At 39.3% G+C, this 72,089-nt stretch overlaps 1 protein-coding gene across 1 annotated transcript; it reads right to left on the bottom strand.

Moving 5' to 3' along the window:
• Positions 1–40,860: 40,860 nt before the first annotated feature.
• LOC138899444 (uncharacterized) lies at positions 40,861–41,500 on the bottom strand. Its single transcript, XM_070185862.1, has 2 exons — positions 41,212–41,500; positions 40,861–41,120 (listed from the first exon to the last, which is right to left on the bottom strand). The coding sequence occupies exons 1-2, from the start codon at positions 41,498–41,500 to the stop codon at positions 40,861–40,863; spliced, it is 549 nt and encodes a 182-aa protein (XP_070041963.1).
• Positions 41,501–72,089: the final 30,589 nt, after the last annotated feature.

Genomic DNA, 72,089 nt, shown 5'->3' with positions numbered 1-72,089 from the left:
TGGTGAAACCGCACCTACGGAGCTTTGATCGCAGCTGCGAGCCTGCAGGTGCGGACTGGAATACGCAGGTGTGATTTTTGGAGGGGGTGTGGAGGTGGACGCAGGTGCGAGGGAATTTCCGTGCTGCGTGACCGCAAACGCGGCAGGGGGACCGCAGAAGCGGAGTGAGGGGATGCAGGAGCGGAAGAAGCCGCATATGTGGGTGAGTGGTTGCTTCTGCGATGCCGCAGAAGCGGTTAAGTTTTCGCAGAAGCGGAAGTGCTGGCAGAATACTTAAATACAAGGGTTCGTGATTATGCTTCATTTTAAACATTTTGAGCTCGGGTTTTTGCAATTCTTGAGAGGATTTTTGAGGGGTTTCTTGAGGTATGTCTCTTGTTCTCATATTTTATCAATAATCTTGTTTCCCCATTGATTTTTCCACCTAATTTGTGTATATTTAAAGTGAAATTTGGGAGTTTGAGACTAGGGATTTGGAGAGTTTAAATTGGGGAGTTGAGTGGCGATTTGGTATCGAATTTTAGTAAATTTGGTATGGTTGGATTCGATATCGAATGGGTGTTCGTATTTTGTGATGTCTACCCGATTCAGAGACGTGGGGGCCGGGTCAAAGTTTTAGGGCAATTTTTCTATTCTTTGCTAAGTCGTAGATTTATTTTTTAAATTAGTTTCTTGTAGTTGTATTTATAGTATGTAATTGCTTTTGGCTAGATTTGGGCCGTTCGGAGTCGGAAAGTCGAGGGAAAGGCATTCTTATCTACTGATTAAGCGAGATTTGAGGTAAGTGACTTGTCTAACCTTTTGTGTGGGAAACACCCCTTAGATTTTGGTACTGTTATGATATTTGCAATACGTGAAGGTTGTGTACTCGAGGTGACGAGTGCGTACTCGGGTTAAATATTGAAGAATCTCGTTCTTACGCAACTATGTCACAAGTTATGGCTCTTTCGATTACATGAACATGTGAAAATAGATGCAACAATTAAAACACCCAAAACTTCAATACATACAAACTAGAGTTAATAATCCACAAACAAATATCAATACACCAAATCCATCAGTCCGTAAAGAAAACTACTCCATAGATATGGAGTAATTCATCACAAATAAGTTTAAGTTAAAGGAAAGCTTAAACGATCTAAACTCTTGTCTTGAGTGAGGATTGAATCATGAAATTCTTGTGCTCTTTCTTCCCCCACTTCTTCTTAGCCTACTTAGGTCTTAGATGTGTCAAAAGTCCCAAAAATATTATTTCTCCATTTATATATGCCAAGCAGGGTCGGACCCAAACGATCACACCTTCTCCTACGCAAAATAGGACTCTTTCCGGAGTTGGACGTGCGCGGATGCGCACCTAGGAGTGTTCTCGCGCATATGGCCATGCACTTTGGATGTTCTTATGCCTCACATGCACGCCCAGTGCGCGCTCGCGCACCTGAGTGACGTCCTGCTTAATTTTTCGTTTCTCTCATTAAGAGCACTAGTGTCCTTTGATCCCCGAACTCGATCCCAACTTAATCCTTGGGCTTTTACTCAAACTTCAAAGCTCCAAAATAGCATGAATTCATGCCACAATATCTACATAGTTTGGAATCACTCCTACAAGGCATAAAACATATAATTAGTGCAAAATACTAGCGATTAAGGCTCAAACTCAATTAAAGTGCGATAAGCAACTAAAACACGCAATTATAGCCTACCATCAACACCCCACACTTAAACTATTGCTCGTCCTCGAGCAATCAAACTACATTTTATATAGACACAACCTCATCACACAAATGTCATAACTCATCATACCAAGAATATTTAAAATAGATTAAGCACAATAGTGTAACATCCCAGTCTCAACATTTGACTCGCAAGTACCACACATTATTTACAACTCACTCACTTACTCTAACCGTGAGGTCAACAACATTACCTTTCTTTCATGAATCAACTGCCCTTACATAACAATAGAGGGTAGTTCCACACACTGGAGAAATTAAGAACAATTAGGAAATCAATATAGAAAGAACTCGCTCACTCTCAGAAATAACATTCATATGCCACAAAAGATGTATCATAGGCTTGCCCGTAGTGTAATACTCTACTAATTCGAGCTCATTCTGTCAAGGATCAAGTAGGAATTTATTTGGTTGTAATGTAGGTTGCGGGATGGGTAGGATACATTTATATATAAGAGTGACTACACCTCCCTAAGCACTTTAATACATACATTTCATTCATAACCCCACACTTATGTCAAACCAAGACTCCACCTTCACATCCATATATATTAACTCCCAAGTTCTTTAAGCACTATTACATCAAGAGTTACTACCTATCAATGAATAATTTTCACAACAATACAACTATATTTTTTTTGTTTTTCAATTTAAGTGGCTCTTACTTTTTCAAAACAGTACACCTGTCTCCTTAATTCATTAGTTCCACTCAAAAGCCAAACCAATCACCCACACTTCAACTTTTACACAGTTCATAACAATTTCAAGTGCTCATGAGAAGTAAATGGTTCAAATATATGGTCAATTCAAATAAAAGGGTAAGGCTTGTAATGTGGTTTCCAAAGAAACGGGATTACAGGCTCAACGTGGTTAACTATGATACATAACAATTTGGTGGTTAATAACATATAACTGGCTCAATAAAGAAATGCCTATATCACTTCAAGAATGAATAAAACTACTATTTCGCTTTACAAACACACAAGGCAAGTTCTAGACATCAAATGTAATGCACCGAATACACCAAAATATCACACACACATGGCATATAACTCACTCAAGATTGGATTATCAAGAAACTCTAGTCAAAGCAGTTAAGCAAAGTTAAGAACATACAATTTAAGGTACTTCTACGAGAGTCAAAAACTGAGCCTAAGCGTCACAACCAGAGCACTCACTATTCTCAAGGTATAACATAGTCAAGATATATTGCTTCCAATTCAAATCATAGCACAAGGTTGTCTACTCCTTACAAAAATAAAAACTAACTACACCCGGTTCAAACAAAATCCCTGAAAAAGAACCGCAGCATAAAGAAAAACCAAGGGTAATACACTAACTAAAAAATATTTTTGTCTTTTTCTTTCGACTTTATTCCTCAAGAAACCTATCGAATGATATCCATCATCGGGAAAAATCAAAAAATTTTAATGTTTTTATGGTTTTCCAAAAAAGAATTTCTATCAAACTACTAAAACTAAGCAAAACGAAATACATATATATATATATATATATATATATATACAACATACAAATATCCCCCCACCCCACACTTTAAGTTGTGGCATATCCCCATGACACACAATTAAAAGGCATGAGGTAGAGAAAACTTCCCTGAATCTCTAGTCGGGGTCTGAGTCAAAGTCGGGCTCCTTTTTTCGTTCCCGAACTAGTGCACACATCCACGTACATAGCTTCTTCTCAGCCTTCTTGGGGTACACCCCACACTTGTCTTTCTCAATCACTGGGACCTTCTATTTTGAGCTCTTCACCTTCCACTCAACACTTGCAGCTAACTTCTCCTTTCACACCCCCATCTCCACATTTATCTCGAAATTCACCGTCTACTCACCCATTCTAAGCATGAGCTTTCTATCATGTATGTCTAATATTGCTCTGCCAGTTTCTATGAATGGTCTTCCTAAGATAAGGGGGACCTATTTGTTCTTCCCCATCTTCACCACAATGAAATCTACGGGAAATACCAACTTATCTACCCGTACTAAGACATCTTCCACTATATCCTCGGGTATTATAGTTGTTTGGTCTGCCAGCTGCAAAGATATTGGCGCAGACCTTATCTCTCCAAGCTCATTCTCCAGCTTCCTGTAAATAGACAAAGGCATTAAATTAATTGAGGCACCAAAATCACATAAAGATTTATCAAAATTAAAAGTGCCTAAAGAGCAAGGTATAGTAAAACTCACTGGATCTCCACACTTTTGTGGGAGTTTGTTTTGCAAGATTGCACTGCAATGCTCTGTGAGCTTGACCACTGAGGTCTCTTCTATCTTCCTCTTCTTTGTAAGGATCTCCTTCAAGAATTTGGCATAAACTGCATTTGTGAGAGAACTTCTGTGAATGGCAAATTTACATTAACATGTCTCAACATATCTAGAAATCTCTCAAACTTCTTATCCAGCTTTTCCCTATATAACTTTTGGGGAAAGGGTAGAGCAGGCATATGCTTGCTCTCATTAGATTCCTCCCTTTTTGAAGTCTCCTCCTTTTTCTTAACTCTTTTCTTGCCTTATTCATCTTATCAACTTCATTTTCAGCTACTCCTCAACTTGTTTTTCAGGTACACTCTCTAACTGGACAGGGTCAAAATCTTTCAACACTTGCCTGCTTCTCAAGGTCACAACATTCACTGTTTCCTTGGGATTTCACTCAGTGTCAGCTGGTAGAGTACCTAGGATTTTCTCAGACAATACAATTGCAATTTGTCCCACTTGCTTCTCCAAATTTCACAAACCAGTGCTAAGTTCTTTGATAGATAAGCCATGACCATCTAATCTCTCATCTGTCTTGACATTGAAGGACTTCATTAGATCTTCTAGCCCAGGCTGAGTGGAATGTTGAGGCTAGAATTGCAGCCTCGGCTAATTCACAAAACCAGGAGCTCCTAGAAATCTGGGATTGTTTTGTTGCCATACGTTTGTCATACCCCCAGGTGAACTCCATGAAAAAATGGGGTGCTTCTGACCCATTGCATTGAACTTATAATTTCTAACAGCATTATCTTCCTCGATTGAGGCTTGACACTCATGAGTAGGGTTCCCCCTTCCACATATATCACATGCCACATAGGGCTCACTGTGTACTGAAGCTAAGGTCAGCTTCCTTATTTCCTTGGCCATGGCATCAAGTTGTACCTACACAGATGTGTTAGCATCAACTTGGTGAACACTGGTTGATCTTCTTCTTTCAGCAATCTCAACTGATTTGCGTCTTCAGATAACTTATTTAGAATTGTGACTATCTCCTCTAAAGTCTTCTTCATCAACGGACCTCCAACTACATTGCTCAATGTTCTGCGAGCGGCGGGTGTCAATCCATACCAAAAGTCCTGGAGTTGCATCCAGAGTTCAATTCCGCTATGTTGACACTTTCGCACTATCTCCTTAAACCTCTCCCAAGCTTCAAACATAGTTTCAGTCTCGTTCTGGAAGAAGTTATGGATTTCTCTTCTAAACTTGCCCATATTAGCTGATGAGAAATATTTGTCAAGAAATTTCAGGTCATCTCATCCCATGTTCTAATCGATCCATTAGGCAAGATTCGAAGCCAGTGCTTTGCATCATCTTTGAGTGTGAAGGGGAATGCCCTTAAGTAAACTGCATCTTGTGACACACCGTTGTATTGAAAGGTATTCATAATCTCCTCGAAGTCTATCAGATGATTGTTTGGATCTTCATTCATCTTTTCTCTGAAGACACGATTGTTTTGAAGAGTTTGAAGTAACCCTTGCTTTAACTCAAAATTGTTAGCTGCAACTGGAGGCGGTTTCATACTTGATAAGCCTTTGTTGTAGATCAGTCTAGCATAATCACCCAGTGGTCTCCCAGCACCAGGAGCTATATTTCCGAATTGGTCTGCACCCAAAGGTAGAATTTGAGCAATTCTCCGAGCCCTCTCCTCTTCATGGACAAGTTGTGCATTTTGAAGAGTTGTCTCCTCAGCATCTCGTGCAGCTTTTTCTCTTTGCTGGGATGCCTCTCTTGCAACCAAATCAACATTATCATTATCTCCCACCATAACTTCCTTGGTTGAGGATTGCCCAACCTTCTCTGTATTCTCGGGGAGATTTCTTTTCTTCCTAAACTGTCGTAATTGTTTCTCGATTTCTAGTTCGTATGGGATCACTTCCTTCCCAGAGGATCGAATCATGCACCAATCTAACCTGTAGTCTACACACAATCAAGTAACACCAAACGTAAAATGAGAAAAATAAAATAAAAAGAAAAATTCCTGAATTAACACTACAAACTATTTCAAACACTATTAATTGTCAATCCCCACCAACGGCGCCAAAATTGACGAGCAAAAAACCGATGTATAAAACTTAGGCCCGCTAGTCGAATATAGTATAGAAAAATATTGTATCCACAAGGATTGGATTTAAACAGTGTTTTTATAGCTTCTAGTTTAATTGCTATTCACGACGATCGACAATTAGATTTGTTTGATTTAAAACTAAAATTTACTAAAAGTCTAAACTATTGACTAATGACAATCACAACAATGAGTAAGGAAGATATCAATGGAAGAAAATAGGGATTGAATGGATAGGTGCAAGATAAATATCTGCGATTTAACTCTAGTTAATTCACTTCTAAAGTTCAAGTGAGTCTCTTGAATTCACTCAAATATTAGTTCAACCGTTTAGTAGAAACTCCTCTCTCGATTAAGTCTCAACCTCACAATATGAACCAATTTAAGCTCAGTGAAGATATGCAAGAATTTATAGTGGATTGGTCTTTAGGAGAACCTCTCTCTATTATCCTCCTAACTAGGGTTAAACAATAATTCAATTAACCTCTTTCGATTACTAAGAATAATTAGTGAACTCAACCAACAAGATAACGCAACTATGCCATAAGTTATGCCTCTCTCGATTACATGAACATGTGAAAATAGATGCAACAATTAAAATACCCAAAACTTCAATACATACAAACTAGAGTTAATAATCCACAAATAAATATCAATACACCAAATTCATCAATCCCTAAAGATAACTACTCCATAGATATGGAGTAATTCATCCCAAATAAGTTTAAGTTAAAGGAAAGCATAATCGATCCAAACTCTTGTCTTGAGTGAGGATTGAATCATGAAATCCTTGTGCTCTTGCTTCCCCCACTTCTTCTTAGCTTCCTTATATCTTAGATGTGTCAAAAGTCCCTAAAATATCGTTTCTCCATGTATATATACCAAGTAGGGTCGGGCCAAATGAACACACCTTCTCCTACGCATAATAGGACTCTTTCCGGAGTTGAACGTGCACGGCCGCGCACCTGGGAGCATGCTCACGCATATGGCTGTGCACTTTGGATGGTCTTCTGCCTCACATGCACACTCGCACACCGGGGTGACGTCCTTCTAGATTTTTATTTTCTCTCATTAAGTGCACTAGTGTCTGTTGATCCCCAAACTCGATCCCAACTTAATCCTTGGGCTTTTACTCAGACTTCAAAGCTCCAAAATAGCAGAATTCATGCCATAACATCTACACAACTTGAAATCACTCCTACAAGACATAAAACACATAATTAGTGCAACACACTAGCGATTAAGGCTCAAACTCAATTAAAGTGAAGTAAATTAGAGTGCGATGAGCAACTAAAATATGCAATTATAACATACCATCAACATGCTCATTATTATACACTGCCATTGTCTAGTGTACCTCCTGCATGGGGTGCTTTCAGTGGTCAGTCCAGCCGATCAGGACCGAGCCAATCACAGCAACCACATCCTCCGAGATCTTGTTTTGAGTGTAATGACACTCGTTATGTAGTGAGGGATTGCCCTAAACTCAGGAAGGGTGCACCTCCACAGACCACTCATGCACCCCGTGCTCCACCGGGTCTTCAGGCTATGGTTACAGCACCACCTACCACCCCACCTGCACAGCCAGCTAGAGGTGGAGGTCGGACAGGTAAAGGTTGCCCTATAGGGGGAGGCCATGCCAGATATTATGCCCTTCCTGCTAGGTCGGAGGTAGTTGCATTCAATTTTGTTATCACATATATTGTTTCGGTCTGTCATAGAGATGCATTAGTCTTATTTGATCTAGGCTCCATTTATTCCTATGTGTCATCATATTTTGCCCCGTATTTGGGTGTATCCCGCGATTCTCTAAGTTCTCCTATCTATGTGTCTATACCCGTGGGTGATTTCATTATTGTTGACTGTGTGTATCGGTCATGTTTGATTATTCTTAGAGGTTTTGAGACCAGAGCCGATTTATAATTGCTCAGTATGGTGGATTTTGATGTTATTTTGGGCATGGACTGGTTGTTGCCTTATCACGCTATCCTTGATTATCATGCCAAGATGGTGACGTTGGCCATGCCAGGTCTACCGCAACTAGAATGGAGAGGTACCTTAGATCATGTTCCTAGCAGGGTGTCTCATTTCTTAAGGCTCAGCGAATGGTTGAGAAGGGGTGTGATGCATATCTGGAATATGTGAGAAATGTTAGTATTCATACTCCTACAATCGAGTTAGTTCCGGTAGTGAGGTACTATTCAGATATTTTCCCGACAGATCTTCCAAGCATGCCGCACGACAAGGATATTGACTTTGGCATTGATTTTCTACCGGGCACTTAGCCTATTTCTATTCCACCTTATCGTATGGCCCCCTAGAGTTGAAAGAATTAAATGAACAATTGCAAGATTTGCTCGATAAGGGCTTCATTCTGCTCACTGTATCTCCTTGGGGGTGCTCCTGTCTTGTTTGTAAAGAAGAAGGATGGTTCTATGCGAATGTGTATTGATTATCGCTAGCTGAACAAGGTTACAGTGAAGAACATGTATCCATTGCCATGTACTGATGACCTATTTGATCAGCTTCAGGGTACCAGAATGCTCTCTAAGATCGAATTGTGTTCAGGCTATCATTAGTTGAGGATTCGGGAGCCAGATATCCCGAAGACTACTTTTAGGACTCGATATGGTCACTACGAGTTCCTTGTGATGTCTTTTAGGCTGACCAATGCCCCATCAGCGTTCATGCACTTGATGAATAGTGTGTTTCAGCCCTATCTTGACTCCTTCATCATTGTGTTTATTGACGACATTCTAGTGTACTCCCAGATTCGGGAGGATCATGAGCAGCATGTGAGGATCGTGCTTTAGACTTTGAGGGAAAAGAAGTTATTTTCAAAATGTTTGAAGTGTGAATTCTGACTAGAGTCAGTGGCATTTTTGGGTCATGTAGTATCGAGTGAGGGGATCAAGGTAGATCCGAAGAAGATTGAAGCAGTGCATAGTTGGCCCAGGCTGTCCTCAGCTACGGAGATCCAGAGTTTTCTTGGCTTGGCAGGGTATTACCGTTAATTTGTAGAGGGTTTCTCATCTATTGTTGCACCTATGACTAGATTGACCCAGAAGGGTGCTCCGTTTAGGTGGACCGAGGATTGTGAGGAGAGCTTTTAAAAGCTCAAGATTTCTTTGACTACATCCCCAGTGTTAGTGTTGCCTACTTGATCGGGGTCCTATACAGTGTATTGTGATATGTCACTCATTGGTCTCGGTGCAGCGTTGATGCAAGACGGTAGGGTGATTGCCTCCGCATCTAGACAGCTTAAGGTGCATGAGAAGAACTATCATGTCCACGACCTCGAGTTAGCAGCTATTGTTCATGCCTTGAAGATCTAGCGTCATTATTTGTATGGTGTCCCTTGTGAGGTCTACACCGATCACCAGAGTCTACAACATCTATTTAAATAGAAGGATCTTAACTTGCGACAGCGGAGATGGTTGGAGCCGTTTAAGGACTATGACATCATAATTCTTTATCATCCCAAAAAGGCCAATGTGGTGGCCGATGCCTTGAGTCGCAAGGCGGGGAGTTTGGGCAGTTTGGCATATCTACCAGTAGGAGAGAGACATTTAGCCTTGAATGTTCAGGCCTTGGCCAACCAGTTTGTCATATTGGATGTTTCTGAGCTGAGGCGAGTTTTGGCTTGTATGGTTTCGGAGTCTTCTCTTTATGATCATATCAGAGAGCGTCAGTATGATGACCCCTATCTGCTTGTCCTTAATGACACGGTTCAGCACGGCGATGCCAAGGAGGTCACCATTGGAGATGCCGGTGTATTACGGATGCAGGGAAAGCTATGTATGCCCAATATAGATGGATTACGTGAGTTGATTCCCCCGAAGGCTCATAGTTAGCGGTACTCCAGTCATCCAGGTGCCGCGAAGATGTATCAAGACCTGAGGCAGCACTATTGGTAGAGGCGGATGAAGAAGGACATAGTGAAATATGTAGCCCGGTGCCTAAATTGTCAGCAGGTGAAGTATGAGCATCAGGGACCGGGTGTATTGCTTCAGAAGTTAGAGATTCCAGAGTGGATACGAGAGAGGATCACTATGGATTTTATTGTTGGGATCCCACAGACTAAGAGGAAGTTCGATGCAGTTTGGGTGATTGTAGATAGATTGACCAAGTGTGCTCATTTCATTCCTGTGGTTACTACTTACTCTTCGGACCAAGTGACTCAGGTTTACATTCGCAAGATTGTCAGGCTTCATGGCGTATCGATATCTATCATTTCTGACCGGGGTACGAAGTTTACATCGTGGTTCTGGAGAGCCGTACAGCATGAGTTAGGTACTCGGGTAGAGTTGAGCACAACATTTTACCCTCAGACGGACTTACAACCCGAGTGCACTATTCAAATATTGGAGGATATTCTTCGTACCTACGTGATAGAATTTGGGGTTTTTTGGGATTTGTTCTTGCCACTTGCGGAGTTTGCCTACAACAACAGTTATCAGTCGAGCATTCAGATGGCACCGTATGAGGCTCTATATGGTAGTCGGTATCGGTCTCTACTGGACTGGTTCGATCCGGGCGAGGCTAGGTTATTGGGTACAGACCTGGTTCAGGATGCTTTGAAAAAGGTTAAATTGATTCAGGATCAACTTCGTACAGCCTAGTCTAGGTAGAAGAGTTATGCGAATCGGAAGGTTCGCAACATTGCATTCATGGTTGGGGAGCGGGTCTTGCTCCGGATTTCGCCTATGAAGAGTGTTATGAGGTGCGAGAGGAAGGCAAGTTGAGCCCTTGTAACGACCCGACTGGTCGTTTTGAGCATTTACACTCCTTTCAACTATTTTAAGTCTTGAATAACTTCCTACGTATTATGACTTGTGTGAATAGTCGGTTCTGGTTTTAAGGTATTTCAGAATTAGCTTGGAAGAATAAATTTCATGTTGGAAGCTTAAGTTGAAATAGTTGACAAGATATTGACTTATGTATAAATGACCTCGGATTCGAATTATGATAATTCCAATAGCTCCGTATGGTGATTTTGTACTTAGGAGCCTGTCCGAAAAATTATTTGGAGGTCCGTAGTAGAATTAGGCTTGAAATGGCGAAAGTCGAATTTATGGGATGTTTGACCGGGGGTTGACTTTTTGATATTGGGGTCGGAATCTAGTTCTGAAAACTTTCATAGCTCCGTTATGTCATTTATGACTTGTGTACAAAATTTAAGGTCAATCAGAATTGATTTGATAGGTTTCGGCATCGAATGTAGAAGTTGGAAATTCTTAAGCTCCTTAAGCTTGACTTAGGGTATGATTCATGGTTTTAGCGTTGTTTGATATGATTTGAGGTTTCGACTAAGTCCGTATGATGTTATAGGACTTGTTGATATGATTTTACAGGTCCCGAGGGGCTTGGGTGTATTTTGTTTTGGATCATTGGTTGAGAGACTAGTAATGTTACGAAATTTGGGAGTTTGACCATGGTCAATATCATGTCAAGACGACCTCTTTTCAGTGTTTTGAGTGCGCGAGCAGGTCCGTAGCGTGTTTTATGATTGAAATTCATCCATGGTTTGTGTCCGGGAGGTTTCGGATGGTTAACAGATCAAAAGTTGGACTTAAACAGCTACTGGATATATGTGCTGCTGGAAAAATCAAGGCCATGAAAAAACGAGGTCATGAAAAAAAATTGAGGTCATGAAAAATCGAGGTCAAGAAAATCGAGGTCATAAAAATCAAGGTTGGAGAAAATCGAGGTCATAAAACCCGAGGGCCTGGACAGAACTGGAAGTTATAAAGCAGGGGACTTCGTCCCATTTTCTATTATTGTCAAATTGGAGCTTCGAGAGAGGCGATTTTTGGGAGATTTTCATAGAAAACATCGGGGTAAGTGTTCTTAACTCAATTATGGTTAGATTATCCGAATCCATCATTTGTTTTCACCATTTAATTAATGTTTTGAGATTGAAATTTGGGAAAATTTTAGAAATCTCATAGAAACGAATTTTCGAGATTTCGGTGTTGATTCGGAGTCGGATTTACATGAAACTGGTATGGTTGGACTCGTAATTGATTGGGTTGTCAGATTTTATGAGTTATACCGGATTCCAAGACATGGGCCTCACTGGCGAGTTTTGAGCTAAAATTTAAATTTTATGGAAAATTAGCATTTCCTTATGGAATTAATTTCAATAAACTTTATTAACTGAATCGAATTATTTGTGGCTAGATTAGAGACATTTGGAGACCAATTCACGAGGCAAAGGCTTAGCGGAATAAGAATTTCATGGTTTGAGGTAAGTAACAGTTTTAAATCTGGTCAGGAGGGTATGAAACCACGGATTTTGTGTCATGTGATTATTTTGGAGGTGACGCACATGCTAGGTGACGGGCGTGCGGGTGTGCACCGAGGGGATTATGACTTGGTCCGTCCCGTGAAACTGTAAAGTTGAATAACTTGTTGTTAGCTATATGCTCTCTCTATGTGTTAAAGAAATTTGACTGTAAATCATGCTTAGGCTATGTGATAGTACTGTTGGGAACCGCAGAGGTCGCGTACTTGTTAAATTATTTACTAATTGATGCCTTGTACTCGGTCATGAGTTTTATTGCGTATCATATTTCAGTCTTTCTTGATTTTTGTTGATACACTATGTTATCTTTGTTTGGGATGATCTTTGTGATTTCCGAGAGCCCGAAAGACTAGAGAGGTTGATGACTAAGTAAGGCCGAGGGCCTGTCGGTGAGGTATGGATATTATAGCACATGAGTTTTCCGTGCAGCACGTGAGTTGTCTGTGCGGATTATAGCATTTGGGTTGTAGGAACCCCTCCAGAGTTTGTACACCCCCAGTGAGCTCAGGTACCCATTAAGTGTGAGTGCTGAGGGTTAAGAGCCGAGTGGTTGAGCTGTTGTGACGAGTTGAGTGATTATTGCCTTGAGAGGCTGTACTTGCTTTTCATTTGTTGTTGCACTTAGTTGCTATCTGTCGTTGTTGTGAAATTCTCTGAAAGATTTTTATATCCGGATTACATAAACTTGAACTGTATAAAACTGGTTTGATTTAAACTGCTGGATTTGGAAGCATGTCTATTCTTTGGTAGAATTATTGAAAGTGAACTATAACTGTGTAGCTCGTCGCTATCTTCAGTTCCTTGTTTATTATTGTTACTTACTGAGTTGGTTGTACTCATACTACACCCTGCACTTCGTGTGCAGATCCAGGTGTTCCCGGATATAGCGGGTGTTGATTCTTTCGCACGGTTGACTTTTTGGAGATTTAGAGGTAGTTGTCGTGTTTCACAGACTTTGCCTCTCCTTCCCTACCTTCTTATTTACTGCATTTAGTCTCAGACTATTATGGACCGTATTTCTAGATTTGTATTCATATTAGATGCTCATGTACCTAGTGACACCGGATTTTGGGAGTGTTTATATATGTATTTGTGAATTTTCTTCAGCTAAATTTAATCATTTTGTTTTTAAACATAAACGATATGGGAGTTTATTGAGATTGTCGGCTTGCCTAGTATTAAGATAGGCGCCATCACGACAGGTGAGATTTTGGGTCGTGACAAGTTGGTATCAGAGCCCTAAGTAACATGGGTCTCACGAGTCATGAGCAGGTTTAGTAGAATCTTGCGGATCGGTACAGAGACATCTGTACTTATCTTCGAGAGGCTGCTGAACCCTTAGGAAAATTTTACTTTCTTGTATTCTATCATCCGAAGTTGATTCATCTTGAAACATAACTCTTTGAATTCCTTCCACGCATTTCGTATGCGCATATGAGCGCTCGGTATCAGCTGTGCATCGCCGGCTTGGGATTCTATGAACGAGGTTCAAGATGTGTATTCTGTGTTTTGGTGATGGGCCAGTCTGGAGGGCTTGAGGCTAAGTTTAGACCCCATCTTAGGCTTGGTAGCTTCAGTTGTAACCTGTACATTTGGACTCATATGTCCGGTAATGTCCCTACGAGTGAAATTTGTGGCTCGATGAGCGGTGGAATAGCTTTGTGATAAGTATGATGTAACTGCGGAATGTGTTAAGACAATTTGAATGTTCTTTTATTCCAGCTCAGTATCTGTATTTTTTTTATGATTTCGAGACTGTGCACGGGTTGCTACGATGGCTATGCGTTGTTATCACATAATATTGGTGTAATGGTAAGGTGCTCGTTATGTGTTGAGGCGGCGAATGGCTCGAATAGAGGATTTCTCAGTACGTGATTAAGGGGTTCAGCAATTAATTCCAGCGGAGGAAAGGTAGTCGGACTATAGATGTCCAAGTTTGGTTGTTAAAGTAACAAGACTTGGTATTTGCGAGCACAGTCAAATCATCATTGTGATGATGTGTTGCCATCCTTGTTTGAACACATTATGGTCCGCCGGTGTTACAGCCTTCTTGGATTTCTCCTTCGGGGTAGGGTGTTATGAAATGATGCATGAGGGGCGGTTGCCAGAGATAGCTGTGTGCAGCGGTTCAGAATCAAATAGGTATTTCTAATGTTGTTGGCTCGAGAAAGATGATCTTCGAAGAGGCTTAGGGTCAATAACAATTTATTAGTTCATATGCTATAGAGATGCATTTTGATTTGATGCAACAGTTGGGCAATAAATTATGAGGGAAGACATGACGGGAAATGTTTCGCGGTGGTTGAAGTACTAGCAGGTCAAGTAGGAGAAGTAGAGGTTGAGAAGTTGCTTAAAGGAGATTGTTTAACCGAAGTAAGAGTGGAAAATTAGCATATGGATTCTGTGGTAGGGTAGTCACGCGCCTTGAGAAAGTGTAGAGCAGTTTGGAATCGTGATAGAATGTGATTTGGCCTATGGACTTTATTTGGAGTGATGGTTACTATATGAACAAAGATTGAATATGGCAGAAAAGAGTTTGTTTGAAATGAAGAGGGATGTGAAGATCTGATTATCGTTTCAGGCGCAATATGACTTAAGTTCGGAAGGTATTGTTGAACTTTCAGTTTATGTCAAAAGGAAAGTGCAGGCTTATACAAAAGGTGGGCGAGCATGAGCTCAGGAGAATTTACTGATTACGTGGTCGTTTCACCCAGTGCAGCGTCGTTGGAAGATGTCGGTAAGGAATTCCACGGGTGAGATATCTCTTGTGAGCAGTTAGTGGTGACGTGATGTTGATGAAGCTTCTGCGATGAATATTACTTGCTACCCGGTAAGAGGTCGAGTGTGTGATTGTGGCTGGTGATTCAGGATGTTCATGAAAAGCTTAACAAAAGACTTCGAGAAGTCTAGCGGGTTAACGGTGTGAGATCATGGTAATTGAGAAGGATAAATCCTCGGTTCTAAATTTATATAATTGCAGCTTAAAGCTAAGTGGGGGAGCCTGCTATTGACAATTTGATTTCATGGTTATGTGTTAAATTTTAATTTTGGTCGAAGACATACTTGTGGATTAGTTATGACTTGCAGAGATGGAAATTGAGGATGACTCGACTAAGGAAATTCCTGAATACAGGTTATTTGGCACTTTATAGAAATACAGAAATTATGGAATGATTAAATTGTTATTTTGAAGAACGTAGTGCGCATGAAGTATGAATTTGATTGGTGGTGTTAAGGCATGGTTACTTCTTTGGGGGTTGTTGTGCTAATGGGGCTTGTGCCTTTCGGCCTGTTTGGGCGGTGCAATTTAGATTTGAGCAAAGTGGGTGACTCCCGAGAAAATTCTAGTAGGTTTGAGAATTATATATAGCAATTGAGAATGTTTCCGGACTTGTGTATAGATAAAATCTGAGATTTGCATTTGAAGGTGCCGGGACTTGTGGTAATTTTGTATTACTATGGATTCTATATTTCAGTATAAGAAAGGAAAGAAGAACAATTTTAAATTCACATAAGGTATTTTTAGAGTGAGTGATACAGTTGTGGTATTTATGGGGTAATTTATGATGTTGTGGGACTTTACAGAAATTTTGGTGGCAATATTCTTGGGTTTGGTGACCTGCGTGGCTTGGTCGAGTTAGAGGGATTCAATTTTGATAGCTTGGTTATGTGCAAATAGATTTCAAAGTGTTCTTAATAGTTTCTACCATAGGTTGGACTGGATATATTCTACCGGTGTAGGGAACGTGTTGTGTATTATGAATTCCTCCTGGAAGGAAGCAAGATGAAGGTTACTGAATGACTGGGTATGTAATTTGTTGGTTACCCAAAGTTGATAATGAGATTTTCTTGCTTATCACATGATGGCAGGATAGATATGGTGTGTGGCATGGGACTAAGATTTACATGTACAAGGTGGCAGTTCATTCTTGGAAGGAAGATCACGAATTTTTGATAGAATAGTCAATTTCAGATAATTAGATGAATGTTATAACTGCTCGATAATCCCTGAGAAGGGTGCGCATTTCAAAAGGTGCATTGTGTTTTGACTTACGAATGTTCATTGGTATTGCAGTACTCACCTGGTTGATAGATTGCTGATATTCAAATTATCGCTATGTGGCACGGAAGAATTATGAAAGTATTCCTTATGGGAAGATCGTGAATGGAAGATGTGTTAGTCATACTAGTGCTGGAGTTGGGATCAGTTACGGTGATTTATGTGTTTGATGAATTTGGAGACTAGGAGTTCTCAGAAGTATATTATTTCGGGTTGCGGCCTGTTTGAGGTGAGTATTTTATTTTAACTCAGTGAAGGCACTAGTGGCATTAAGTATTTGTGATAGCTACGCGCTATAAGTGTGCATATATGTGAGGTTTGAGCCAATGTGCGGGCATCAGGGCAAGTATTTATACTCAAAAGAATGCTTAGGCTATGATATGCCTAGAGTTGACTGTTAAGCATAAGGTTATAACATTTCTCGTGTTCGTACCTTTGTTGAGAACTATCTGGACTACATTTGAGGTTACAAAGAGGCTAATTCCCCTGGATAAACGGGGTGGTTACTATTTCTGCGTTAACTTGCCGATTTGAAGTGTGATAACAGACTTTGCACATGCTTACGCTATAACGTGTTATTTATACCAGTCCAGGAGCATGAGAATCTTATTTCATTATCATATACATGTGTACTTTTTAAATTGCTCTTGTATGATATGCTGGGACTGAAGGCTTGTGACCATGCCAGGCGATTTATATTATTGGCACGTGAGTTGTCTGTGCCGTGTGTGGGAATTCTAATTCTATGATAATTTATCTTATTTATTAATTTCCTTCCTCTTCAATTGTGCATATGTGTCTATGGTTATCCCCTTCACGAAATTGAGGAGTTGGTTGTAACATTGCGGTTGTGGTGGTGCTTGTTGAACTTGCAATACGGTCCTCTTCCTTGAGACATCTCCCATATTTGGGTACACGTATTGCGTAGTTGTGGCTTGAGTTATATTGATGTGGTGTGTCTGCGGGATAGTTGTGTTTAATAATATAAGGTCATTGTACCTATAATGGGTATTACCAGGTTTGATTACGGTATATTCAGAAGGTTTGGCTTGATATAAGGTTTAATACTTGTACTTGGTTGGTTTGGAGTAATTACTGTGATTGTGATGGGGAATGGTGCTGCGAGCATGTGAGTTGTGTATTATGTAATGTGATTATATCTGGGGTTATGGCTATGGCTTGATACAACTTGTTCAGACTTATACGGTGTGTGAGATTGAGATCTTGGAAAGAATTTTGGGTGTTAGAAATTGGGCTTCAAGTTTTGGGCTAAGGTTAAATTAATGATTTTCAGTTATGTTATATTGTGAGGCCTATATAGAATAAGGTGACGTGGGATCACCCCAGGTATGTGCATGGTAAGGAGGAATAGTGATTTAAAGGCTTAAGAACAACTCTTGGCTCGTTCGAGGACGAACGTATGTTTAAGTGGGGGAGATTGTAACGACCCGACCGGTCGTTTTGAGCATTTACGCTCCTTTCAACTATTTGAAGTCTTGATTAACTTTCTATGAGGTATTATGACTTGTGTGAATTATCGGTTTTAGTTTTAAGGTATTTCGGAGTTAGCTTGGAAGAATGGATTTCATGTTGGAAGCTTAAGTTGAAATACTTGACCAGATATTGACTTATGTGTAAACGACCTCGGATTTGAATTCTGATAATTCCAATAGCTCCGTATGGTGATTTTGGACTTAGGAGCATGTCCGGAAAATTATTTGGAGGTCCGTAGTAGAATTAGGCTTGAAATGGCGAAAGTCGAATTTATGGAAAGTTTGACCGGGGGGTTGACCTTTTGATATCGGGGTTGGAATCCAGTTCTGAAAATTTTCATAGCTCTGTTATCTCATTTATGACTTGTGTAGAAAATTTGAGGTCAATCAGAATTGATTTGAAAGGTTTCGGCATCGAATGTAGAAGTTGGAAATTCTTAAGTTCCTTAAGCTTGAATTAGGGTATGATTCCGGGTTTTAGCGTTGTTTGATATGATTTGAGGTTTCGAATAAGTCCGCGTGATGTTATAGGACTTGTTGGTATGATTTGACAGGTCCCGAGGGGCTTGGGTGTATTTTGTTTTGGATCATTGGTTGAGAGACTAGTAAGGTTAAGAAATTTTGGAGTTTGACCATGTTGTGTTGTGCGAAGTCGCTCCTGAATCAACTTTACTTTCTCCAAGGAATCCTTCACTAAATTAGTACCACATAACCTAGCCTCGCTGAGCTTAAACCAACCGATGGGAGAATGACATCGTCGACCATACAAAGTCTCAAATGGAGCCATCTCGATGTTGGACTGATAATTATTATTATAAGCAAACTCGGCCAAAGGCAAGAATCGATACCATTGCCCTCTGAAATCAATCACACATGCTCTGAGCATATCCTCCAAGATATGAACAAATACTACAAGCTGCGATGATCGGTGTAAACCTCATAGGACACCCCATAAAGATAATGCCTCCAGATCTTGAGAGCATGAACTATCGCGGCTAACTCCAAATCATGTACGGGGTAATTCTTCTCGTGGGGCTTCAGCTGATGTGAAGCATATGCAATAACTTACCCCTCCTACATCGATACACAACCCAGTCCAATGTGTGAAGCGTTGCAATACACAGTATACATCCCCGAACTAGAAGGCAACACTAACACCGGCGCTGAAGTCAATGCGGTCTTGAGCTTGTGGAAGCTTGCCTTCAAATCATTTGACCATCGGGTCAATCTAGTCAAACGTGTTGTAATAGATGAGAAGCCATCCATAAACCGACGATAAAAACCTGCTAACCCCAGGAAGCTCCTGATCTCGGTCGCTGTGGTAGGACGTGGCTAACTCTAAACTGCCTCGATCTTCCTGGATCTACCTTAATACCCTCGCCTGATAGAACATGCCCCAATAATGCCATAGAATCTAACCAGAACTCACACTTGGAGAACATAATATATAGCTTATGTTCCTGCAAGGTCTGAAGCACCACCCTCAAATGATGCTCGTGCTCCTCCATGCTGTGTGAGTAGATCAATATGTCATGAATGAAGACAATGACAAACGAGTCAATATATGGCATGAACACCCAATTTATCAAATCCATAAATGCCGCTGGGGCATTAGTTAAGCCGAAGGACATCACTAGTAACTCATAGTAGCCATATTTAGTTCGAAAAGCCGTCTTCGAAACAACTGAATCACGAATCTTCAACTGATGATACCCTGATCTCAAGCCGATCTTAGAGAACACCCTGACACCCTACAACTGGTCAAACAAATCATCAATACGCGGAAATGGGTACTCGTTCTTAATGGTAACTTTGTTCAACTGAAGGTAATCAATGCATATCCGAATAGTCCCATCTTTCTTCTTCACGAATAATACCGGTGTACCCCAAGGCGACACACTCGGTCTGACGAACCCCTTTGCCAGTAACTCCTCAAGTTGTTCCTTCAATTCCTTCAAATCTTTTGGAGCCATGCAGTATGGTGGGATAGAGATAGGCTGGGTGCCTGGAGCCAAATCAATACAGAAATCGATATCATAATCTGGTGGCATGCTTGGAAGATCAGAAGGAAACACATCGGAGAACTCCCGGCACTGAATCAATCGTCAGAGTCCATGTAGTTGTATCCCGAACATAAGCTAGATAAGCCAAACTACCCTTCTTGACCATGTGTCAAGCCTTCAGGGAAGATATAACTCGACTAGATGCACTGACCGATGAACCCTTCCACTCCAATTTAGGAAACTCTGGCATCGACAAGGTAACAGTCTTGGCATGGAAATCAAGGATGGCATGATATGGAGACAACCAGTCCATGCCCAGGATGACCTCAAAGTCGGTCATATTGAGCAACAGAAGATCTGCTCTAGTCTCATAACCACAGAAAGTCATGATACAAGACCGGTAGATCTGATCCACAACAACAAAATCGACCACTAGCGTGGACACATATACAGGAGTACCCAAGGACTAGCGAGGAATACCTAGAAAATAAGCAAACAGAGATGAAACATATGAATATGTAGACCCTAGATTAAATAGTACCGACGCATCCCTACCGCAAATAGAAATAATACCTATGATCATGACATCTATGGCTACGGCATCTGGTATGGCTGGAAAAGCATAGAACCTAGCTGGAGAGTCACCTAGCTGACCTCCACCTCTAGTACGGCCCCTACTCACCTGCCCTCTGCCTCTGGGTAGCCTGACGGCTGGTGCGACAGCTGGTGCTGTAATCATTGGCTGATGACCCTGTTGTACTGCCTTGCCCTGAAGCCTGGGAAAAACCTCCTCACATGACCAAGATCCCGAGACTCGAAACAACCTCTTAGTGTAGAAAATGACTGACCCTAAATCTGACTCTGGGGACCGAAACTCCCACTGGAGGAACCCTGAATGACCGGTGGATGGTAGGAGCTCTCTGGAATGGCGCTGAAATAGGGCCACACTGGAGAATCCCAAGAAGGCGGCGGTGCTGGATATGTGGGCCTGCTAGATTGACAGCGCACAAACTGACCTCTACCCCAAGACAGAGCACCACTGAATCCTCCAGAATACCAGAACCTCTAGTCTCTCGGTGTCTGCTCTTGGCCCCGCTGATGAACACCCTTGATCCTCTAAGCTATCACCACAACCAGCTCGTAAGAAGTCCCCATCCTGACCTCTCGGGCCATAGTGGACTGGATACCAGAGTGCAAACCCTCAACAAACCTCTGCACTCTCTCTGCATCGGTGGGAAGTATCATAAGTGCATGGCGAGACAACTCAGTGAATCTCACCTCATAGTCGATTACTGACGTCTGGCTCTGCTGAAGCTGCTCGAACTTAAATCGCAACACTTCCCTCTAAGAGGGTGGAATATATCTATCCATAAAGAGACGTGTGAACGTATCTTATGTCAAGGGAGGAGAGTTTGCTGGCCTGCCGAGAGGATATGACTGCCACTATCTACGAGCCCTGCCCTCCAGCTGAAAGGTGGTAAAGTCCACCCCGTAGGACTCCAATATCCTCATGTTGTGCAGTCTATCCCTACAACAATTAATAAAGTCCTAGGGTTCCTCATGTCGCTCACCTTCAAATACAGGAGGATGTAGCCTGGTCCATCTATCTAATAGCTTCTGTCGCTCACCATCCGTAACTGGTCTGGGCTCAAGTATAGCTGTTGCAACTGGTTGAGCTCCTTCCACAGGTAGTGTGCCCGGGGTTTGATATACGGCAGTTGCATGCCCTGGATCCTAAGTGATAGGGGTATGTGCTCCCCCTCCCGCCTGAGATGTGGCTGGGTCTGCTGGAAATAAACCAGCCTACATCATAGAATCCATGAACCGCAGCATACGGCCCATGACCTCCTGGAATCCTAGTGCGGACATAAAATCCACTGGGGTCGGCTCTAATATAGGCACCTCGCCCTGCTCCTCAATAATAGGATCCTCCACTGGATTCACTGGTTGCACAATTAGAACAAGTCTAGGATGCCCTCGTCCTCCATCACGAGCTGGAGCCCTCCCACCACCTTTGCCGCGGCCTCTAGCAATAGGGGGAGTAGCTCATCCACGGTCGGGTACATACGTCGCGCGCGTTCTCACCATCTGTGAGAGAATAAGAGAAAGATACTTAGCACAACATCAATTGCACGATAGGAGATGAAGAAAGAGTAGTTTCCTAACACCCTATAGCCTCTCAAAGATAAGTATGGACGTCTACGCACCGATCCACAAGACTCTATTAGGCCTGCTCATGACTTGTGAGATCTACGTGAACCTAGTGCTCTGATACCATGTTGTCACGACCCAATTTCTTCTATAGGCCGTGATTGAGCCCAACGTCATTGCTAGGCAAGCCAACTGTGAACTAGCCATGCATTTATTCGTTTTATAATTTCAAAGTAGTTGATTTTTTTATTTATGAAGTAAATGAGAAGTGAAAAATTTAATAAAGTAAAGCGTAAACTAATAAAAGAGCAAATATGATGAAATAAATACTCAAAAACCATAAAGTGTCTACTAGCATGGAATATATGAATAATGAAGATAACATAATAGCAAGCAATGAATAAATAATTCTTTAACTCATAGTAAATTCCAAAAATCTCCAACTAACACATACTAACTCCAAATCAATTTCGGGCCAATAAATAAATTATAACCTCTGAAGTCAAGAAAATAATATCAAGTGTATTCGGGCTCTAAGTATTAACACGCACGACTTATGCCGAGGTCTACATCCCAATCCAGAATAATGTGTACAATACCGAGGATCGAGCGACACGAATCATAGATGCATCTATTATATTGCTGAAGCGTTCGACCCGCTCCACAAGAAGAGAGAATACTCTATGAACATCCAATTTGGAAGTTATCACAAAACTAATACACAAGGAAGCATAATTTCTATTAACGGTAAAATAACCCGCCAAAACTCAAAGTAAGTAAAATTCGGCCGTTATGACTTCTTTATCAAGTTTCAATATAATTTAGGCACTTAAATGAACAAGTAGAGTGCAAACAATACAAGTATTTCATGATTTGGATCCTAAAATTACCCGGACTCAAGCATGATTAGTAGTTATGCGCGGACTCTTATCACCTCGTGCGTACTTAGCCCCCACAATTGAAAATAATTAGTAATTTAAAATACCTATGGGATAAATTCCATCTTACAAGGTTAGGCAAGAGACTTACCTCGTCTCAAAGCTCACTTTCCGGCCCACAAATTTGCTTTAAAGCCTCAACTTGGTGCCGAACAATCTGAATCTAGACAAATGTTATATAAATTAATCAATATACACTCCCAAGTTCATAATTTAGCTATTAGAGTAATTACCCAACCCAAATTGAAAGATTCCTAAAATTCACCCCCAAGCCCACGTACCCGGATTTCGGAAATTTTTGAAGATAAATGTTACCAATAACCTCACGAATCAAATATATAATTTTTTACTTAATTCCATAACCACTTTCGTGGTCAAATCTCATTTTTACCAAAACCCTAGGTTTTTTCTCAAATCCCCTTTAATTTCACAAGTTTTCCATGTTAAATCTACCCATGATTCGCGTATTTAGCTAAAGAATTGATATGTATCACTTTCCTCTTGATGTTGATGAAAATCCCCCACAAAATGCTCTCAAAATTGCCTAAGACCATGTTGAAAATGAGGGAAATGAAGCTAAGTCCCATAATAAAAATTCCTTGCACCAGTTGCAGATTGTTCGCAAATGCAAGGGTCACAATTGCGACAAAACCATCACAAATGCAAAGGTTGGCCATATCTGACATGGTCGCAAATGTGACAAAAAACTTCGCAAATGCGAATAGGTGCTGATCGCAAAAAGCAAAGGAAAAGCTCGCAAATGTGAGTCCTGCCATGCCCAGGCTTCATCGAAATTGCGAAGCCCACCTCGCAAATGCAAACAAAACCTCGCATTTTCGATACCTGAGGCACCAACAAAAAAATCAGAAAAAACTGAAGTCCTTCCACCCCTTCGAACGCGTCTGAAACTCACCCAAGCGCTCAAGCTCCATACCAAACATCCACACAAGTCTAAAAATACCATACGAACTCGCTCGCGTGATCAAATTACCGAAATAACATCTAGAATCATGAATTGGACGCCAGAATCCATGAATTAAATCATGAAACTTAAGAACTTTTAGAAACACTTCCGCGCGTCCGATTCCTATCAAATCAACTCATAATGATGCCAAATTTTGCATACAAGTCATAAATCACCATACAGAACTATTCCGAGGCTCAAAATCTCAGACGAACCTCGACAACACCAAAATCTACTCCAAACCAAACTTAAAGAACTTGAAAAACATTCAATGCGCCAACTTTCAATATTAAGCGTCGAAATGCTCCCGGGTCATCCGAAACCCGATCCGAATATACGCCCAAGTCTAAAATTATCATATGAACCTATTGAGACCGTCAAATCCCGGTTCCGATATCGTTTACTCAAAATATTGACTCAAGTCAAACTTAACCATTTTAAGCCAATATTAAGGAACTAAGTGTTCCGATTTCAACCCGAACCCTTCCAAACTCGAAGTAACCATCCCCGTAAGTCATAAAATAGTAAAAGCACATACGGGGAGTCTTAATTAGGAGAACATAGATCTAGAAAGCAAAATAACCGATCAGGTCGTTACATCATCTATATGTGTTTTACAAAATCTCATGTCAAATTGATGACAAATATTACTTTCACAGAGTGAATAATTATTTTATAAATTATTATTGTTCTCGTTACTACAATGATGATGATTATAATTTCGTCTATTGCCACGTCTGCATCCATTGATACCTTCACGGTAATAATTTTGTCTTTTTCAGACTTATAACATATTGCTATCATATTCTCTTAAGGGAATGAGAATGAAGCAAATTCAATGGAACGGGTTTCCACTTCTTGTGCTCATAATCATACATGAATTTGATAGTGGCAAGACATAGAAATTTTACCACTTTGGGTGGTTATAATTTTTCACAAACTCTATTAGAGTTATAATTAAAATTTATTGTCTTTGCTTGTATTTAAAATCAAATTATAGAATTTCAAGAATTTAAAAGAGAAAAATAAGGTAAAATACTTACCTTAAATCCAGAATTTATTCCTGAAGAAAGTTCATGGATTAATTGACAATCATTATTCTCAATATTATGTACAAGTTGAGCACCATGCACGTATCCCAAAGCCTAGTGACCAAAGCAGGTACCTCTACTCAATTGGTTAGAGTCTCGTGCTGATAACGTGTTATAAAACAATAAAAGAAGAAGAACAGTATTGCAGAGAAAAGTAGGAAGAGGGAATTCGTATTGATTTGGAATTAATTACAATAAAATAGAACCCCTTTATTTATAGAAAAAAAGTAACTTAGCCACCAAGTAACAAACTCTAAAATCTCTCTAAAATATAGACATTCACCTTAAATACAATTCTATTTATAACAATATTGATTTTATTGTGGATGGGAGATTCACAATTACAAAGAATAAGGCATTAGTATCTAAACAGTATAATGAAACAAAAAATATACGCGTTGTAGAAAGGAAATTTTATTAAAAAACAATTAGCGTTATAACGATGAATGTTGTTGTTATAGGTAAAATACCGATATAAAGAGGTATAATATAACATAAAATTTTGATTTCAAAGATGAAATGCAGTCGTTGTGGGGTTTTTAGAATCCCACAGAAATGCTCGTTGCAAACGTAACAATTTTCTTTTATGAAACCCCCACAATTCATTTTGTAAAAATCTTCACAAATCTTAAAAATAATCCCACAAAATGAGCTTTTTCTTGTAGTGCTTTTTGCATATATTATGCAAACCGGTATTGGAATTATAACATTTGATTAGTGCGATTAATAAAAATATGTCACAAACTTGAAAGATAACTCGTAAAGTCACAGAATGGTTGAATAATTTTTTGTACTATACAGGATATATCGATAATAACACAGCAATAAACTAATAATTTAATCACATAGTTTTCTAGCAAACTGAATGTAGAAAGGGAGCTCATTCTGAAACTTGTCTTAGGCAAGTTTCATATCGGAATGTAAGGGAAAAGTTAGGAGCCATTTTTTTAAAAAACCGCTTTGTATACAAAAGATGAATACATAAAGGAGGGGACATTAAGCCTAACCTTATCAGAATATAGATGAGAGTTAGACATGCCCGGCTCTTTACAGTAAGCTTGCAAAAATTGATGCAACGAGAGGTATTACACATTACAGAATGTACGGTATAATACATAGAACTTCTCTCCATAATACATGTTAATGCTAATTACAACAACAATAACAACATACTCAGTATTATCTCACACCGTGGGGTCTAGGGAGGGTAGTGTGTACGCAGACCTTATCCCTACTGTGTGAGGATAGAGAGGTTGTTTCCAATAGACCCTCGGCTCAAGATAGTATAAGTACCACATTAATAAAAATATAGGAAAGAAGGAAGAGTACCAAAAAGTCATATAAAAGTAGAATAAAACAACAAGACTTGTTAATGCTAATTCTAGGACAAAAGTTAGAACCAAACTTAACGTATCCATTAGCATCATATACAAAAGTAGTCTTGGAGTTCCTTACTCTGAAGCTTGTCATCTGGTACTTATCCATGTACCAATGGGCTCTAGCTTGACTTGGAAGCTCTTGAGCAGAGAAAACCCATTTAGGTTTGGTCCTTTCTGATCCTTCTTTAGCTAGAGCATCAGTAACTCTATTAGCTTCCCTATAGCAATGTGTGATGTGAAAAACCTCAAATTGTGATATGATTTTTTGTATTTCCTTTATGTTGTGTCTTAAATTCCAAGGAGATTTCATCCTTCCTATAACCCAATTAATCACCAACAAAGAATCTAAGTCAACACAAATCTTGTTAATGCCTTGATACTTGCACCATTGATCACGCCCAACTCTAGTCCTAAAAAGGATAAGCGGTCGCTGTAAATATAATCCGGTCTAAGAGTCTGGAGTCGAATCCCACAGAGAACTAATATTAGCTACAACTGTTTATTATCACTAAGAGGACAAGCTCGAACAATTCCTAAATTATAAATATTACGATTTTTATGTCTTACTAATTAACTAAAAAATTAAAGAAGTGAATTAACAACTAAAGATACTATGGGTTGGAGACAAGATTAAGGAGTACTCGAGTTATGATTTTTCCAATTGTTGGAATCTTTCCCGCCATGTCTTTTATAATTTTGCCTAATTATTTTCTACCGATCGTGAGTAATTTGATTGTCATAATTCTCTCTCGAGCAACTACCACAATTTACTAGATGTATTTTCTCGAACTACACTAGCTGGCACTAATTCATCGCTCACTACGATCGAACCAAAGTTTCGTTATTTCTAATCTCGCCTTTAAACCTACCGTATTGATCTCTCACATACGTTAGGAGTGATGTTGTTCAACAACTACCTAAATGCATACTCTCTCTCGAGCAGTACATACTAAATATATATACTTACTACCCCAAACAAAGATATAGGCGGTGTTATTCTTTTTTTAATCTCCTTATTTGGTATTTCTGGCTAGTACCTTTTTTTATACACAAGTGCACCTTGTCGGCCTTTCTATAGTTCCACTCTAAAGCTATCCAATCTCTTTCTTTACTCCTCTAGCTACTTAACTGATTTCGGAGGTAAAGGTTCAGCAAGATTTGATTAAGAACACTGGGGATTCGGCTTATAATATGGTTTCCAAAGAAAATGTCTACAGGGTCAAAATGTGTCACGACCCAAAATCTCACATATCGTGATGGCACCTATCTCAATACTAGGCAAGCCAACAATCTCAATAAACCACCATATCTTTTAAGGTTCAAAATAAAATAATTAAATTCAGCGGAAGAAACTCACAATTTCAAATATAACACTCCCAAAACTCGGCGTCACTGAGTACATGAGCATCTAAATGAATACAAAGTCTGACTGATAAAAATCACTGTCTGAAATATAGAACAGTACAATAACTAAATAGGAAGGGAATCAAGTCTGCGGATGTCAAGCAGCTACCTTGATAGTCTCCAATAGAAATAACTCCGAAATCTAGCAGTCGTCATATCCGGGAGCACCTGGATATGCGCACGAGGTACAGAGTGTAGTATGAGTACAACTAACTCAATGAGTAACAAGAATAACCACTGGGCTGAAAGTAGTGACGAGCTCCGCAAGTACAGTCCAGTATAAATAATGGTACAAAAATGTAGGCATGTTTTCTAGTTCAACAGTTAAACTCAGTACAAGTGAAATAGATCAATACTGCATGCTATGAGGAATATGACATCTCAGTACACTACTAAAAAAATCAGGTTTTAGCGACGGACAAATTCTGTAGCTAAACAGAAAAATCCATCGCTAATCTCATTTAGCAACGGATTATCAAGAAATTCTGCTAGCTACGAGCATTTTAGCGACAGATTAGCGACGACGTTCGTAGCTAATTTTAGTTTTCTTTTGTAGTAGTATAAAGACCTCAAGTAAATACTGGTCACCAATTATTCGGGCACTCGGTACTATTTATGGCCAATCCATCCCAGGGGTGTTCCAACCAGTATATAAATATACATCGCCTGACAGTCAGTCACTCAGTACCGTATAAGGCCAATCCAGCCCTGGGGTAATTTATCCCCAAAATGTAAATGATACGGACAAGATCCATGTCCAGGTAAATTCATTATAATATAAATAAGTAAGGCAAGTCCATGCCCTGGGAAATCCATCCTGAATATATATAATTATCTACGCTCACTGGGGCTGTGTACAGACTCCGGAGGGGCTCCTTCAGCCCAAGCGTGATATAAAGCCTATATGGCCTACTGCAGGCGAGCAGTCTCGATCCGTATAATAACAAAGCCTATAAGGCCTGCTGCAGGCGGGCAGTCCCGAATCATAAAATAGTAAATCCTATAAGGCCTGCTGCAGGCAGGCAACCCTGATCCATATAATAATAATGTATAAAGCCATTCAGGCCTGCTGCAGGCGGGCAATCCCGATCCATAAATATACTCACAATGGACGAATATGACTGAGTGTGAAATGTATATTTTTGAAACAATTAATTCAACAACAACACGACCCCATGGGTCCCAAAATATTGTCATATAGCCTAAACACGATATTTAATAAGAGCCTCGGCTCAATTTCTCTAACATGTGGAACATGTTCAGATAATAACATGATTCATTAATTTTACAACTGCACAGGATTTATTCAAGACATAATTTATGTGGTGCACGTCTACATGCTCGTCACCTATCGTGTGTGTCACCTCCAAGCAATTTATATCATACCAAATTTCGGGGATTCATACCCTCAGAACCAAGTTTAGAAGTGTTAACTTACCTCAAATCATGTAATTCTTTACTCCGCTATGCCTTTGCCTCATGAATTGGCCTCCAAACGCCTCGAATATAGCCACAATTAATTCGATTTAGTCAATAAAATTTATTGGAATTAATTCCATAAGAAAATACTAATTTTCCAACAAAATCCGAAATTTAGCTCACAAATTGCCCGTGGAGCCCACGTCTCAGAACCCGACAAAAGTTACAAAATCCAAAAGCCCATTTAACCACGAGTCTAACCATACCAATTTTACTAAAATCCGGCATCAACTCGACCCTCAACTCTTCAAATTAAACCAAGAGGGTTTTCTAATCTTTCCAACTTAATACACCCATTAAATGTTAAAAACAATCATGGATACGGGTCTTCCCAAACTCAAATCCGTCAAAAATGGAAAATGGGTTAGAACTTAAATTTTCTGCCCAGTCATTTACCCTATGCCTTCACGGCAAAACAGCCGTGATCGCGAAGCACAAAATATTTCCAGCCCTTTTTTACTCTATGCAATCGCGGCCATTCTCCCGCGATCGCAAAGAACAAATGAGATTTCCTTGTCCAACTTCTTCCGGATAGCCTTTAGTATAACGGTCATAATTTTTTGTACACAACTTCAAATGAGAAATGGTTTATATTTCTAAAAACTAGACACAAAGGGCTACAACTTTTATTTTTGGATAATCTCCAAATTCCTTATAGATTGTGAGATATAAGTTTCCAAATTCTAGTCAATGCAGCAAGAAATTTCCTCTACGCGATCGCGAAAGGCCTTCCGCGATCGCGATTCACTGGCCATTTTTTCTCATATTGTGCTTCGCTATCGCGGCCAATTCCACGCGATCGCATAGTACACTGCTGTAGCCAAAAACCAGCAGCTTTAAATGGCCTAGAAATGGTCTGAAACCACCCCGAAACTCACCTGAGGCCCTCGGGACCTCAACCAAATACACCATCAAGTCCCAAAACATCATACGAACTTAGTCGAGCCTTCAAATCACATCCAACAACGTTAAAAACATAAATCACACCCCATTTCAAGCCTAATGAACTTTGGAATTTCCAAATTCTACAAACGATGCCGGAACCTGTCAAATCAAGTCCGATTGACCTCAAATTTTGCACACAAGTCATAAATGATATAATGGACCTATTATAATTTCAGAATCGGATTTTGACCCCGATATCAAAAAGTCAACCCCCCGGTCAAACTTTCAAAAAATTCAACTTTCGGCATTCCAAGCCTAATTCCAATACGGACCTCCAAATAACTTTTCGGACACGCTCCTAAGTCCAAAATCATCATACGGAGCTATTGGAATCACCTGGATTTAAATCCAAGATCGTTTACACATAAGTCGACATCCGGTCAACTTTTCCAACTTAAGTTTTCAATTTTGAGGCTAAGTGTCTCATTTCACTCCGAAATCCTTCCGGACCCGAACCAACTAACCTGTTAAGTCATAAAACAACTGTAAAGTATAAATTGAGCAGTAAATGGGGGAACGGGGTTATAATACTCAAAATAACTGGTCGGTTCATTACAAAATGGTTGACTACGGATAATATTAGCACTGGTAGGCAAATAGGCTAAATGGTCAATCAAAGAAAGCCTATATCACTTCCCAAACTTTCAAGACTTAATAATTTTGCGTTAACTCATAGACGGGGCAAGTTTTAGACTAACAAAGATGGCACATAGTACATTGAAATCTTACCTCACACAATGCACATGACTCACTCAGGACAGCTCTGATCCACGTCTAATACGCACTCAATAGTGAGTGAAAACGGTCGTTAGAAGAATAGTACACAACAAGGGTCGTGATCGATTTCCACAGGGAGTTTAATATAGGGGTATACACTTGACGAAAGCAAATAGAACAACTAGATTGCACTTTCAAACAAAGGGTTTTGATTTCGAATTCTAATTTTACTCTAACAATTACAAGCTAAGAGAAGAAACTAAAAAGCGAATGATTATTTTTGGTGTTTTCCCAAATAGTTAAAAATCCTAGGGTTGTGACCTTAACCTAGGTGTTCGCCTAATGTGTTAAATACGTTAATACTTGTTTTATTGATCGGGGTGTATTATAGCTTTCAATTCTAAGTCCAAATGGGCATCAAGCTAAATAGTTGATATGAGCTCAAGTCGGGTTCTCACTGTCTCTAGTTCAAATCCTTTAATTATTCTAATCAGACTCTTAATTAGCCCAATTTCTTCTTACCCAAATTTTCCTAGACTAGGTCTCTCTTTCTCAAGCAAAGACCAAGTCAAAAAGTCATGAATCAATGTTTGTAACCATTAATTCTAAAATTAAAGCATAAACTAGGCTAAATAATTAACACCCAATGATAAACAAGCATTAAATTAAATACCCATAAAGTTTATATACTAGGGTTGAGTCAACCCTAATAAGAATCTAGCTACTCATAGTGGGAAATGAAGAAAATAAAGAAGAAATACTAATTAAACTCATTATCTAAGATTAAAATGATAAAATATGATGATTAAATTCCAAAATAGTCACAAACTTCCTAAAATAGCAAAATACAACGGCTACAGCAGCCTAAACTTCAAAACTTGACCTAAAAATATAATTCTCATCTATTTATAGTGGCCCAAAATTTACTGACAAAAATGCCCCTCTAGAAGTTCAGCGGCCGCACAATTCCATGTGCGGTCCGCAGATTGCTTCAGCTTGCAAGGGCTTGGATTCTGCAGCCGCACAATTTGGTCTACGACTATAGTGCATCTTCTGCGGCCGCACAATTCTTGTGCAGTCCGCTCTTCCGGCAAGGCTTCAAGTCTTGGTCATCTGCACACTCTCTGAACATTTGAATTTCTGTCAGTGCAAACCCTGTTCTACGACCGCACAATTCATGTGCGGTCCGCACATTGGCTTATAATCTACTGGGCATCTTCATTTGTTCTACGACCACTGAGTGAATTCTATGATCCGTATTTCTTCTGCGGCCGCAGAAATATCTCTACAGACCGCACTTCTTAAGTTCTGCGCCCCTTCTTACCTTGTGAGTTGAAACACTCCTTTTGGAGTTGGATTTCTTCATGGGAGCCCAAGTTTCCCGCATTCCTATAATTTGCATACTTTCATTAGTTTTGGGAACATAAATCAATAATTTCGGACTAAAATAGAAGCAAAAAGGTGCCAACAAGTGGTCACAATCCACACTTATCAAATCCATCAAACTTAAGTCTTTGCTTGTCCTCACGCAAATAAATTAGTTCCCACCTCCTCGAAGTTAAAGATCATTATAGTGAATCAATGGTGAGCCAGTCATACATCAGTTGGGACCAACAATTACCCACACTACTCATGCATTATCAACAAGGTGACAAGTTAAATATTCATGCACATATAGTTCCAATGAGATATTTGAGCTTCAAGAATTGACTTTACTCATCAAGGACTCTTGTTCTATCATGTAGGTCATGGTGGACTCCAAACTCTTCCTCCTCTTCTTTCTATTTTCCAAGCTCACTTAAGACATTATCACTCAATCTTAAGATTCATTAAAGTTTCACTCTTCTCTCACAAGATAATGTCACAAGTACGGCTTCAAGTACCATAGGCTTGCCCCTTATGTAGATCACCACTAATGTAAGCTCACTCGGTTTGAAAATAAGTAGGACTTCTTTTGGGTTGTAATGAAGGCTTTTGGATTAGGGTATGATACCATATGGGTAAGTGGTTACACCTTTCCTTAAGCATTCCATATTTTCATTTCTCGGCTCACAATTACCAATTCTTAGAGGCATTTCTTTTCATTGAGGGCTAGAGAGACTTGACATCACTCCTTCTTGTTAATTTCATTCTTTTTCTCCCTTTTTGATTGCTCATGTTAGGGATAATTACCTCTTTTGGAATCCATCAACCCTTCCACTTATTCACTTTTTTGCCTTTTTTCTTTTTATTCTTTTTTTTCCTGCCTTCTGTTTTCATAGGGATCATTTCTTTTCTCTTTTTGTGCCTTGATTCTTTTTTCAAATTCCTCATCTCTCCCCCAAACTTATTTTTTAAGCCACTTATTTCACAAGAGTGTTAAGAAAAGTCCGGGTGTCAAGAGAGGGTCACGCCAAACGGGTAAAGACTTATAACATGGTTATCAAATGAGAAAGGCTAGAGTCTCAAAGGGGGTTGAATAGAGATAACGACATTGGTTGGCAATAGAAAGCTCAAACGGGCCAAGTAAAGCCTACAATCACTTCTCAAACCAAGCAAAACTTAGGATTTCATCTTGAAATACATTCGGGGCAAGTTTTAGACCATTCGCACGGATACTTGGACTAGGAACAATTCATCTTACCCCTCACGCAACTAGATTGTAAAAGAGGATAGAGTCGAGAGATTACAACAACCACATTCAAGTTTAAATATCATTATGGCCCAGTAAACCACTCGATGATCACCAAAGTTAACTTAAGAGTCACAAAGTCACTAACTAGAGCTATTTCTTTCAAAAACCTTGTCCCTAACCATAAGTACGTAGTTAAGTATATTGGTACCAAATGAAGCATGATTAACTCTTCGAGAATGACTTGATTAGGTCTTTTTATTCATTCCCTAAACACAAAAACTGACTCATTCCCTTGAGAAGGTTGTCACACCATCCATCGTTGGGACGAGCCACATGGTTCACACAAAAAACTACCTTTGGAAAGAACCGTGGCGTTAAGAAAACTAAATGTGTATTATCTACTAAAGCAAAAAGGAAAAGCTACCTAATAAAACAAGAACTAACATGAAAAAAATAAAGAAGCTAATGAGCAATAACTACAAAAGATAGATAAATATACATAAGAAAAGAGAGAGAAGATAGATAAATACAAATAAGGAAAGAGATAGAATCATCAAATTATTATATACCAAATGTATCCAAAGTGTACCAATGTATCAAATAAACTCCACCCCCCTCCCCCGACCCGGAATTAAAGTAAGCATTGTCCCCAATGCTTAGCAAAATAAGAGTAAAAGAAGAGAGGATGAAGAAAACTCCCTAAGGATCCTTGAACATCTCAGTGTCCCTAGCAATATCATCTCCCTCAGGATCAGCCAACTGAATCTCATCATCATCAAATCTAGGAATTGCTGGGTTGTCGAACATCACACGCACTACCTCAACAGTGTCGACAGCAAGGTCTGGCTCATCACACTAACCAGCTGGTGCTACCGGTGCAGATGGTGCCGAAGGATCTGGGGTAGACTGGTGTGGGTTAAGCAGCATATCAAAAGGAAGGTCTCCAACTGTAGCAAGTCTAGTCACCTCCTTCCAGAGCTTGTCCACTGATTTCTTGCTTACCTGGGACTTCCTCATCTTCTTCACTTCTTTTCCCAGCTCCTCAATAATTGACCCATGTTGTACTAAGTTTTCCATGATCGTCTTCTGGTTCTCCAGAATCTTCTTCAGTGTCTCATCAATATGAGAAGGAGCATGTGGTGCCTGAATAGTAGACTACACTGCAACAGTACTAGACAAGTCAGACAGCTTAGAAGTAGTTATCTGCATCCAGTTGTTGAAACTCACCAATATCTGGGAAACACGTAGAGCAGATAGGGGAACTATGTGCACTGGCTTTAGAGCTTATCTAGGGTTGTGGTAGGAGTTGAGGATGGTGGCAGAGGCATAGCAGCGACACTAGTAGAAGGCTCAGCAGAGGTGGATGGAAGATCAGTTTTCTCAAAAGCTACCACTGTTGGCTTATCTGATTGGCCTGTAGTGGTAGAAGGCTAGACTTTCTTCTTTGGGTTGCTCCCATCCATCAGTGAATACCAGTCGAATGGCTTCTTCGGCTTCACCTTGGTGTCAAAATCTCTCGGCTCTACCTTTGTGTCAGTGAGATACTCTGTGATAGTGTTGGGTTAAGGGTAGGCCGAGATATCCTACCGTGTAATCACTGAAATGTTAGCCGACATCACAACACCCACATTGATTGGGTACCCGATCCATTATGGAAGCCACAAGAACTGCCCGAGGACTAGGAAGGTGAGTCTCTTTCTGATATGGATCTGATTTGTTACAAATAAATGTCTGCCACTCCTTTGCCTCAAAACTCAAAGTGCTCCGCTGAATGGGAACCCCAGTGGTAATACATGGTGGTGGTGGCCCTGGTGGTGCTAAGATCTTAGCCAGCCAAGGTCGGACTTCCTCCTTCAGTGTGAACTTCTCCATATACTCCTTTGGCTCAACATCCTTAAAGCCCAAGTACGCATTAAGCGTATGCTGATCAAACCTCACCTTGAGGTTACGCACTTTGGTCACCTTCGTCTCCTATCGGATGAGTTATTCTTTGGCATCTTTCACTCTCTTGGTGAACCACATCCACCCCTTTCATGCTCGAAACTGTCTCAATATTGTTGGGTTGCATATCTCCAAATCTTTCAATAGGAACTCGGAGCTCAAGAGTCAACGACCTCACTAGCTACCACATACGAAAACTAGTGAAGTCGGCCAAGTTGACAAATCGATCCTCCTAGACCTCATTTTTCTTTGATATCTCCAGACATGTAGTTGTAGCATCTCCCCCTCTACCATCATCGGGATCCCATGTACAAGTTGTGCCTTTGCAAATGGTATAACCAATAGCCCAGAAGCTTGTATAACACTCTTCAACCCCTCAGAGGTGCTGGGAGATGAAGAAGGCTCATCTCTGAGCTGGTATCTTCCATGTGGCCTCGACTGTGTGGTCATCTTCTCCTCATGAACAGAGGCTGAGTTTCCATCTAACACCTCCCTAGACGGGACATAGGAGCTAGACTCTGAGAGGTATGCACCTCTCCATCTGTCGGCTATGGTTTTCTTCCTGATTATCTTAGGCTGGCCAAGGGGCAAGGTACCTCTACCTCGACCCCGAGAGGATTCACCTTTTCCCTTTGAAGTGTCGCCTCTACCTATTGATCGAACCATTGTCTGTATCAAAGCAAAGAAGATTGTTAGTTGCAATTCTTGTTCAACACATTCAGGAATTATGTAGGTAATGAAGAAACCATTGGACACAGTTGGGTTATGCATGCAATACATGTCCGAAGGTAAAAGGGATTTGTGGTCCGCACATTGTTTATGTGCAGCCGCAGAAGGGTGTTGCGGTCCACAGAATTCTATTGTACGGCCGTAGAAGGGAAGTGTGGTTCGCACATTTTAACTTGTGGCCGCACTTCTGAGTCTCAAAAATGTTAACTCTCTGATGACAGAGAAATGGCCAATCTGCGGCCGTAGAGGGAAATCTGTGGTCCGCACATTTTAACTTGCAGCCGCATATTCCTTCATCACTGAGTTGCCAATTTTGTTAATCTGTGGACCACACAATTTCAAGTGCGGCCGCAGATTTAAAAAAGTTACGAACATACCAGTTTTTCTCCTTAGGGTTTTTCAATTTCTTGCACAACTAGTCATGGCAATATGCTAAAAATATGCAATTACACTAACCCAACCCCATTAGAGCATGTATCAAGTTTACCCAGTTCATATCTACCTCACATGGACACATAATTGAACTCTAATAACAGATGGCCTAAAAAGAACTAAAAATCTAAAACTTTAACTAACACAAAACATTTAACATGAAATTGAAGCATACCAGATAGAGTGAGTGCAATGGGTTGATAATCAAGGTGGTTGTGTGTGAGGATAGTGAAAAATCTCCAAGAAAATTCAACAAAACAACAATGTTTTGTTCAGAGATGGAAAAGTATTAAATGAGCCCTACTGTTCTATTTATACCAACTATTTTGATAAGGGGAAAGAGGCGAGTGCGGCCACATATTTTCACGTGCGGTCCGCACTCTTTCACCTAGGGGTCTCATCTCAAAACTCCATCTGCGGTCCGCACATTTTCAGGTGCGGCCGTAGATTTCAGTGCGGTCACAGATCGACCTCCGTACTGACAAGCTTAAACTTCAGAGTTGGTATTTTTGACATTTCAAATATGCGACCGCAATGCTCTTCTGCTCTGGCAGATAGAAATGTGTGGTCCTTACAATTTTGAACACTTAGCCATATTTTTGTCCGCCTTTCTTATAAGTCACACTCATCCCTATAGCACAATTCAAATCAAGTTAGAATACCAATAACACCTAACTACAAAAGAAAAAGGAAAAGAAACACATGTTGCCTCCCAAGAAGCACCTGATTTAAGTCGTGGCACGATGCAAAATACCCTCAAGTGATATGAATTACCTCCACCACGTGGCTATCTCCAACCTTGCCCAAATAGTGCTTCACCCGATGACCATTGACTCGTAATACTTTATTATTTTTGTTCTTCAAGTCTAATGCACCAAAAGGTGTCACACCAATAATTTCAAAAGGACCACTCCACTTGGATTTTAGCTTCCCTGGAAACATCCTCCACCTTGAGTTAAAAAACAATACAAGATTACCCACCTTGAACTGTTTGTTCCAAATGTATTTGTCATGAATATATTTCATCTTTTCTTTATACAAGGACGAACTCGCATAAGCATGGTACCAGAACGCCTCCAATTCATTCAAATGTGCAACCCTCAAGTTAGAGGCTACATCCCAATCAAGATTCAACTTCTTTATAGCCCACATTGCCTTGTGCTCTAGTTCAACCAGAATATGACAAGCTTTTCCGAACACCAACCGGTATGGCGACATTCCGATAGGTGTTTTTAAGTTGTCTGATAAGCCCATAATACATCATCGAGCTTCTTGGAACAATCCGTCCGATTAGCATTCACCGTTTTAGACAAGATACTCTTTATCTCCCGGTTGGAGACTTCCATTTGCCCACTAGCTTGTGGGTGATAGGGAGTCATTACTTTGTAAGTAACACCATACTTGCTAATTAAAGTGTCAAAAGCCTTGTTTCAAAAATGTGACCCCACATCACTTATAATTGCACGTGGAGTACCAAACCTTGTAAAAATATTCTTATTTAAGAAAGCCACTACACTTCTCGCCTCATTGTTGGGTAAAGCAATGGCCTCACCCCATTTGGAAACATAATCCACCGCGACCAAGATGTAGGTGTTTCCACAAGAACTCACAAAAGGGCCTATGAAGTCAATACCCCACACATCAAAAATATCAATCTCCAAAATAGTTGTGAGAGGTTTTTCATTTTTCTTTGATATTCCACCAACCCGTTGACATTCATCGCATCTTTTCACTAACTCACTAGCATCCTTGTAAAGAGTGGGCCAATAGAAACCGCAACTAAGCACTTTGTCCATTGTTATTGCTCTACCATGATGACCATAATATGGAGAAGAATGACAAGCCTCAAGAATTTCACCTTGCTCTTCTTCCGGTACACACCTCCTAATCACCCCATCCGTACAAATTCGGAAAAGGTCTGGTTCATCCTAATAATAATCTTGACAATCCCTTTTGAGCTTCTTCCTTTGGCTTGAAGAGAACTCATCTTGAATAATTCCACACACAAGAAATTTGCTAAGTACACGAACCATGGTACCTCTTTCATTGAAATTGCCAATAGTTGCTCATCGAGGAAGGAGTCACTGATTTCAAGGCCATCATGTGGTCTCCCCTCCTCCTCCAAATGAGACAAGTGGTCCACCACTTGGTTTTCACTACCTTTTCTATCTTGGATGTCAATATCAAATTCTTGTAACAAGAGCACCCATCTTATCAACCGAGCTTTGGAGTCCTTTTTACTTATAAGATAACGAAGCGTCGCATGTTCCGTGTGGACAATAACATTTGCACCCATCATGTACGGGCAGAACTTCTCAATTGCAAACACAATAGCAAGGATCTCTTTCTCCGTAACGGTATAGTTAACTTGGGCACTATTCATGGTCTTGCTAGCATAGTAGACCGGATGGAAAATCTTGTTGACCCCAAAACAGACTCAACCGCTACGTCACTTGCATCACACGTGAGTTCAAAAGGTACATTCCAATTTAGAGTGGTCATGATGAGAGTAGTTGTCAACTTGAGCTTCAACAATTCAAAAGCTATCATGCAATCATCATTGAAATTAAACTTGGCATCCTTCTCAAGAAGCTTGCATAACGGGTTCACCACTTTAGAGAAATCTTTGATGAAGACCTAGTAAAAACCTGCATGGCCTAAGAAACTCCGCACACCTTTCACCGAAGTTGGGGGTGAAAGCTTAGTAATCACCTCAAACTTTGCCTTGTCAACTTCAATTCCATTCCTTGAGATTTTATGGCAATGGACAATACCTTCCTCGACCATGAAATGGCATTTCTCCCAATTGAACACCAAATTGGTTTCTTCATACCTAGCCAACACTTTGTCAAAATTTGCAAGACAATCACCAAAAGAATCTCCAACCACCGAGAAGTCATCCATGAAAATTTCAAGGCAGTCCTCCACCATGTCTGTAACAATAGCCATCATACACCTTTGAAAAGTCGTTGGTGCATTGCATAAACCAAATGGCATCCGCTTGAAGGGAAAAGTACCATAGGGACATGTAAATTTTGTTTTCTCTTGATATTCTAGAGCAATGAGAATTTGGTTGTAGCCCGAATACCTATCAAGAAAGCAATAGAAAGCACGGCTGGCCAATATATCGAGCATCTGATCTAAGAAAGGAAGTGTAAATTGATGCTTCCTTGTGACTTTATTGAGCTTGTGCTAGTCCATACACACCCTCCAATCAGTCACTTTTCTTGTAGGAATCAATTCATTCTTGTCATTGGTGACCACCGTCATGCTCCTTTCTTTGGGACACATTGAATCAGAGAAGTCCATGAACTATCAGAGATGGGGTAGACAACCCCGACATCCAACCACTTTATAATCTCCTTCTTGACAACTTCTTGCATAGCCTCATTGAGTCTCCTTTGATGTTCAATAGATGGTTTTGCACCATCCTCCAACTTGATCTTATGCATGCAAAAGGCAAGGCTTATAACTCGAATATCTGCCAAGGTCCACCCAATAGCCTTCTTCCTCTTTTGTAGCACCGCCAATATGGAATCTACTTGCACGTTAGTCAAACAAGAGGAAAGGATAACTGGTAAAGTAGAACATGGGCCAAATATTTTATACCGAAGATGTGGAGGCAATGGCTTCAACTCCAAGGTAGGTGGCTCTTCAATTGAAGGCTTTGTAGGAGGAGGATTCCTATTTTCAAGATCCAATAACAATTTTCGAGGTGCATAGTTGTATGACCCCATTCCTTGAAAAGAGTTCACATATTCCATGAAGCCATCCATCTCGTCATCATCAAAGTTGAGCAAAACAGCCTCCAACATATCACCAACATTGATTGTAGCACTTGTTTCATTAACAATAACATTTGTCACCAAATCGATAAAAGAACACACCTCATTGCTATTTGGTTGCCGCATGGATTTACACATATGGAATACCATTTTTTCATCACCAACTCAAAAAGTGAGTTCTCCGGTTTCAGCATCACAAAGAGTCTTACCCGTAGCAAGGAAAGGTCTCCCAAGGATAACTAGCACTTCATAATTAACCTCGCAATCTAGAATGATAAAATCCATCGGAAGAATGAATTTATCAACCAGAACCAAAACATCTTCAATCACACCCAACGGCCTTTTCATAGTACGGTCGGCCATTTACAATCTCATCGAGGTGGGTCTTGGTTTCCCAATTCCAAAAGTCTTGAAAACCGAATAGGGCATCAGATTTATACTTCCTCCAAGATCACAAAGAGCTTTAGCAAACTCGGCACTTCTAATTGTACTAGAAAACGTGAAAGCATCGGGATCCTCCAACATAGGAGCCATTGAATGAACAATTGCACTCACTTGATGAGAGACTTTGAGGGTCTCAAAATTCATCAACCACTTCTTTGTCACAAGATCCTTCATATAAACTTTGCATAACCAGGCATTTGTTCCAAAGCTTCGACCAATGGATTGAAATACTCTTCATCATTTGAATGAACTTCTTGAATTGATTCTCACCATTTTTCTTGACAAGTCTTTGAGGGTTTGGAGGTGGAGGCTTAGGCAATGGTGCCTTAGCCTTTTGCACTACCGGCTCTGGTATGTTAATAGTGTGTTCCCTAGACGGGTTCACCTCCTCTTGAGTCTCTTCCACACTATCATCAATATCAATCTGAACTTCCTCATTAGGTTGAACAACATTATTCGTTATCTCGTTTTCTTGCATCACTTGATCATCATCAACAAGTTGCCTTTCACTTGAGGTGGGTGCATTTCCCCCTCTTTCACTTCTTGTGATAACTGCCATGGTATGCCTCGTATTGTTACCACCCTTTGGGTTTACCACTGTGTCCTTTGGTAGTGCCCCTTAGGACGAGAATTTAGAGATTGAGAGATTTGCCCCATTTGAACTTCTATGCTGCAAATTGATATGTTATGTGAGGCACGTTGGGAATCCAAATCTTCATTCTTTTCCATCATTTGCTTGAACATACTTTCAATATGCCACATCTCATTGTTTGAAGAACTTGAACCATGGGAAGGATAAGGAGGTGGGTTTCTCAGTTGTTGGTATATCGGGGGCTTTTGAAAACTCGACCCCCGATTGCCTTGATTGTTACTCCATCCACCTTGATTGTTGCCTCCCCAATTTCCTTGGTTGTTTCCACTCCAATTTCCTTGATTGTTATTGTTATGCCAATTCCTTTGATTGTTAGAATTCTAATTGCCATGATTATTTTTTGGTCGCCATTGTTGTTGGCTTGGGCCTTGGAAGTTGTTTCTTTGCCCTTGAATATTATTCCCATATTGCACTTCCTCTTCTTGTTCATTATAGGAATCATCTTTCTCGAAAATACCATCATCTTGCACATAGTTCTCCACTCGAGTTTACACTTGTGGACCTTTAGTCCTCCTCTTGTTCACCATCATGTTCACTCCCTCCATTGCATTGCCTTTCTTAGGAGCTTGAACTTGATTTAGTTGGGCCTTTTCTATTTGAGTCATGTTAGTGGTCAATTCGGCAATGGCTTGCCCAAGGTCTTGCAATTCTTTGTGAAGGTGGATCATATTCAGATCACCTTGTGGAACATTGGCCCGGGATTACCAAGCCGAGTGGACGTTTTCGACATCTCATCCAAGATTTCACACGCCTCCATATAAGGCATAGTCATAGAGTTCCCACCGGCTAGTTGATTCACTACACATTGGTTGGTTATGTTAGTCCCACGATAGAAGGTTTGTTGAATCATGTTTTCCGTCATATAATTATTGGGACATTCATTAACCATTGTCCTATAGCACTCTCATATTTCATGTAGTGGTTCATTAGTCTCTTGCTTGAATGCCAAGATCTCATTTCGAAGTGTAGCCATGTGCCCGGGAGAGAAAAACGTAGCAATGAAATTTTTTGCCAACTCATCCTAAGTGTGAATTGAATGGTTCGACAATCGTTCCAACCAATCTAAAACTTTCCCCCATAGAGAGAAGGGAAAAACCCTTAGCCTCAATGCATCCTCGGAAACATTAGTTTGCTTGCTCCCCCAACATGTATCCACAAAGCCCTTCAAATATTTTGTAAGCATTTTGAGTTGGAGCACCGGTAAAGAAACCATGTTGCTCAAGCAAAGTGAGCATCACATTGGTGATTTGGAAGTTGCCCGCACTAATACGGGGAGGGAATATTGCACTAGCATAACCTTCATTAGGTAAAATCCAGTGTGGATCCGCTCGTGGTGGAGGTGGGGGTGGAACGGGCACATTGTCATGAGGTACCCGGCCTCTCCGATTGGCTTGTGGCTCATGAGGTACCTCTTCTAATTGTTCTTCCTCGCCGTCCAATTCTTCCAAAGGCATATTTTTGAGCTCATTGTTTGTCATGGTTGTACCTAAAATTTCTCACACAAGTTAGTAACATGGAAGGAAAAGAAGATATTATAAAAAGAAACTCAAATATATAGCTAACACCGTTTTTAACTCCCCGGCAACGGCACTAAAAATTGATCCACGTCCAATTCGCACTCAATAGTCAGTGAAAACGGTCGTTGGAAGAATAGTACCCAACAAGAGTCGGGGTCGATTTCCACAGGAAGTTTAATATGGGTGTTAGGGGTATACAATTGACGAATGCAAATGGAACAACTAGATTGCACTTCCAAACAAAGAGTTTTAATTTCTAATTCTAATTTTACTCTAACAGTTACAAGCTAAGAGAAGAAACTAGAAAGTGAATGATTATTTTTGGTGTTTTACCAATTAGTTAAAAAGTCTAGGGATGTGACCTTAACCTAGGTGTTCGCCTAATAGGTTAAATACGTTAACAAGTTTTTTATTGATCAGGGTGTATTATAGCTCTTAACTCTAAGTTACTGACTCAATACATCTCGGTCATAGAGTGATTTTGCCCAATTTAGCTTTCTCAAGCTCAAATGGGTATCAAGCTAAATAGTTGATATGAGCTCAAGTCGAGTAATTACTATCTCTAGTTCAAACCCTTTAATTAGGCTAATTAAACTCTTGATTAGCCTAATTTCTTGTTATACAAGTTTTTCTAGACTATGTCTTTCTTTCTCAAGCAATGACCAAGTGAAAAAAGCATGAATTAATGTTTGCAATCATTAATTCTAAAATTAAAGCATAAACTAGACTAAATAATCAACACACAATCATAAACAAGCATTAAATAAAAATACCCATAAGGTTTACACACCAGGGTTGGGTCACAACCCTAGTAAGAATCTAGCTACTCATTGTGATAAATGAAGAAAACAAATAAGAAATACTAATTAAACTCATAATCTAAGATTAAAATAATAAAACATGATGATTAAATCCCAAAATAGTCACAACCTTCCTGAAATAGCAAAATACAACGGCTACAGCAGCTCAAACTTCAAAACTTGACCTAAAAATGTGATTTTCGTCTATTTATAGTGGCCCAAAATTCGCTGATAAAAATACCCTTCGGGAGTTCTACGGCCGCACAATTCCATGTGCGATCCGTAGATTGCTTCAGCTTGCAAGGACTTGGTCTGTGGCAACAGTGAATCTTCTGCAGCCGCACAATTCTTGTGCGGTTCGCACTTCAGGCAAGGCTTCAAGTCTTGGTCATCTGCACACTTTCTCAACATTTGAATTTATGTCAGTGCAAACCTTGTTCTGCAGCCGCACAATTCATGTGCGATCCAAACATTACCTTAAAATCTGCTGGGCATCTTCACTTGTTCTGTGGCCGCAGAGGGAATTCAGCGATCCACACTTTCTTCTGCAATCGCATAAATACCTCTGCGGACCACATTTCTTAAGTTATGCGCCCCTTCTTTCCTTGTGAGTCAAAACACTCTTTTTTGAGTTATATTTCTTCATGAGAGCCCAAATTTCCAACATTCCTGCAATTTTTACACTTTCATTTGTTTTGGGAACATAAATCAATACTTTCGGACTAAAACATAAGAAAAAAAGTGCTAACAAGTGGTCAAAATCCACACTTATCAGGCTTGGACCCGACTCTAGAGTTAAAGAACTAGCACAGTTATCATAAAATTTCAGCACACGAGAATTAATCGCAAGAGTCAAAAAATGAGCCTCGGTGTCAAAAGAAAGCCACACATATTTTCAAGGCATGTAATTACAAAGACCATGAAAAACGTACTTAGTTCAAATGCTCCGGGCCTAAGCCCCGGTATAAAACATGTCAAAGCACAATTTACTCAAACTTCTTCCCATTTCATTATCAATTAAAAAAGAAAAAATAATGAAAAAATCTCTTTTGTATTTTTCATTGGACTTTAAACCCTCAAGAAAACTGTCTAGACAGTCCATCATCGGGAAAAGTTCAAAACTTTATAAAAACTCTACCTAACAAAACTATTACTCGGTTTAAAGAGCATCCCTTGGAAAAGAACCGTGGTCATAAGAAAAACCAAGAGGAATTATTTATACCTAATTTTGTTTTTATTCTTTTTTCAACACACATAAAATAACACAACTAACATAGCATAGGAACACCCAAATAGTCTCTTCACCCCACACTTAAAATTATGCATTGTCCCCAATGCACATGTATAAATACAAGAGGGTAAAAGGAACTTACTATTAGGTCAACGGCCGAAGTGTTAGTAGCTCATGGGGTACTCAGACTTCTTCTATACTTGGTTCTTTGTGTGGGCACCCCATACTTAGTTCTAACCATCTCACTTTCCTTTGCTTTCTTCCAATGGCCTTGCTTCCCATGCTCCTAGAGAAGTCAAAAATAATACTACAAGAACAATACAATGATAAAAAATAAAAAATAATTAAAAAAAAAAAAGAAAGCAGTACAGGTGAGTGGCCTCCCAACAAACGCTTGATTTAATGTCGCGGCACGACGTGAATCACTTTTTGCCTCCACCTCGAGCTTATGAATTGAACCCCAAATTTTGCTTCAAGTTTTAGGTTATGCTCCAGGGATGGTGGAACAAATCTAAGTGGACCAAGGAAATAATGTAGTATTATGCATTTCTTGGCCTTTCGATGAGGTGCGTAATGCTGACTTTCTCGCAAGAAGAATTCCAGAATGTGAGGGTTCTTGTTCCTCATTCCTTGACTCCTTAATTGGTTCAGATGACTCTATTTCCATATCATTATCCAAACACAATGTGAAAAAATACTTGAAGTGTGGACCAATGCGCTCTACTACATGAACATTGGGATTGTCAACATCCTGAACACCAATAACACTAGAGTCAACTAAATATGTTTCCTCAATGTCCTTGGTTGACTCTGGTGTCTCTTTTACAACACCAGCATCCTTAAATTCTAGTTTGATAGATTGTTTGTATTTTACTCTGACCTCATCCATTACCACCTTAATTTCTGCATCTAATTCATACTTGTTTTTACTACTATCCATAATATTAGCTTGTTGAGCATTAAATGCTTCAACCAATTGACTCACTTGTGCCTCTAGGTTATGAATAGTTTCCCCTTGCCTTTGGATAGTATCCCATAGACTTTGTATTTGCAGTTGTTTCTTATTACTTTGTTCCATGAAATACTTTAACATATCTTTGATCTCATTCAGGTCAGCTTCCTTGAGTTCTCTGCTCATATTAACTTCACCAGAAAAAGTTGAACCATCATAGTAAGGGGTTGGGGGAGGATATGAAATATTAGCACAATCATGAAAGTGATCATCTTGACCACCACATATATCACATACATTTCACACATAAGATTCAGTTGGTTCACATAACTCGCTCTCGGAAATATTTTGACAATTTTGTAATAGGTGATTTCCTTCACAATAAGCACAAGGAAGATCAATAATAGAATTACCAATATTGAAACTCCAATAATTTCAAGATGTAATATTTCTCAAATCAACAAGTAAAACTAAAAAAACAAATACTATAAAACAAAATAAAAGTTCAAACTTGAAACATAACCATATGTACAGCTACAGCTACACCGTTAGTTCCCCGGCAACAGCGCCAAAATTTGATCACGCCCAACTCTAGTCCTGAAAAGGATATGCGATCGCTGTAAATATATTCTGGTCTAAGAGTCCAGAGCCGAATCCAACAGAGAACTAAGGTTTAGTTACAACTGTTTATTATCACTAAAAGGACAAGCTCGAACAATTCCTAAGTTATAAATATTAAGATTCTTTTGGCATACTAATTAACTAACAAATTAAAGAAGTGAATTAACAACTAAAGATACTAAGGGTTAGGTACAAGATTAAGGAGTACTGGAGTTATGATTTTCTCAATTGTCGGAATCCTTCCCGCTATGTCTTCTATAATTTTGCCTAATTATTCTCTCCCGATCGTAAGTACTTTGGTTATCATAATTCTCTCTCGAGCAACTACCACAATTTACTAGATGTATTCTCTCGATCTACACTAGCTGGCACTAATTCACCGCTCACTATGATCGCACTAAGATTTCGTTATCTCTAATCCCACCTTTAACCCCTACCGTATTGATCTCTCACATACGTTAAGAGTGATGTTGTTCAACAACTATCTAAATGCTTACTCTCTCTCGAGAAGTGTATACTAAATAGACACAGTTAATTGATGGCTATTCAATCTACAGAAACAAACACGTAGTTGAACAAGTAGAGAAATCCAATGGTCAATTATATAAAAACATTACAAGAATTCATCCTACAAAAGGTTGTATCAAAACCCTAGATAGCAAATTATCTTTTCATAATAGTATGTAAATCTACAATACTTTAATTCATAACCAATATTGGAAATAGAGGAAGAAAGAGGGAAAATGTGCAGTTGAATCCTTCTCCGTGCTCCAAGTGTGTTCTTGCATCCCTAAAGTTTTTTCTCTCTCTCTCTCCAAAGTAGTGTCTCCCCCTTAAAAGCACGTTTTATGATGTATTTATAGTGACTAGGTTTTGTATGGGGTGGATTTTCCTTTTCCTTCGGATTGGAGAAGCTAGTTTCTTCTGCTCCGGTCCCGGTCTGGCGAAGTGAACCTCGCTTCGTTGTCCATGAGTTTTCTCTTCAGCTCTTTTTTCACTAATTTTTCTCCTATTTGATCCTTTTCCGCATAATCTTGTTCCTACACATAAGAAATACGTAATGAGCATATTTTCACTTCAAAATCAGTGCGAACTCCCGCAACTCACACAAGAGCTACACACAAACACACTTAAAATATGCATTTTTCATCCTTTATCAATCATTCAAGACCAACACATATTTCCATAAACTCTGTTGCATTATTACTCTGGATACCAAAAGGTACTATAAAAGCATCTATTACCTCACCTTGATGTCCCCTAACAACTCCCCCACCACTGCTGGTTCCTGGATTGCCCTTGGAGCATCCATCAGTATTGAGTTTAATCTTACCGGCCTGGAAAAATTTCTAGATAACACTGGTGATGTTTAGTTTTGGCTTTGTTGTTTCACAAATATTAATCATTTTCTTCCAAGTGGTGGATATATCAACTTGTTCGAACTGTTTGTGAATAATAATAGTAACTTCAATGGTATATCAAGTGAGCTATCTTCGGAATATAAATTCTTTCTTGTTCATATTATTTTCTGCACCTGGTCTTCCAAATATGTCAGTTGATCTGAAGAGGAATAATCTGTAGCATAAGCTTATGAACTAGATTCCGATAATTAGCAAACCACCATGTTAATATCTCCTATCTAATTTCCCCTCTAGATTGTTTAATTCCAAAATGGTTTCTGAAGATATTTCATATATTCTTACTGAGTTTGCTACCCCTGAAGATGTGATTCACATCCTCACTCATATGAATATCACAACATTCACACCTAGAGGGATATGAAAAATCAAGATTCCTAATATTATCATCAGTAGGTAGTCTACTTCTCAATAGCTTCCAATTAAAGAATGAAATTTTAAAAGGTGCCTTGTGCCACAGATTCTTCTTAAAAAAAAGTAACACCTGTTTTTGTCTTAGAGCATTCCAAGCAGAGGAACATGTGAATTCTCCATTAGCAGCTCAAATCCATAATGCTTGGTCAAGTTTGTCTGAGATACCAATTTTGATCCCTTTGATATGGTTGACTAGATGATCCGGGATGAACTGGATAACGTAGCAATATCCTAATTTATATTAGAGATTAAATGAGCAACCATAGTTTTATGGGGAACATTACAGTTATATAGAGTTGATATAGATCTCAAACCTGTCCAGTTATCCCAAAGGAATGATGATTTACCCTTTTGGATCCTTTATAATATATTTGGCTCAATATATTTCTTGATATCCACCAAACTCCTCCAAAGTCCAAAGTATTTGGCTTTCCCTTTCTTGGCCACTGGATGTAATCTGCTACAATATTTAGCCTTTAGAAAAGTTGACCACAATGAATTTCGTGTCCTGAATAGCCACCACAGTTTAGCTTTAAAGGATATGTAAATATCATATAAACTTTTGAAACCAACTCCTCCATCTTCAAAAGGGTAACATAGTTTGGTCCATGCTACAAAGTGATGTTTCATATTACCTTCCTGTTGCTCCCAGAAGTAATTTCCAAAGTATCTCTCAAGATTTCTGAGTACAGTCTTTGGGGGTTGGCATATAGATAGGAGATTCATAGGAATAGCAGATCGTACATGTTTAATCAGTATGGCTTTGCCACCAGTAGATAACATATGTCCCTGCTAACTTGTGATTCTTTGAAATATTTTGGATACCATACTAGAGAAGAATTGGATCTTTTTCCATTCGAAATATATAGGACAGCCTAAGTATTCAAAAGGGAAAAATTCCCTTCTAAATTTTAGTTGCCTTTCAATAGCTCTAATCATGTCTTGATTTCATTTCTTGCTCACAAGATAGCAGCTTTTCTTTGTATCCACCTTTTTTTCCTGATGATCTTTCATATTCTGCTAAAATGTTCTTGATCATCTTTAAGGATTTAGTATTGCGAGAGATGAAGATGATTAAACCACATGCATAAGCCAAATGATTAAACTGAGGTCATTTATTGTTCATGGTAAAACCTGAGAAGTCTTGATTGTCATGTACGGAATTCAGTACTCTAGAGATAGCCTCACCATCAATAATAAATAGGGTTAAACTACCAAGGTGTCTATTGGGTTAAACTCCAATGGACAAAACTATGAATCCCAAAAGCCTTGAGGTGGCCCGCGAGGTCAAGCCAAACGGATAATATCTTGATAGTTGATCCCGGACGTGACATGTAATATAGAGCCAGTACCAAACTTATTTTAGGCAAATCTCATATTGGAGTAGGAAGGAAAATTTAAGGCCACTCTTTCCGTAGGGATTATCATTTCCAGTCTGGCTCAAAGCCCAATCGACAACATTGAAGTCCCGGAAGCCTTGAAATATCACGCTCACCTTTAATTTGATGATGCAAATTTTTTTGGAGGTCTGAAATTAGAAATGTATAATAGGACATTTTATAAAAGGGAGTGTAGTGTTGATAAAGAATGAATAAGATTGAGTAGAAGTATAAAACTAGTTTTGTAAGAGATTACTGTTCGACCAAAAATTAGTTTTGAGAATAAACAATTAAATTTATATTTTTCAGGCCTACTAGCAAATTATTTGATTCGAGACATTTGCAAATAACAAATAATGATAAATAAGACAACCCGAACGATCTCCGATTGCAGGTGTGATCAAATTACAAAGTTGTTGAAAAAGAATCTAATACAAGATGATGCTTTGTATTTAAGGGAGTTTTTCTTCTATGATAGAAACTAAGATTCCACCCAACAATATAAATAACCAGGTTTTCTATCTGTTCCCAAAGTAAATAAGCAGAAAGTAAAACCAAACAGTATAGGGAACTAGGTTCTATATCTGTTCCCACAGTAAATATGTAGTAAATAAATAGCACGTGATATTTACGTGAAAAATTCTTTGCTCAAGGGATTAAAAATCACGACCTACCCTAGTAGAATTTCAGCTCTACTAAACCGAGAAAAATTTAGATTACAACCTATTGCAACCTAGGAATTAAATTCTTAATCCCTTACCCCTTACAATAACTCTATTGTAAGGCCTTTGCAATAACTCTACTGCAAAGCAATAAATCTTTACTAACTCTAGTCAAGAAATCAAATCAAATAATGGTTGAAATTTATCCTACAAAGATACTTCTTGAAAGTAGTATAGGATAACAAATGAAGAACAAAATGACAAAGACTCAAAAAACTTAAGGACTAAAGATATATTCAATCTCTAGATTTGGTCCTTGAGGTTGTAACAGCTTGGTTCTTGAAATAAGTGGTGGCTAGCACTTGAGAGAATATGATTTTTAGGTTTTGCAAGTTTTGAGTGAAACCCCTTGCATCATGTTGATAATATATGTGTGATTTCATGAAAGATGATGCAAGAGAGTGTCCTTTAGTTTGGCCTTAACAAGCTACAGTTGTGTTGCTGTACTATTGTCAGACGAGTTACAACTGTAGAGTTGACTGCATGACGACTAAGGGAATCGATCCCTATATGTTCCCTCTGTTGTTCCCTTATCTGATTTTATTGAAAATTGAACCAGACATCTGACTAGTTACTCTGAACGCTAGGGAACTAATTGTATCAGGTTGCTTATCTAGTTCTCTCATGAAGTTTATCAAATCATCAAAAAAGGACGCATAACTTATCAATTTCTCCCTTTTTGATGATGACAAACTTAGAATTGATATTCCCCCTGAGAACCAGATCTCCACATTGTTCCCCCTACGAATCAGCCATATTCCCCCTGAGAACCTATTTCCTCACTTTCAATTTTCAAATAATATATCTGATGTCAGTCGGTACAGTGCAGCAGTTTTTATAACTGTAGAGTTGATTGTACGACAGCCAAGAAAACTGATCACATCTGATCCCTATTTGATTCCTCGAGAATATTTGAAAAATAATCAAAACACGAAATAGCATAACTTATCATCAATCTTCCCCTTTTTGATGATGAGAAACTCAAAATTGATATTCCCTCTAAGAACCAGATCTTCACATTGTTCCCCCTACGAATCAGCCATATTCCCCCTGAGAACCTGTTTCCGCCCTTTTAATTTTCAAATAACATATTTGCTGCTAGTCGGTACAAGGCAGTAGCTTTTACATCTATAGAGTTGAATGTACGACGGCCAAGGGAACTGATAAGATCTAGTCCTTATATGGTTCCTCAAGAACGTTTGGCAAATCATTAAAACATAAAATAGCATAACTTATCATCAATTTCCCCCTTTTTGATGATGATAAATCCAAAATTGATATTCCCCCTGAGAACCAGATTCCTCACATGTTCCCCTACGAATCAGACCTATAATCAAAAGGTTAACAATGGTGTTTCCCCTACGAAGCAGACCTATCTTTCATGCACAACATAGCATATCAATTCAATTTTGTTCCTCCCCCTTGTTGACACCTATGCAACCTGTTGACACCTATGTAACTTCTCCCTTTTTGTATCATTGAAAAGAATAACGGAAGAAGCACAACCAAAAAGAAGTTCAACAACATTGACGCATGCCACTTGAGCAACACAGCATAAATAATAACAAGAATAACAAGTGAATGTCATTGCACAAAATAGACTGATTGCCCATAGTAGAATAATTATAACAAAAGCATAGTAGTTTCAGCAATACAGAATATGAAAATTTAAACAACTAAAGTACCAATGTCATCAAACACAAGGATCAAAAGAAGATAGGAATTTGAGGGAATTTGGAAGGGGTGAAAGACATGAATCACTGGGCAGGAAGAAAATTAAGAGGCTAAGGCCTTGATAAGCTTGTCCATTCGTTCATTTGCAATCCTCTAAGCATTTTATTCTGCCACGGAACTAGGCGACATAGTTCTCTACCTCTCTGGGCGAGTCGAACCATCAGTCGAAATACCATCAATCTAACCAAGGTTCTCCTCAACAAGAACAAACCCAGTCACATTCACATACAACATCATAGTATCTTCGTCAGTAACAGACAAATTTGCATAGAAGTTTTTACTTCATCTTCATAAACTTTGGGGCTTGGAGAAACAAAAAGATGATTCTATTTTTGGAACTCAAACACTGTCAAGAAGTTCCTCCATTTTTTCAGCAATATCAGAGTCAAAACACTGCCCAACAACACATTTTGAGACTTCAGAGTCTCTTTCATTTCCAACTCTGATAACTCAACATTTTGCTTCTTTAAGGAACCAGGCTCCTCACTCACACTACCCTTTCTTTTCCTAAGTTGTCAGGTCTCCATCTTCTCTTTCTCAATTGGTTCACCCTTATCATTTGTTTCATCTTTCTCATCTGACTTTCTCAACTGACTAGAAGGATCAGGTCCCTTATTTAGTTCCTTTTTTCTAGCACACTCATCAGTTCCTACATCCTTCAAGGATTATACAAACCCAACAACAAACACAGCCTCACTCTCTAGAATATTAGCTTTACCCCATTTTCTTTCAGTTAAGGTCCCATCAAAATCTACCAAAGACTTCTTGGAGTTTTAATTTAGATAGAGTTAGGATTTTGAAAGGTGTCAAAGTTAGGTTAACTTCTGGCATATTTGGAGAGAGGGATTCTTTTTTAGACGAGGTTTATTCTAGTTTAGAAGAAAAGAATCAGTTTTGGATGGGTGTGAGAGAAGGAAATTATTTTTTTTAGCAACAGGTCAGTTCAGAAAAGGTTTAATATTTCGGACTTCAAAAATTAGGAGAGAAGCGGGAATAAATTAATGACATGACACTTTAGAAGTTTAAAAAAGCATATAATTATTGAAGAGACTACTAACTTGAGCCACAGAAACTAGGTTCCTTGACGATTTTTGAAAATTTGAACAAAAACTCCTAGAAATGCAATGTCACTCATACTTGTTTTTTCCTGAAACTACCATGTATGTATACTTGTAACGGTATAAAATTGAGTTATATGCCTCCAGAAAAACACCTTTTACCATTGTACCTTTCCTTCTTTCCATAGCCAATCATCGAAGGGCCGGGTCCTTAGTTGAGCTTGATCAACCCCAGCTCCAAACGATATCTTTCAAGTTGTTCTATGCTTAGTGCTTTGGTCAAGATATCTGCTACATGATTCTCCATCTTGCAAAGCTTTATACAAATAAGCCTTTTTTCAACGTTGTCCCTCAAAAAGTGATGTCGCACATTAATGTGATTTGTCCTTTTGTACTGTATCGGGCTCTTTTCTATGTTTAGAGCACTTTTGAATCACACAACAATGACACACAATCTGTAAACACACCCAAATCGTGTAGTTGTTTCTTGATCCATAGTAGTTGAGCTCAACTAGAGGTAGCATCCACATATTCAGCTTCAACGGTAGGAAGAGCTACAAAGTTTTGTTCTTTGTACCCCATGAGATCAAGCATAACCCCAGAAAATGTGACATTCCAGAAGTTCTCTTTCTATCCACCAGATATCCAATATTATCAGCATCAGCATATCCAACCAAGTCAAAATTATCTCCTGTAGGATAGAGAAGGACGGGGTCCTGCGTTCCCTTAGGATACCTCAAATTCTTTTGGCAGCCTTCAAGGAGATTATCTTGGGTGTGATTGGAACCTAGCACACAACCCATCACTAAAAACAATATCAGGTTTGCTAGAAGTCAAGTACATAAGAGATCCAATTATACCCTTATACATAGTTTCATTAACATGAGAACCAAGTTCGTCCATGTTTGAAACATTATTGGCATCAACAGAATTATGGCGTCCACTCCTTTGTTCTGCATCAAGAGTACTTGATGCAGCATCAGCAAACCTTATATCCAGCTTCAGTCAAGGTGATAGAGGGACCAAGTTCCTTTGTGCTTTTTGGAGATTCTGTTGCATCTTCTTTATCCTTTTCTTGACTTGACTCATCAAATCAGTCTTTCCATTTGCAATATATATATATATATATATATATATATATATATAGCTTTACCAGGAGCATTTGTAAATTCTCCATCTTCATCTTCTTTTTTATGTGACCCTTTGCCACTATTGTTAAGAACAAAACATTTCCATCCAAAGGCTCTCAAGTAAGTCAATATGGGTTTTCTCCCATTGAACAGTTCATAGAGAGTCTTCTCGAGAAGGGACCTGATCATGCACCTGTTAATAAAGTAACAAGTAGTGTTGATTACTTCAGATCATGAACCAGGTCCTCCATGACCAACTTGTTTAACAAAGAAAGACTTGCATGCCCCAATCGTCTTTACCATAACTCAGCATCATCATCAATGGAACTTAGGCATATTAGATCACCACCATTCAGTGATTCAAGGTCTGCAACGTATATGTTCTTGAACATTTTGGTTACCAACACCACTTCAGCAGTTTTGATATTGGCGACAGTGCAAGATTTGGACAAGAACTTCACTTTATTTCCCTTGTCACGGATTTGAGACAAACTCAACAAGCTATATTTCAAGCCATTCACATAGTACATATTTTTAATTGTATGAGAGAGTGTTTTGCCAATTTTACCAACACTAAGAATATAGCCCTTCTTGCCATTTCCAAAGGACATACTCCCATCTTGGAAGGCCTTGAGTGAGAGGAATTCATCCATTCTTCTAGTCATATGCTTAGAGCAGCCGCTATCCATGTAATATTTTTTACTTCTACCTCTCACTCCAGCCTGCACACGAGATCACTGATTAGACTTAGGAACCTAAACCAGCTAGTGTCGCTTATAATGATAAAATGGAAGGATCAAACTTCTTTTCGCCCATGCAGGCAGCACATATTTTCTTTTCAGGGAACCAGGTTCCTCAACAGTAGGCCTCTTTTCAACAAAAATCTTATTTTTCTGCAAAGACTGAATTTTAGCTTTACAAGAATCCTTGTAATGACTCGTTTGACCACAATGAGTACACAACCAATTATCAGCCATAGTTACATTCTTTCTATGGGAATTATAGGAGGTTTTATCCTTTTGGAACCCGATTCCTTGCATATTTCCACCATTACTCTTGTACATAGACGTTATTACATCAGAGGACCAGGTACATTTGTGTGACTTATCAAGATCATTTTTAACCCTTTTCAGATCCTCCTAAAATTATCTATTCTTTTCAAGCTCAGCAGCAAGACTTGTTTTAACTTTCTTAAGCTTACTATCAAGCTCAAGTTGAGCCTAACTAGCCACTTCTTTTCCTTTAAGGATGTCCATCCATTTTTTTATTTGGTTTTTCAACAAGGTATTTTCTCTAGTTACTTCTTCATCATGTTCCTTCAAGTCTACAATGGAAACTACAATATCATCCCTCTCTTGTTCTATGTTACCAATTTCTACAATTAGAGTATTTTTCTCATTAACGGGGCTATGATAGGCATCAATCAACACATTTTCTAAGGACATCAATTTTTTCTTAGAGTACGTTTTTAAATTTCTTTAAACATCAAGAAAACTTACCTCATCTTCCTCCTTGTCCTTATCATCATCAGATTTAGCCATGAGTGCAAATATTGACTCATATTCTTAAAATTCATTGTTAACAACCATCATAGATATATCTCCTTGGTCATCATCACCTTCAGATTCACTGGAGGAATCTCCCCATGCAGCCAAAGCTTGTTTCACCACGTTGTTAGCAGCATCTCTTCTTTTAAACTTCCTGTCAGAGACCTCGTTCATGTTAGTTGCCTTATCAGTTTTGTAATGATCTTGCTTATGAAGATGACATTCTTTAATAAAGTGTCCAGACTTTTCACACTTATGACAGCAATTATTTCCTTTGAAATTCCTTCCGGAACTTCTTTTCTTTGGAGTTCCACCAAATTTTCGAACCATCTTTTAGAATCTTTAAGTGAGATACTCCATGTCGGATTCATCACTACTTGAGTCATTGTTGGCAGCCTTGAGAATTAGGTTCTTCTCCTTCTTGGGCTCTCTTCTTTCAAGATCTTTATTTCTCTTCATCTCATAGGTTTTGAGATTTTCAATAAGCTCGTCAATAGTTAGCTTCTGCAGATCCTTGGCTTCAGTGTTAGAATTCACGTTACTTTCCCAGGAACCTGGTAGAACACTGAGTATTTTTCAGACCAGCTTGTGTCTTGGGATGACTTCTCCAGGGAGTGAAGCTCATTAATTATGGAGGTGAAACGTGCATGCATGTCTTGAATATACTCATCCTCCTTCATCTTGAAAAGCTCGTACTCAGTAGTAAGCATATCTATTTTGGACTAATTTACCTGAGTAGTTCCCTCGTAAGCCGTTTGAAGAGCTTCCCAGATTTTCTTGGCAGATTCACATGCCGAGATACGATTATACTCGTCTGGTCCAATACCACACACAAGAATCTTCTTCGCCTTGAAGTTCTTCTCAAAAGCTTTTCGGTCGGCATCATTGTATTCTTTTCTTATTTTTGGAATAGTCCTTGTTCCCTCTCTAATAGCCTTCATAGGGACAAAGGGACCATCACAAATCATGTCCCAAAGCTAGGAGTCTTCAGCCATAATAAAGTTATGCATTCTTTTTTTTCCACCAACCATAGTATTGGTCGTTGAATCATGGGGTTCCATAGGTTGATTGTCCTTCCTCGAAGTTTGATAGAGTAGCCATGATGAAGATTCTTTCTAGGTGTTAACATTTTTGAAAGAACTCGCTCTAATACCAATTGATAGAAAATATGAGTCCAGCAAACAATATAGAGAACCAGGTTCTCTTTCTATTCCTAGAGTAAATAAGCGAAAAGTAAAACCAAACAGTATAGGGAACCAAGTTCTCTATCTGTTCCCACAGTAAATAAAGAACTCGCGGTATTCACGTGGAAAACTCCTTGATGGAGGGATTAAAAATCACGACCTACCCTAGTAGGATTTAAACATCACTAAACCAAGCAAACTTCATATTACAACCTATTGCAACCTAGGAATTAAAATCTTAATCCCTCACCCTTTACAATAACTCTATTGTAATTCCTTTGCAATAACTCTATTACAAAGCAACAAGTCTTGACTAACTCTATTCAAGAAACCAAACCAAATAATGGTTGAAATCTGTCCTAGAAAGAAACTTCTTGAAAGTAGTGTAGGATTACAAATGAAGAACAAAATGACAAAGGCTCAACAAACCTAAGGACTTAAGATATCTTCAATCTCTGGATCTGGTCCTTGAGGTTGTAGCAGCTTTGTTCTTGAAAGAGGTACGACTAGTACTTGAGAGAATATGATTTTTAGGTTTTGCAAGTGTTGAGTGAAACCTTCGTCATCATGTTGATAATTTATGTGTGAGGTCATGAAAGATGATGCAAGAGAGTGTCCTTTAGTTTGGCCTTAGCAAGCTATATATGTGTTGTTGTACTGCTTCCAAACGGTACTGTGCAGCAGCTTTTACATCTGTAGAGTTGACTGCACAACGACCAGGGGGTCTGATCCCTATGTGTTCCCTACGCTGTTCCCTTATCTGATTTTATTGAGAATTGAACCAGACATCCGACTAGTTACTCTAAATGCAAGGGAACTAATTGTATCAGGCTGCTTATCTGGTTCTCTCATGAAGTTTGTCAAATCATCAAAACAAAAGACGCATAACTTATAATTCTTTTTTCTGATGCCATTTCCTTAGAGCGTTAGGGCGACCTTTATAGTGGTAGGGGAAAGCTACCATTCCGAGTTTCGAGCCAGTATGCTAGGGGATTAGCTAGTGAGAGCAAGATATTCGATAGTAGCAACCGTTCCAGCATAACGTTGATATCCACGATCTATAAATAAGGTTGACTGAGTCTCCGAGTATACGCATCCACCTTTCGAATGCTTGACATTCCGATGACCATTATCTCATAACAAGAGGATCTTCCGAACTCAACAGTGGGTCCCATCACTTAGAAGGACATGAAAGTGTAAAAATTGATAATCTAGTTAAAAAAATCACAAGGATGCTTTTAAAATTGTACAATAATAATAACAACAACAACAACATAACCAGTATTATCCCACACCGTGGGCTCTGGGGAACGTAGTGTGTACGCAGACCTTACCCCTACCTTGTTGTAATGACTCGACTTGTCATTTTAAGAATTAATGCCCCGTTCAGTGACGTAAGGTTTCGAGCATCTTCGTAATATATATTATGACCCGCGGGTGTGGTTGAGTTTGGTTTTCGGATGATTCGGGATTAAATTGAAAGAACAATTCTCATTTTTGAAGCTTAAATGAAAAGAGTTTACCTGAGTTAGACTTTTGAGTAAACAACCCTAGAATAGAGTTTTGATTATTCCAATAGCTTTGTATGGTGATTTTGGACTTAGGATTGTGTCCGGGAAATTATTTGGAAGCCCGTAGTTAAATTAGGCTTGAAATAGCAAAAATAGGAAGTTTAAGTTGGAAGTTTGACCGGGGAGTTGAATTTTTGATATCGGGGTCGGAATCTAGTTCTGAAAATTTTCATAGGTCCGTTATGTCATTTATGACTTGTGTGCAAAATTTCAGGTCAATCGGACTTGATTTAATAGGTTTCTGCGTCGAATGTAGAAGTTGAAATTTCTTAGTTTCATAAAGCTTGAATTGGGGTATGATTCGTTGTTTTAGCGTTGTTTGATGTGATTTGAGGTTTCGACTAAATCTGTAATATGTTTTGAGACTTGTTGGTATGTTCGGACAGGGTCCCGAGTGGCTCGGATGAGTTTCGAGGTGGTTTCGGACCATTTCTAGGCCATTTTTACTTGCTAGTTTTTTGCCACAGAGGTATGCATCGCGATCGCGGACAAACGGTCGCAATCGCGAAGAGCAATTTTGCTATTTGGACATTGTGAATCGCGATCTCGGAAGCCTTTTCGCGATCGCGTAGAGGAAAATCCTGCTGCACTGACCCGACTTTGGAAGCTTATATCTCGCAATCTATAAGGAATTTGGAGATGATCCAAAAATACAAGTTGTAGACCTTTGTGTCTAGTTTTCATAAAATCAAACCATTTTGGCATTTGGAGTTGTGTACAAAAAGTTATGATTGATATACTACAGGCTATCTGGGAAGAGTTTGGAAATCGCAAAGAAGAAATTTGTGTTGAACAGGGATAACTTTGGCAGCTTATATCTAGCAATCTATAAGGAACTGGGAGATGAGAAAAACATGAAAGTTGTAGCCCTTGGTGTCTAGTTTTCAGAAAGTTAAACCATTTGCACTTTGGAATTTTATACAAAACGTTATGACCATTATACTAGAGATTTTCTGGAAGAACTGGGTACTTGTTCTTCATGATCGTGAAGCATTTTTCGCAATCGCGAAAGGAAAATTTTGGGCTGAGAAAAGTTGTGCTTCGTGATCGCGAAGCATTTTCCGCGATCGAGAAGAGTTAATACCTGGGCAATAGCTATATTTCAAGGTTTCAGCCATTTGTAACATATTTGGAGTTATGGAGCTCGGATTGAAGCGACATTTGAGGTGATTTTCACCATATGGATTGGGGTAAGTGTTCTATATCTAAAAGTGTAATGACCCGACCGGTCATTTTGAGTATTACAACCCCATTTCCTCATTTAATACTCAAATTGTACTTTACAGTTGTTGTGTGAATTGCCAGGGCAATTGGTTCGGGTCCGGTGAGGTTTTGGAATGAATTGGAACACTTAGTTTCAAGGTTTAAAGCTTAAGTTAAAATAGTGACCGGAGGTCGACTTATGCATAAACGACCACAGAATTTAATTATAATGATTCCAATATCTCCGTATGGTGATTTTGGACTTAGGAGTGTGTCTGGAAAATTATTTGGAGGTCCGTAGTAGAATTAGGCTTGAAATGCCGAAAGATGAAATTTTGGGAAGTTTGACCGGGGGGATGACTTTTTGATATCGAGGTCAAAATCTGATTCTGGAAATTTGAATAGGTCCGTAATGTGAAATGTGACTTGTGTACAAAATTTGAGGTCAATCGCACGTGATTTGATAGGTTTCGGCGTCGTTTGTAAAATTTGGAAATTTGGAAATTTATTAGGCTTAAATCCGTGTGTAGTTCATATTTTGAGGTTGTTAGGTATGATTTGAGGCCTCGAGTAGGTCCGTGTTATGTTATGGGACTTGTTGATACAATTGGTTGAGGTCTCGGGGGGCCTCAGGTGAGTTTCGGACAGTTAACGAATAAAATTTGGACTTAAGGAAATGCTAGAACTACTGCCTACTGGTGTGATCGCACCTGCGAAGATTTTGATCGCAGGTGCGAAGTCACATGTGCGTGAAATAAGCCGCAGAAGCGGCCAAGAGTGGGACTGGGCAGTGCTCGTAGGGGCGAGGAATTTGCCTTATCTGCGACCCCGTAGATGCGAGAAGGGCACCGCAGATTCGAGGTTTTGAAAGGTTGGCATTGTCCACAGGCGCGCAATTGGTTCCGCAAATGCGGATGCGCAGGTGCAAGCCCAGGCACCACAGGTGCGAAAATGCCTGGGCAGTGTTTAAAACGAGGGTTCCGGGATTGTTTTCTCATTTTGGACATTTTGGAGCTCGGTTTGGGCGATTTTGGAGAGGAAATGTTCCACATAACTTGGGGTAAGTGTTCTTAACTCCCTTGTGATTATATTCCATGAATTTATCTTCATTTTTGGTGAAAGATGATTGAATCTTCAAGTGAAATAGAAGGAAGTTTCTATAATGTCACAAAATGAATTTGTCAAGTTTGAATACCGATTTGGAGTCGGATTTGAGTGAAATTAATATGATTGAACTTGTAATTGGATGGGTTGTTGTATTTTGTGAGTTTCGTCGGATTTCTAGACGTGGGCCCCACGGGTGATTTTTGGGGAGTAATTTCAGATTTTATGGAAAATATTAGTGTTTTGATATGGAATTAATTCCTATAATTTTGTGAGCTGAATCAAATTAATTATGACTAGATTCGAGCTGTTTGGAAGTTGATACGTGCAGAATGGAATTTCTGGAGCATTTCTTAGCTTGCTTGACATTGGATTTGGTTTGTTCGAGGTAAGTAACTCTTCTAATATTGGAATTGAGGGTATGAACACTGAATGTATGTATTTCGTGAATTGTTGGGAGGTGACGCACATGCTAGGTGACGGGCGTGTGGGCATGCACTATAGAAATTGTGACATAATTGTTTCTGTGGAATTTTGTAGTTAAATGATCTTGGCATTTTCCATGCGTTTTATGAGTTAGAGAAATTAAGCTGAAAAGCATATTAAAAATCATGATTGAGTCTATGTGTCAGTATTATTGGGACCCACAGAGGTCATATTGCTGTGAATTATTTATTTTAAATTGAAAATTCATACTCAGTCATATTCATTTCATTGCATATCATAACTCAGTTTTATGACTCTATTTTGATGCATATTAATGTTTTGGACTGAATGCACTGTTTTACTAAAATGCCCGAGTGGCTTGAGAGTTTTATGACTGAGTGAGGCCGAGGGCTTGATTGTGAGGATGAGTGTGGATCGGGGCTGCTCGCCTGCAGCATACTTTATTATTATAGCACGTGAGTTTTCCGTGCAGCACATGAGTTTTTCGTGCAGATTATAGCGCTTGGGCTGAAGGAGCCCCTCCGGAGTCTGTACACAACCCCAGTGAGCGCAGGTACCTACTGAGTGCGAGTGGCGAGTGCTGAGTGACTGGGAGGCATGAGTGATTGTTAGGTATGCCCGAGTGGCAAGAGTGATAGTGAGGTATGCCCGAGTGGCAAGAGTGATTGTGAGGTATGCCCGAGTGGCACGAGTGACTGTGAGGTTTGCCCGAGGGGCTGTATATGAGTGACGTTCTGCCCGAGGGGTTGTATATGAGTGATGTTCTGCCCGAGGGATATAGTGATTTCTCACACATTTTGACAGATGGGCATAGTGATGCATTTGTTTTGCACGGGTTATCCGGAAGGGAAAAAAATGAAACATATTATTTATTATTGAAAAGATTTTAGGAGAAATTTATTGTTTTCAAACTATTCGTATTATTAGCAACTTCGGCAAACGATTTGGGTTTTCACTGATGTGTTTGAAAGAAAGAACTACTATTTTTTGAAATCATTATTTGGATGAGTATTTTATCGTTGAGTTACTTCTTGTATTGTTTGTTTTATGTTGTTATGGATTGTTGTGGACTATTGGTTTTGGACCCGACCTTGGTGGAAGCTCGTCACTACTTTCAACCTACGGCTACGTTTGTTACTTACTCAGTACATGGGGTCGGTTGTACTGATACTACCCTTCTGTATATTTCATGCAGATGTTGGTTGTTGTTGTTGCTGTGCTAGATGGTTGCAGGATTTGAAGATGTACATGCGTTTCCTGTTGTAGCTGCCTCTTGTTCAGGGTAGCCTTAGATTTATAAAAGCTCTATTTATGTATTATTCAAACAGACTATGTATTTATTTTATTTTCGCTTTGTATACTCTATTCTTAGAAGCTCATGATTTGTACTACCAGTTCTTGGGGAAAAGTATTGGTTTTTGATATTTTTCTTTAATTAATTGCCTCGTTAATTTCATTGAAATCAGATAGTTGGTAACTGGCTTACCTAATGGGTTAGGTTAGGTTCCATCACGACTAGTTGGACTTTGGGTCGTGACAAGGTGGTATCAGAGCTCTAGGTTCATAGGTTCTACAAGTCATGAGCAAGTGTCTAGTAGAGTCTTGCGGATCGGTATGATGACGTACATACTTATCTTCGAGAGGCTATAGGGCATTTAGGATATATACTTCCCATCTTTCTTTCCTTATCGTGCGAGATTGATTCAACTTGAGACATAAACTCTTTGAATTCCTTCCACGTATTTGTATGCGCACATGAGCGCTCAGTATCAGTTGTGCATCGCCGGCTTATGATTCTATGAATGAGGTTCGAGGTGAGTATTCTGTGTTTTGGGGGTGGGCTAGTCTAGAGGACTTGAGGCCATGGTTAGACCGCAGCTTAAGCTCGGTAGCTTCAGTTGTAACTCGTACAATTGGACTTATATGTTCGGTGATAACCCTATAGTGAAATTTGTGGCTCAATGAGCGATGAAATGGCGGTATGATGGATATGATGTGACCACAGGATGTGTTAAGACGATTTAAATATAACGAGAAGTGTTTCCTTCATATGTAAAGGGAAGGCCATTCGATGCTTGATATTTTATTTGATGTGACGTACAGTCTCGAGTGTAAATGTTTTGAAAGATCTTTCACGTGTTTAAATTGTGGGACAAATTAAACTCTCAGGTCTGGTTAACGAGTTTGGACTCAGAACGATTTAGTGATTGCGTAGAATTTGTGGCTGCGAAAAGATATAACAAGATACCAATTTGAGGCTAGGGGTTATCTCCTGGAGAGTAATCTACGTAGGTATGTTCCTTGTAATATGAGTGGAGGGTTTCTTTTCTGCCAGTGAGGCGTATGTGTGGAGATTTGAATTCGAATTTGGCTGAGAAAGTCGACCTGAGTATCAAGAGAATGATTGCGATCTTAGCGGATGATTTGGGGTGTTTTTATGGTTGGCATTTGCATGAGCTTGAGAAGACTTTTGTGGCACTGACTACGGAAATATAACAGTAATAGGGTATGGGTATTGTGAATTATGGAGTGTTTTAATCTATGACTTTGAGCCAAGTGGGGGAGCCTGCTATAGACAAATCAATGCATGGGTATGTGTCAAATTTTGTTTGGGTCTAAAGTATACTTGGGAATCAGTGATAACTTTCAGAGGTGGAGTTCGAAAATGACTCGAATAAGGAAAATTCCTGGTTACGGATTATATTGCACGGATGAGTATATGAAAAATCATGGGATGAGTGAGTTGCTATTGGTGAATGATGTAGTGCGCACGGAGTATGAATTTGGTATGTGATATTAAAGTAGAGTTACTTCTTTGAGTGTTGTGGTGCTAATAGGGCATGTGTCTTTTGGCCAATTTGGGCAGTGCAATTAGATGTGAGCAAAGTGGGTGACTCTCGAGAAAAATTCCAGTAGGTTTGAGAATTTTATATAGCAATTGAGAATGTTTCCGGACTTATGTATGGATAAAAATCTGAGATTTGCATTTGATGGTGCCCAGACTTGCGGAAATTCTATATGACTATGGATTCTACATTTTTGTGTAAGGAAGGTAAGAAGAGCAATTTCAAATTCACATAATGTATTCTCAGAGTGAGTGTTATAGTTGTGGTATTTTTGAAGGTGCTTAAGAAGAATACAGTTGCCTATGGGTCATAGGGCATTGTGGTTCTATGCTAAGGTTTATAGGGTGAGTTGTGGTTAAAGATCATGGTATTTTAGCAAGAAGAAGTATCAATCTGAAGACAAATTTGGAAGGGACTCGGAGAAAATAGGACAACTGGTAGTATGTTGGATCAGTATGGTAATGGATATGATCGGTTCTTTGGGTGCTTATGATGTGGGGGTTTTCTACAGGTGCTTTGTGGCAATACACCTGGACTTGGCGACCTGCGTGGCTTGGTCGAGTTAGAGGAATTTAGTTTTTAAGGGCTTGATTATGTGCAAATGGATTTCAAAGTATTCTTGATGGTTTCTACCAGTATGGAGAACGTGTTGTGTATTGTGATTTCCTCCTAGAAAGAAGCAAGAGAAAGGTTTCTAACTAAAATGGTATGTAAATTATTGGTGACTCAAAGTTGATAATAAGATTCTTGTGCTTTCACATGATGTGTGTTGTACGAAAGCTAGATTTTCATGTACAAGGTGGTAGTACAGTCATGAAGAGAAGGTAACGAATGTTGGACAATATGGATGGTTTCAAATAACTAGATGAATACTATTACTACTTGGTGTTGTATGAGAAAGGGGCGGACTTCAGAAGGCGCATTGCATTTTGACTTACGGATGTATAAATTAGTATTACGGTACTCACATGGTTGATAGGCTGCTGATATTCAAATTTTGTCAAGTGGTACGGAATAACTTTCAAAGTATTTCTCGTGGGATGATCGTGTATGAGAAAGGTGTTAGGCATGCAGGCGGTGGAGATGGAATCAAATATGGTGATTCGCGTGTTCTATGGATTTGGAGATTGGGAGTTCCCAGGAGCAGATTGTTTCATGGTTGTGGACTGTGAAGTTGTGGCTGGAGCTAACCGAATGATGAAATGTGTTATGATTCAGTCATTATGGATTTTCGAAGGAATTTTTATCTATTTGTGGGTAAACCGAGTTGATTTGGGGGTCCATAGGTAGGCCCAATTAAGATGTGTATTCTACACCAAGCCGGAATGGTTGGCTCCATACTGCTATTATTGAGGGATGTGTCATTCGGTTGATGTTGAACTTATTCGTGTTCTCAAATGATCTGTGAGTTACTCCTTTATGCCACGAAGAGTTGTGATTCATTGGTTATGTGCACAGATGGTGCGGTTCTATTTGAGCTTTATATCGGAATTTGAGTGTGATGAGTACTTGGGTATTGCATGATCGATAGCGTAATAGTTATGTCCTTTTAGGTTTTGTGTGGTATTTTTGTCATTTGCCTCTCCGTCGTTATTAATTTGGAGCAGGGTGGCTCGGAGTATATAACATAAACCTCGTGTTAGAATCGGGTGATGGTTCTACGGTGTATGATGAATTTTCAGCGTTTCATTGTGGAGGTACTTGTAATTCTGGCGAGGCAGTTCTCTCATTTGAGTCATTTTCCATGACTAGGTACATTTGAATTGTTGCGTATTAGTGCACGGATGGCACGAGTTGTGGCTCCGAGTTATATTGGTGAGGCATGTCCATGGAACAGTTGTGTTTAGTATTATAAGGTCATTAGACCTAGAATGGGTACTATCAGGTTTGATTTCGGTATATTCGGGAGTATAATATTGAAAGTCGGCTCAGAAAGGGATTATGGTTCGAGTTGGGGCGAGAGGGCTCCGTGACTTGTTGATCTGGTAAGGGGTCATGAAATTTCGCGTGTTTATTTTATAATCAATAGTGTACGAAGGTTTTGGGATGAGGTTTGGTTCGATATGGGCTTAATACTAGTATGCGGTTGGTTTGGAGTAGTCACTGCGATCAGGAATGGTGCTACGAGCATGCGAGTTGTGTAATATGTTGGTTGATTATATCCGTGGTTATAGTTATAGCTCGATGCAACTTGTTCGACTTATACGGTGTGTAAATGTGAGATTTGTGTCTTGAAAGAAATTTTAAAGGTTGGAAATTAAACTCCAAGGTTTATGGGCTAAGGTTAAATTAATGATTTTCAGTTGCATTGCATAGTCAAGCCTTATGTGGGATAGGGTGACGTGGGTTCACCCCTGGGTACGTGTGTGGTAGGATGGAACAGTGATTTGATGGCTTGGAAACAACTCTTGGCATGTTCGAGGACGAACGTATGTTTAAGTGGGGGAGAATGTAACGACCCGACCGGTCGTTTTGAGTATTACAACCCCATTTCCCCATTTACTGCTCAAATTGTACTTTACAGTTGTTGTGTGAATTTCCGGGGCAATTGGTTCGGGTCCGGTGAGGTTTTGGAATGAATTGGAACACTTAGTTCCAAGGTTTAAAGCTTAAGTTAAAATAGTGATCGGATGTCGACTTATGTATAAACGACCTCGGAATTTAATTATGATGATTCCAATAGCTCTGTATGGTGATTTTGGACTTAGGAGCATGTCCGGAAACTTTATTCTGCAATGGCTTTTCCTCGTGAATTGGCCTTCAAACGCCTCGAATCTAGCCACAAATAATTCGATTCAGTTAATAAAATTTATTGGAATTAATTCCATAAGAAAATGCTAATTTTTCATAAAAATCTAAATTTTAGCTCAAAAATCTCCATTGGGTCCCACGTCTCGGAACCCGAAAAAAGTTACAAAATTCGAAATCCCATTCAACCACGAGTCTAACCATGTCCAGAAAATTATTTGGAGGTCCGTAGTGGAATTAGGCTTGAAATGCCGAAAGATGAAATTTTGAGAAGTTTGACTGGGGGATTGACTTTTTGATATCGAGGTCAAAATCTGATTCTGGAAATTTAAATAGGTCCGTAATGTGAAATGTAACTTGTGTGCAAAATTTGAGGTCAATCGCACGTGATTTGATAGATTTCGGCGTCGTTTGTAAAATTTGGAAATTTGGAAATTTATTAGGCTTGAATCCTTGTGGAGTTCGTATTTTTGAGGTTGTTAGGTATAATTTGAGGCCTCGAGTAGGTCCGTGTTATGTTATGGGACTTGTTGATACAATTGGTTGAGGTCCCGGGGGCCTCGGGTGAGTTTCGGACGGTTAACGGATCAAATTTAGACTTAAGAAAATGCTGGAACTGTTGCCTACTGGTGTGATCGCACCTGAGAAGATTTTGATCGCAGATGCGAAGTCGCATGTGCGTGAAATAAGTCGCAGAAGCGGCCAAGAGTGGGACTGGGCAGTGCTCGCAGGTGCGAGGAATTTGCCGCATCTGCGAGCCCGCAGATGCGAGAAAGGCACCGCAGATGCAAGGTTTTGAAAGGTTGGCATTGTCCACAGGCGCGCAATTTGTTCCGCAAATGCGGATGCGCAGGTGCGAGCCCAGGCACCGCAGATGCGGAAATGCCTGGGCAGTGTTTAAAACGAGGGTTCCGAGATTTTTTCTCATTTTGGAGCTCGGTTTGGGAGATTTTGGAGAGGAAATTTTTCACACAACTTGGGATAAGTGTTCTTAACTCCCTTGTGACTATATTCCATGAATTTATCTTCATTTTTGGTGTAAGATGATTGAATCTTCAAGAGAAATATAAGGAAGTTTCTATAATGTCAAAAAACAAATTTGTCAAGTTTGAATACCGATTTGGAGTCGGATTTGAGTGAAATTAGTATGGTTGAATTTGTAATTGGATGGGTTGTTGTATTTTGTGAGTTTCGTCTGATTTCGAGATGTGGGCCCCACGGGTATTTTTTGGGGCTTAATTTCGGATTTTATGAAAAATATTAGCGTTTTGATATGGAATTAATTCCTATAATTTTGTGAGCTGAATCAAATTAATTGTGACTAGATTCGAGCCATTTGGAAGTTGATACATGCAAAATGGAATTTCTGGAGCATTGCTTAGCTTGCTCGACATTGGATTTGGCTTGTTCGACATAAGTAACTCTTCTAATCTTGGAATTGAGGGTATGAACCCTGAATATATGTATTTCGTGAATTGTTAGGAGGTGACGCACATGCTAGGTGACGGGCGTGTGGGCGTGCACTATAGAAATTGTGACATAATTGTTTCTGTGGAATTTTGTAGTTAAATGATCTTGGCATTTTCCATGTGTTTTATGAGTTAGAGAAATTAAGCTAAAAAGCATATTAAAAATCATGATTGAGGCTATGTGCCAGTATTATTGGGATCCACAGAGGTCATATTGCTGTGAATTATTTGTTTTAAATTGAAAACTCATACTCACTCATATTTATTTCATTGCATATCATAACTCAGTTTTATGACTCTATTTTGATGCATATAAATGTTTTGGGCCGAATGCCCTATTTTACTGAAATGCCTGAGTGGCTTGAGAGGTTTATGACTGAGTGAGGCCTAGGGTCTGATTGTGAGGATGAGTGTGGATCGGGGCTGCCCGCATGCAGCATACTTTATTATTATAGCACGTGAGTTGTCCGTGCAGATTATAGCGCTTGGGATGAAGGAGCGCCTCCGGAGTCTGTACACACCCCCAGCGAGCGCAGGTACCTACTGAGTGCGAGTGCCAAGTGCCGAGTGCTGAGTGACTGGGAGGCATGAGTTATTATGAGGTATGCCCGAGTGGCAAGAGTGATTGTGAGGTATGCCCGAGTGGCAAGAGTGATTGTGAGGTATGCCCGAGTGGCATGAGTGACTGTGAGGTTTGCCCGAGGGGCTGTATATGAGTGATGTTCTGCCCGAGGGGCTATTTATGATTTTATCACTGAGTTGCATCGCATTGGCATACACACATGACATACATGCATAGAGATGTATTTTTCCTCATGTTGTACAACATCACATCATTCATGATTTCTCACACATTTTGACAGATGGGCATAGTGATGCATTTGTTTTACACGGGTTATCCGGAAGGAAAATAAAAAATGAAACATATTATTTATTATTGAAAATATTTTTGGAGAAATTTATTGTTTTTAAACTATTCGTATTATTAGCAACTTCGGCAAACGATTTGGGTTTTCACTGATATATTTGAAAGAAAGAACTACTATTTTTTGAAATCATTATTTGGATGAGTATTTTATGCCTGAGTAACTTCTGGTATTGTTTGCTTTATGTTGTTATGGATTGTTGTGGACTATTGGTTATGGACCCGACCTTGGTGGAAGCTCGTCACTACTTTCAACCTACGGCTAGGTTTGTTACTTACTCAGTACATGGGGTCGGTTGTGCTGATACTACACTTCTGCACATTTCGTGCAGATGTTGGCTGTTGTTGTTGCTGTGCTAGATGGTTGCGGGATTTGAAGATGTACCTGGGTTTCCTATTGTAGCTGCCTCTTGTTCAGGGTAGCCTTAGATTTATAAAAGCTCTGTTTATGTATTATTCAAACAGACTATGTATTTATTTCATTTCCGCTTTGTATACTCTATTCTTAGAAGCTCATGAATTGTACTACCAGTTCTGGGGGAAAAGTATTGGTTTTAGATATTTTCCTTTAATTAATTGCCTCGTTAATTTCATTGAAATCAGATAATTAGTAATTGGCTTACCTAACGGGTTGGATTAGGTGCCATCACGACTAGTTGGATTTTGGGTCGTGACAGAAGGTGATTATACTTCATGATTCTATGGTTATATTCATCATTTATTTCGGATTTAAATGGAAAAAATCAAGATTTTTGCAAAACTTTTCAAGAACGAAAATTTAAGATTTAGAGGTCGAGTTGTTATCGTAATTTGGTAAAATTAATATGGTTGAACTCGTATCGGAATGGGTGTTCGTATTTCGTAAAAATTATGTCGGTTTCCGAGAGGCGGGTCCTGCGTTGACTTTTGGTGACTTTTTAATGTGAAATTTTAAGTCGACATTTTGTTATCCGGAATTGTTTTTGATGAATTTTAATGAAGTTATACAATTAATTTGGATAGATTTAAGCAGTCCGGAGATCAATTCAAGCAAGAAGGCTATTTTGGAATATCGGCATAACTTCAAAAAGGTAAGTATATTGCCTAACCTTGAGTGGGGAATTACCCCTTAGGCATTGAGTCTTATGTGAAAATTGTGTGATTGGAAGCCGTGTACGCGAGGTGACGAGTACGTACTCGGGATTATATGTGCAAATTTTATTGGTTTAAAGTTTTAGGCATCTTTATGTATTAAATTGGATAATTGTTGGCATTTGGTATATCCTTGAATTTTCACGCCTCATTCCTTATTTGTCGAGTTTGTATTTATTATAATAATTTGGTATTATTGTCACTTGGATTTTATGTGAATTTCGTGTGTTTGTTGATTTGATGTTTTTCTTGGAATTAAATTAATGATGGAATCCTTATCTGTAAATATTTATTAAATGAGTTTAAATTGAGGAGTTAATATAATTATCAAGAATTTGTATTAATGAAGGTGTTGCCCTATATTGAGTATTTTTCACCTCTGTTGATTATTTTTGAGGTTTTATATACGTTGTGTGGAGCCTTGGGCTATTTGTTGAGAAATTTATTGATTCTGCCTCATATTTGGAATTTGGTTGTGGTCAGTGGCAAATTGTGATATGAATTGTTGTATTGTGTTGTGGTTTAAACACTCTCCTTGATGTTATTTATGCTTCCTACCTTGCTTGTTAATGATATACATGTGCTTGGTAAGGAAGTGTGTAAAGCACGAAGGGTGATATCGTGCCATTGAGAGTATAAAAGCACGAAAGATAATGCCGTGCCATTTCATTTATATTATCATGTGAGGGAGAGTATAGAGCACGAAGGGTGATTCCGTGCCGTTTGAGAGTGTAAAGCACGAAGGGTGATGCCGTGCCATTGAGAGTGCAAAAAATCACGAAAGGTGATGCGTGCCATTTCATTTATATTATCATGTGAGGATGAAAGTAAAAGCACGAAAGGTGATGTCGTGCCATTATTTTTATATTATCATATATTCATGGCACGAAGGGTGTTTCTGTCACGACCTTAAATTCCCACCTTCAGATCATGATGGCGCCTAACATTTCACTTGCTAGGAAAGCAAACATTAGAATAATATTATCCATTTTAAAATAATTTTTAAATATATTAATAACAAGGAAACAAATGCAGAAGCAAAGTTTGAAATATAGTGAAATAATCCATCAAACAACGGTGTCTAAATACCATCCCAGAATTGGTGTCACAAGTGCACGAGCTTCTAGAATAAATACAAATAAAGGTCTGAATAAAGTAAAGTTGTCTGGAAATAAACATACAGCTAAAGTGAAATAGGCGGGGACTTCAGAACTGCCGATGCCATGCAGTTATACCTCAAGTCTCCTCTGAGTAGCTAAAATCTGAGCAAAACTATGGCACGCCGCTGGAACCAACTCCAAAATCTGCACAAGAAGTGCAGAGTGTAGTATCAGTACAACCGACC

The sequence above is a fragment of the Nicotiana tomentosiformis genome, chromosome 1, assembly GCF_000390325.3.
Source record: "Nicotiana tomentosiformis chromosome 1, ASM39032v3, whole genome shotgun sequence".
NCBI classification, from domain to species: Eukaryota; Viridiplantae; Streptophyta; class Magnoliopsida; order Solanales; family Solanaceae; genus Nicotiana; species Nicotiana tomentosiformis.
Note: the sequence above shows the minus strand (reverse complement) of the source record. Positions and strands in the feature narration are given on the sequence as shown.

Coding starts and splice junctions, on each gene's coding strand:
- LOC138899444 (XM_070185862.1), bottom strand. CDS start 41,500: ATGGCAGTTATCACAAGAAGTGAAAGAGGGGGAAATGCACCCACCTCA. Junction 41,121..41,211: donor AAGACTTGTCAAGAAAAATG/GTGAGAATCAAT, acceptor GGTTATGCAAAG/TTTATATGAAGGATCTTGTG.